This window comes from Malania oleifera, chromosome 7 (assembly GCF_029873635.1).
Source record: "Malania oleifera isolate guangnan ecotype guangnan chromosome 7, ASM2987363v1, whole genome shotgun sequence".
NCBI classification, from domain to species: Eukaryota; Viridiplantae; Streptophyta; class Magnoliopsida; order Santalales; family Ximeniaceae; genus Malania; species Malania oleifera.
Window position 1 is genome coordinate 44979942 of NC_080423.1, and position 72089 is coordinate 45052030.

Here is a 72089-nt window from a genome sequence, read left to right on the forward strand (position 1 = left end):
GAATTGCCTAGTTTGCCGCCTGACTGTGAGATTGAGTTTACCGTCGATCTGTTGTCGAGATCTGCACCAATATCATAAGCACCATACTGTATGACTCCAGTAGAGTTAAAATAATTGAAAGAACAGATACAAGAATTGCTGGATAAAGGTTTCATCAAGCCCAGTGTGTCGCCTTTTGGTGTGCCAGTTCTGTTCGTGAAAAAGAAAGATGGGACCATAAGACTGTGTATCGATTATAGGGAGATTAATAAACTGATGATCAAGAATAAATATCCTTTCCCTAGGATTGATGATTTATTTGATTAGCTTCAGGGGACCCAGGTTTACTCTAAAATTGACCTACAGTCGGGTTACCATCAAGTGAAAGATAGAGCAGAGGATATTTCGAAGACCGCGTTTTGTACAAGGTATGGGCATTACGAATTCTTGGTGATGCCGTTTGGATTGACTAATGCACCAGAAGTATTCATGGATTTAATGAATCGGTGTTCCATCAATACTTATATCAGTTTGTGGTTGTGTTCATCGATGATATACTGGTTTATTCGAGAAGTTTTGAGAAGCACGAGCATCATTTGAGACTAGTGTTGCAGGTATTAAGGGAAAGGAAATTATATGCAAAATTCAAGAAATTTGAATTCTAGTAAAGGGAGGTTACTTTTCTCGGCCATGTGATCTTAGAAGTAGGAGTATCAGTTGATCCGAGTACGATAGAGGCTATGGTGAGTTGGGAAAGACCGCGAAGTATTCAAGAAGTCATGAGTTTTCTAGAATTAGTAGGTTATTACCGGCGCTTTGTGGATGGTTTCTCTAGGCTATCAGGGCCATTAGCACGACTTACGAGGAAAAATGTAAAGTTTGACTGGACCGACAACTGTGAGCATAGTTTTCAGGAGTTAAAGCAGCAATTAGTTTCAACTCCAGTACTGGCTATTCCTTTAGGGGAGAATGAGTTTGTAATATATAATGATGCCTCTTTGAAGGGTCTTAGATGTGTGTTGATGTAGCACGGTAGGGTCATTGCATATGCATCCAGACAGCTTAAAGAATATGAGAAGAATTATCCTGTCCATGATTTAGAGCTTGCTGCGGTGGTGTATGCTCTTAAGATTTGGAGGCATTACCTATACGGTGGAAAGTGCAAGATTTTCATAGATCACAAGAGCCTAAAGTATTTCTTTACCCAGAAAGAGTTGAATATGAGGCAAAGAAGGTGGCTAAAGCTTATTAAAGACTATGATTGCACGATTAGTTACCACCCAGGAAAAGTGAATGTAGTGGCAGATGCTCTGAGCAGGAAATCAGAGGGACCCATACTTGTAGTTATGGATATTCAACACTCAATTTTGATGGATTTGGAGAGGCTCGGCATAGAATTGGTAGAGGAGAGTCCTCAGACAGTTATTTCCAGTCTAGTGGTTTAGCCTACGCTATACGAGAGGATTAAAGCAGCTCAGGGTAATGATGCAGAGTTGGCAGAGGTGATGGCTAGATTGCGGAATGGTCAGAGTGAGGAATTTAGCATATTAGATGATGGAGCCTTACGATTCCGTACTAGGCTATGTGTTCTTGCAGATACCGAGATCAAGAGGACTATACTGGAGGAGGCTCACAGATCCCTTATAATAACCCCGAAAAGGGATATAAAAGATTAGTGGAGTGATTCCCAAAAATAATAATAATAATAATAATAATAATAATAATAATAAATAAAATTAATTAATTAATTAATTGGATTAAAAAAATAAAAAGAAAAAAAATAATTAAAATTTATTTTATTTTTAATGCCACATAATTTATTTGATATTTATATCATAATAATTTCCAGAAAAAATACCATAAGCAAATTTTCACATATTAATTTAAACAATAATTCTAAAAATACCGCTATAATTTATTCCCCTTACCTGGCTTACTGAGAGACTCGTTAACACCCAAATTCTACGGCCTTGGCACCCAAAACTCAAATCCTTAAATTCACATTTGTCTTAGATTAATTACCTCATTTCCCCCAAAACAATACTCAACTAACCTTCCCTAAGCTCCATATACCCCAAAGTATCATTTAAACTATTATTTAACATCCCCACTTAATTTTTTGAATTTTTCCTGTGGGTCCCAAAATTACACCCACAACACTCACCCAAGTCCTAAATTCTAGAAACCCTACTTCAACTCCAGATGGTCAACATTTTAGCATTCCTAAAATAATCCTAAACTGTGACGCCCCGATTTTTGTACAATTTTTTTTCTTAATAATAAACAGATAATCACTTGTCATCCACAACATCCACAAATTGGCCACGTCAACAATCCTACTATCATTCGCACGACCCGATGCGTATTGGATACTTGGTAAAAAGTCATTTTATTTATAAAACCTAACAGCGAAAGACAGTGCATTTATATTATTCAGAATACAATACCCAGAGTATCTACATACACACATATACATCATTATCACAAACTCAAAAAAACTACTCAACACTAGGGGAAATTACACACCCCCTAATCCAAAAACTCACCCTGTGTGTTAGGGTCCTAGCTCTTTATGATCGCAGAGCTCTATTACATGGTCTATCACTGTTCCCTAAAAAATTTAGATAATTTGGGTGAGACACATCTCAGTAAGAAGAAATAAATTATTCACAGTGTGTGACCATATGAGTTCAATTATAATACAATTTACTTTTCAAATCATCGTTTCATCTGAGAAAATACACTGATATACACATTCTTATACTCATATAGATATACAACACAAGCTTTTATAAGCTTTAAAACCATTTCTTAAATTCAATAATTTCCAACACATATTTACTGTGAAGTTCCTGAGAATAGGGAAGATTACCCGCCCATACTGGAAGCTTCCCTCTGCCCTAACACGTTATGCAACCACGTATGGCCACATCTAATACCCATTAGGGCACTCACCTTACTCAGCAAGCCCTCCGGCGGAGAGTTTCACTTCGCCTCAAATCCGTATATTATCAACTCACACGGGTCCATTTCTCAATTTTATCATTCTTTATTCCTCAATTTCCATTCTTTCTTTCATTTCTCATTTTAGCCAATTTTATCATTCTTTCACTTTCCATTTTCATTTTACTTTTTGGCTCATAAGTATCCTTGGTATCAAATACCAACATCGCATCTGTAACTCATGGCCACCCTGAGGATCTTTCTATCCACGCCATGCTTTCCCCCATGGTCATGGTTGTGCGGCTCGAAGGCTGGATCTAACCGCGGTTGGCCGACCCGGTTAGATCAAAATATCATATCGTGTCTGTAGTACGACTGGCTGGCTTATAACCCTGATCCGGACTCAGGGGGCCCGACAACCCTACAAAATGGCTCAGTAAACTGTCACGCCACATGCTCCAAGAGTCTATGTGGTTGCACTAACACCACTAGCTACAGTACCGTGCTCAATATCATAACCATCCATCAGGGTTCACTACCACATACCTGCATTCATTATGCGGTATTGACATTTCATCAATTATATTCCAGTATATCATAATTCAGTTCAATATAAATATTCTCATTTTTTTTCTGTGCACATTTCATCATCTCATAAACATATATCATATTTCACGTATTTTTCACTTTTTCCCAAAATACTCATATCAATAATTTGTACAAACTCATTTTTCATGCAAATAATTTCCACTCACAAATAAATACCACATTTCATTATTTTCCAATATCATAAATTCACAAAATCTCATCTTTCAGGCAAAACATTTCTACTCACATATAAATACAATATTTCATTATTTTTTACTAATCACATCAATAATTCTCATTTCAATATTTTCTCAGAAATTACTCATCGTTATATTTCACACTCCAAAATATCACAATTTAAAATTACTCAAGTGCCACACAATTTATCTGATATTTATATCGTGATAATTTCCAGACAAAATACATAAGCATATTTTCACATGTTAATTTAAACAGTAATTCTAAAAATACTGTTATAATTTATTCCCCTTACATGGCTTATTGAGAGACTCGGTAACACCTAAATTCTACGGCCTTGGCGCCTGAAACTTAAGTCCTGAAATTCACATTTTTCCTAGAGTGATTACCTCATTTCCCCCAAAACAATTCTCAGCTAACCTTCCCTAAGCTGCATATACCCCAAATTATCATTTAAACAATTATTTAATATCCCCACTTAATTTTCTGAAATTTTCCTCTAGGTCCCAAAATTACACCTGCAGCACTCACCCGAGTCCTAAATTCCAGAAACCCTACTTCAACTCCAGATACTCAACATTTTAGCATTCCTAAATTAATCCTAATTAATTAAAAATAAGCCCCTTAATAACCCCGTAACCTAAATTTGGAGTTTTGCCCACGACGACCTCACGAGAATTCCGTCCTGTTAGACTTATAGAGAATCATCCCTGGATTCTCATAGCGGTGTCCATTCGTCGATTGGGCTTATAATTTGAAAGAAATTAAAGAAAAAGGAAAAATTGGCTTATCCCAAGAGATAGGTCTACGCCGCTCCTACCACCGATCCACTCTAGTGGAAATGACGGTAGCGGAGAATGGAGTCCAACGATATCTTTTGATTTTCGATTAGGCGAAAATTAGCCATGAAATCGAGGAGAGAGGGAGAGAGAAAGAGAGGAGAGAGAGGAGAGAGAGTCTGCGTGCAGGCAGGAGAAAAGAAGAAGAAGAAGAAGAATAAAAAAACAAAAAAAAAAAAAAAATAAGAGGAAAACTGAATCTCCTAAAGCTTCTAGCTTTAGGAGAATAATAATAATAATAATAATAATAATAATAATAATAATAATAATAATAATAATAATAATATATTTTATTAATTAACGAGTCTAGGTGTTAATGAGTCTCTCAGTAAGTTAGGTATGGGGAATAAATTATAGCAGTGTTTTTAGAAATACTGTTTAAATTAATATGTGAAAATATGCTTATGGTATTTTTTCTGGAAATTATTACGATATAAATATCAGATAAATTATGTGGCATTTGAGTAATTTTAAATTGTGATATTTTGGAGTGTGAATATAACGATGAGTAATTTCTGAGAAAATATTAAAATGAAAATTATTGATGTGATTAGTGAAAAGTAATGAAATATGGTATTTATATGTGAGTAGAAATGTTTTTCCTGAAAGATGAGATTTTGTGAATTTATGATATTGGAAAATAATGAAATGTGGTATTTATTTATGAGTGGAAATTATTTGCATGAGAAATGAGTTTGTACAAATTATTGATATGAGTATTTTGGGAAAAAGTGAAAAATATGTGAAATATGATATATCTTATTGCGAGATGATGAAATGTGCACAGAAAACAATGAAAATATTTATATTGAACTGAATTGTGATATACTGGAATATGATTGATGATATGCTAATACTGCATAATGAACGCAGGTATGTGGTAGTGAACCCCGATGGAAGGTTATGATATTGAGTACGGTACCATTTCTAGTGGTACTAGTGCAACCACACGGACTCTTGGAGTGTGTGGCATGACAGTCGACTGAGCCATTTTGTAGGGTTGTTGGGTCCCCTGAGTTCGGATCAGGGTCGTACTATAGATTCGATATGATATTTTGATCTAACAGGGTCGGCAAACCATGCTTAGATCCAGCCTTCGGGCTGCACAACCTTGACCATGGGGGGAAGCATGGTGTGGATAGAAAGATCCTCGGGGTGGCCATGAGTTACAGACGCGATGTTGGTATTTGATACCAATAATACTCATAAGCCAGAAAGTAAAATGAAAATGGAAAGTGAAAGAATGATAAAATTGGGTAAAATGAGAAATGAAAGAAAGAATGGAAATTGAGGAATAAAAAATGATAAAATTGAGACATGGAAACGTGTGAGTTGATAATATACATATTTGAGGCGAAGTGAAACTCTCCGCCTGAGGGCTTGCTGAGTAAGATGAGTGCCCTGATAGGTATCAGATGTGGCCATACGTGGTTGCATAACATGTTAGGGTAGAGGGAAGCTACCTGTATGGGCGGGTAATCTTCCCTATTCTCAAGAACTTCACGGTAAATATGTGTTGGAAACTATTGAATTTAAGAAATGATTTTAAAGCTTATAAAAGCTTGTATTGTATATCTATATGAGTATAAGAATGTGTATATCAGTGTATTTTCTCAGATGAAACGATGATTTGAAAATTAAATTGTATTATAATTGAACTCATATGGTCACACACTGTGAATAATTTATTTCTTCTTACCTGACTTACTAAGAGACTCATTAACACCTAGATTTTACGGCCTTGGCGCCCAAAACTCAAATCCTAAAATTCACATTTTTTCTAGATTAATTACCTCATTTCCCCCAAAACAATACTCAACTAACTTTCCCTAAGCTCCATATACCCTGAATTATCATTTAAATTATTATTCAACATCCCCACTTAATTTTATGAATTTTGCCTGTGGGTCCCAAAATTACACTTGCTGCACTCACCCGAGTCCTAAATTCTAGAAACCCTACTTCAACTCCAGATGCTCAACATTTTAACATTCCCAAATTAATCCTAATTAATTAAACCCTTAATAACCCCGTACCCCAAATTTGGGGTTTTGCCCACGACAACCCCATGAGAATTCCGTCTCGCTATACTTGTAGAGAGTCATCCCTAAATTCTTGTGGTGGTGTCCGTTCGTCAATTGGCTTTATAATTTGCAAGAAATTAAAGAAAAAGGAAAAATTGGCGTACCCCAAGAGATATGTTTATGCCGCTCCTACCACCAATCTGCTCCATTAGAAATGACGGTAGCGGAGAATGGAGTCCAGTGGTGTCTTCCAATTTTCGATCGGGCGAAAATCCGCCACGAAATCGAGGAGAGAGGGAGAGAGAATGAGAGGAGAGAGAGAGAGAGAGAGAGTCTGCATGCAAGCAGAAGAAAAGAAAAGAAAAGAAAAGAAAAGAAGAAGAAGAAGAAGAAGAAGAAGAAGAAGAAGAAGAAGAAGAAGAAGAAGAAGAAGAATAAAAAAACAAAAAAAAAATCAAGGGAAAACTGAATCTCTTGAAGCTTCTAGCTTCAGGAGAATAATAATAATAATAATAATAATAATAATAATAATAATAATAATAATAATAATATATTTAATTAATATTAATAATAATATATTTTATTAATATTAATTAAATATATTTTATTAATATTAATTAAATATATTATTATTATTATTATTATTCTCCTGAAGCTAGAAGTTTCAGGAGATTCAGTTTTCCTTTGATTTTTTTTATTTTTTTTTTGGGAATCACTTCACTAATATTCTATATCCCTTTTTGGGGTAACCAATACCCACTGCATCTTTTCCTTTCTTCCCTGACCCCTGATTGACCTCAGCTTGGAAACTAGGTGGTGCAAGCCTCTTCTTTTGCTCTGAAGCTCAGTGCTGCTTTGAATACTCTTCTCCTACATCAAGGCTTTATCAACTAGTTCTGAAAAACTCTAGACTTGAAACCCAACCACCAGCTCATAAATTTTGTGCCTCAAACCTTTTTCAAATTTTCTAGCTTTCCTCACTTCATTCGAGATCAGAAACGGAGCAAAATATGACAATTTAACAAACTTGGCCGCATATTCGCCAATCGCCATATTCCCCTCCTTAAGAAATTTCGAGCAAATTTTGTCCTCGAAATTTCTTACTCGATCACTTTTCACATTTCTAAAGTTTATCAACTTATGCAGTTTAATATACATCACCAAATAAATTGTTGTATCATCGAAAATTAAATATGATCATCATTATCTTAAATATAAATTCATACTTGCCCCTCTGGCATTCTCTAGTAGCTTCGTAGAAAGCCACCAACGCTTCATCTCTCCAGTCTTCTTGAATGCAGCATAATGGACCTTTTGCTTGTCTGTGTAGTCAACTACTTCCAATATCTCTTCTATCTATTGAACCCAGTTCTATGCAATCACCGGATCAGGTCCCCCTTCAAAAGTAGGAGGGTTCAACTTCATAAATTACTTAATGCTATTGCCTTTATCTGCAGTTAGGCAATTTTGTTCTCTAGAATCCTTTCTCATTTCTACCCTGACCTGCCAGGCTATACCTCTCAACATCACAGAGGTATCAATTTCCTTTTCATTAGAGGTCTCTAAATCATCTTTTCCTTCTGCTTCCATATCATATCTCTAGGATCCATCCTGAAAATAGGACAAGAAAGAGATAAGAATTCCACATCGTAACCTAATCAACACAATCATTAAATTTAAATCCAATAAACACCAAAGTTCTCCACGTAAGGACTAGTCTCAAAGCTAAGAAATATCACCATCGATGGATTTACCGTGGTTTTCTAAAACCGTCGACTGAATCAGAAAATCATAGAAGTCCGCCAAGGAATTTCTACCTCCAAGCTATAAGACAAAATCATATACTTCCCTACACCATACCTACTTCTCAATGCCAAATCAACCCATCTCCTATTTTTCATCCTAACTCATTCCTACACTCTAGTAACAGAGCTCCTCAAAATTTGCCATTCCCTTACTTCCCATCCTTAGCAAAAATACTTCCAATTTTATTAACTACCCTCACTTATGGCGAAGGAACACCGTGGTTACAACGAGGGTTTTGGGAGATTACAACTTTTCCAAAATTCTCCCAAAGCCATTCATATTTCAAAAATAAAAACCCTATCCATCCTATGTTACACTATATAAATAAAAACTACACAATATTATTCTTTTTACTCTGACTAGCTCAGCTCTAAACTCCACTGAATAAGTGCAGATATCTCTGGCGCATCTAATCCTCTAGTTCCTAGGAAGCCTCCTCAACGGCATGATTACGCCACAAAACTTTCACCAAAGGAATCTTCTTCATGCGTAGCTCCTGTTCCTTCTAGTCAAGAATCTGCACTAGCACTTCCTCATAGGATAAAGTATCACCCAACTCCAGTGCCTCATATCTAATCACATGGGAAGGGTATGGGACATATTTCCTCAGTATAGAAATTTGGAATACGTCATGGATCCTAGATAGGACCGGTGGTAATGCCAAATGATAGGCAACTGGACCCACTCTTTCAAGAATCTCGAATGGTCCAATATACCTAGGGCTCAGCTTAACCTTCCTCCCGAACCTCACAACTCCCTTCATCGGCGCCACCTTCAAGAACACGTGATCTCTTGTGTCAAACTCCAATTCTCGCCGATGAGTATCATCATAACTCTTATGTCAGTTCTGCGCTGTCCTGAACCTGTCTCTGATGAGTCTGACTTTATCCTGAGTCTTCTGTATCAGCTCTAGCCCCAATACAAACCTCTCTCCAACCTCATCCCAGTATAACGAGGATTGGCACCTCCTGCCATATAGTGCCTCATACGATGAAATCCCAATGTTGGCCTGATAGCTGTTGTTATACGCAAACTCAACCAGTGGCAAATACTGCATCCAACGACCTCCAAAGTCCAGCACACATGCTTGCAGCATATCCTCCAAAATCTGTATCATCCGCTCTGTCTGCCCATCTATCTGAGGATGAAAAGCTGTGCTGAACGACAATTGAGAACCCATGGCCCCTTGTAGACTCTTCCAAAAATGAGATGTGAACAGTGGGTCTCTATCTGAAACTATGGATGCTGGGACGCCGTGGAGCCTAACTATCTCCTGGATGTATAACTCAGCCAATCTGTCTATGGAGTAGCTAATTCTGATTGGCAAAAAGTGGGCAGTCTTGGTCAATCGATCCACCACTACCCAAATAGCTTCCTGTCCATGCAATGCCGGTGGTAATCCTGAGACGAAATCCATCGCTATATGCTATCACTTCCACTCAGGAATGTGGAGTGGCTGCAATGATCCTGCCGGTCTCTAATGCTCAGCCTTCACTTGTTGGCACGACAAACATTGATCCACAAACTAAGCTATCTCCCTCTTCATGTTGCTCCGCCAGAAGGACTCTCGAAGATCCCTATACATTTTAGTGCTACCTGGATGTATAGTATATAGGGACCGACGTGCTTTCTCCAGAATGACCCTATTGATCTCAGGATCGGTAAGAACGCATAATCTAGTACGAAACCTCAAGGCTCCATCATCTGAAATTCTGAACTCTGGTTCCTAACCATGCTGTACCTTTCCCACAAGCTTTACAAGTTTTGCATCATTCCTCTGAGCTGCTTTAATCCTCTCCTGTAGAGTCGGCTGTAAAACCAAGTTAGTAATAAACACCTGGTGATCACCCTCTACCAACTCCACACCGAGCTCCACATATGCAGTGGGGTTATTACATGTGGTAATATTTTGGAGAACGAATTATGCATGTATGATAGCACTAGAACTCTAGTATTGTAATCAAGCTTGGATTTTATGTTTTCGTTGCATGTGTATTATATTATTGTAAGGTTCTGGTATATATATATACATAAAAAAAATGGTAGAAATATGCAAGCGTTATAGATGCACCCACCAACTTCTGACTCAACGCATCAGCTACCACACTAGCTTTTCCTGGGTGGTAACTGATGGTGCAATCATAGTCTTTTATTAGCTCAATCCATCTCCTCTGCCTCATATTCAGCCTCTTCTGCGTGAAAAAGTACTTAAGAGTTTTATGATCCGTAAAGATCTCACACCTTTCACCGTATATGTAGTGCCTCCAAATTTTTAACGCATAAACCACCGCAGCCAATTCCATATCATGCGTAGGATAGTTCTTCTCGTACTTCTTAAGTTGGCTAGAAGCATATACAATGACCTTTCATTGTTGCATCAAAACACACCCCAACCCTTTCTGAGATGCGTCATTGTAGATCACAATTCCACCATCACCTGATGGAATGGGTCAGAAGCGGAGTAGTGACGAGTCGTTATTTCAATTCCTGGAAGCTCAGCTCATAATCACCAGGCCACTCAAACTTCATATTCTTTCTCGTTAACCATGTTAGAGGACCGAATAGTTTATAAAATCCTTCCACGAATTGGAAATAGTATCCTGCTAGACCCATGAAACTCCTGACCTCATGCACGTTCTTTAGTCTCACCCAATCTATACCACCATTATCTTACTCGAGTCCATTGAAATACTGCCTATGGATATTACATGTCCTAGGAATGTAACTTGTTCCAACCAGAATTCGCATTCATAAAGTTCTCTTTCTCTGAGCACCTGAAGTACCAGCCTCAAATGTGTCTTATGCTCCGCAGGATTCCATGAATAGACCTGTATGTCATCAATGAACATGAGAAGTAAGGTGTACTCCCAAGAGGGGGGTGAATTAGGTTTTTAAAAATTTCTTTATAAATCTTTTTATTAAGTCTTTCTCAACTCTTTTATATTCAGCAATCACAAAAGTATAATTCATTTGCAATGATCAGCACTTAATCCAAGATTTAGTATTTATTAATGAATGATGATAAAGGTCAAAACTTCAATATGTAGAATTTAGGTTTTTTATATATCAATCCAATTAATAAGGTAAACTTGATTTTACAATAAAATAAAATGTTCATCAAGCTTCCAAAATTCAGATTTTGATATCAAACAAATTACTTAAGTTTAAGTATGTTAATGAGATTAGATATTTATCAACGACCCCCTTTAAAAACGATTTCCCCAATCAACGTACTTTCTTTAATCAAGGTTTTTGCGATTCCCAATAACTATTTAATTTCCAGCAATTGAGTAAACATCCACACAATTTATATATGTAGAAAATTAAAGAGAGTAGGGAAGAGAAAGACACCAAGATTTTACGAGGTTTGCCTATACCCGCCAATGTCCTCGCCTTAGGCAAACCACCCAAGGATTTCACTATATCACTTCCTTAATCAGGTAGAGCAAACCGTTTACAAACTCCATTAACTAGGATGAAGCCCTTCTCTCCAAGCGATACCCCACGCTCGGTAGTCCAACAATTCAACAATCCTGAATAGTAAAAAACAACAAAAGAAACAAGAACAATTCTTGTGTACAAAATGCACTCTCAGCAAGAGCAAATTAGTACAAGTTAATACCAATATTCTTCAACCAAATAACAATATAGAAATATGAAGCTCATGTAATTTATCACTGAGATTATTTCTTGGATTTAATGACTCAGTAAAACGTGCAAAGAATCATGAGCTTTTTTCAACAAAATCAAAGCAAGTTGATCAACAAGAGTATTAGCAAAATAGCTTTGAGAAGTAGAGAGTTTATAGCCTGATTGCTACTTGTTGGTGTCTTAGTATTTAGTTTTAGCATGTATTTATAAAGAGAAAAACATAATTTTCGTGTTGCCCATGTTACTTGGAGTTTTTCCTAAGTTTTTACGAAGTTTGGGGTTCAAGCAATCAAATTTGGAAAGTTTCTCTCGTTGTTATAAATTTAAAATCACGAAGGTCAGTTGCCTGATCCCGAAGGTCAGTCACTTGTGCTTTTAAAATTTTGGCATATTTTTGACATACAGTACAGGGTCAGCCACCTAAGCCTAAGAGGTCAGTCACTCGACTTAGTTCTGTTAAAATGTTAGTTAACTGAACAGTCGCCTGATGTTGTTAGCTTCAACCACCCTTCAATATTTTGGGTATACCGTTCACTATAAAGCTCTAAATAAGACGATATTGGTATCAAAAGAAAACGAAAAAAAAATCCTACAACTTTCATTTTGATCATTGTTGACGATAAGAAACCATTGATAGAGAAAAGTTTACATCAATGCAGATATAGAAAAAAAAAAAAAAGGGGAATTTGGAGAATCCTGTTTTGGTGTTTTTCATTTCAAAAATAATTTGAACACTTTTGAAATAACTTTTGACCTTATAAAAATATTTTCCAAGTATTTTAAAAGGTATCTAAGACCAAATAATTAACTTAAGAGTTTCATGCATCCATATTGAAATCGTTTGAAGTACTTACGTGAGACTTCTTAAAAGACTTTAACTTTCAAAGTACTATGTCTTCATGTAGTTACTTTGCTCTCAGTGTCTTCACGTATTTGCTTTGACTTACTTCGTGTTTGACTTGACTCAAAGCTTAAATAGTCCTTAGCTTCATAAGATTTTCTATCTTTGAGTTCGAGCTTTCAAAAGACTTTGTCAAGCACTTGTTCTTGAACACTTGAGTCCTGAATCATCACTTAAACAAATATGTTAAGTTCCTTTGCTTTTTTATCATCAAAACAAGATTTTAAGGCTTACGAGGCCAACAATCTCCCCCTTTTTAGGATGACAAATAAGGAGAAAAAATGCGTAGGACTTAATAAGGCTCCCCTTTACAATAAACATAAATTTAACAATATTTGCAATATCACGATCATTTTCAATAAGCAAATCAGAATTTACGATCAATTTCAATATCATACTCATATATTTCATTTCATAGTTGTGCCAATATACATGCTTAGGTATGAAGTGTCATGCTCAATTTTTGCCCAAAAATTCTCCTCCTTTTGGCATCAATCAAAAAGAGAAAAAAAAATATATAAATATCAAGGCAATGAGCAACCATAAGCAAAAGTATATATCCATTGAAGGCACAAAACAGAAACTTTGCATTCATCATGCATAAAAAGATAGACAATAAGTCCCAAAATAGCATAAGAAAATACAAAATATTGTATATCAGAATTTTCAATAATTTCTAGTAATGAACATAAATCATGATATCATTACTTAACAAGTATAACTCCCCCTGAATGAAATGTATTTCATATTCAATACATTCAGAATTTCATTCTTGAAGTGCAAACTATCAATCCATGTATAATATGAGTGTAAATATCTTGTGAAGCTATCATCATTCTCAGTTATGCTTTTAAACTTATCATGCCATGCTCATACTTAGTTTGCTAAATTATCTCTCCCTTTTTATATCAACAAAAAGGATAAACCAAAATAAATACTATGCAAAGGTACTAAGAAAAAAAAAATCCACATTTAGATTGCAATAACAAAGTCCATAATCCATCATATATTTCAATCATAACATGGTCATTCATCATTCAGCATGCAACAGATATATAACATAATCTAAAATAAGCATGTGAACAAAGATGGTCAAGAGAAAAAAAATAAAATGAGTATTCATCATGCTAAGGATGATAATCAATAATCCTAAAATAGCATGAGAAACATTAAACAAGCAAAAATATTAGGTGCACAATTTAGTATATAAACTGCTGTCAGTCAATTAATTGAGATCGAGGGGCAGTCCCTTGAAATTTTATTTATTCAATTTTTTTTCCAAAAAGTAGAGCTTCGATCGATTGGGCCTCAAAGAGTCAGTTTCCTGACTTTATTGAACCTAGGAATGTTAGCAAGTCAGAGAGTAACCAATTGACTGAGGGTAACATGTCAGTTGATTGTACTTCAGTGTTTTTGACTTACCTACTTTCCTCAACTATTCATCCTTGTTCCTTTTTTTTTTTTAAAAAAAAAAAAAAAACTTTTTTATTATGCAATAAGCTCATCTTCTTTTGCATATGAATTTACTAATCTTCAAATATCTTTCCAAATTGTTTGTTGAAGCATATAATTCTTTGAATTTAATTCTTTTGAAGCCTTGTACAATTCAAGATTTCTTGATTATAGCCAACAATGTCATTCTTATGTTCTTGTTGCAATATAATAATCAACAATAAGCTCAAAAACTTATTCTTAATATTTTCATAATCCATTTCAATTTATAAAATAACCTTGTATTAATTGGGATTTAAGTGATTTTCCATAGATAGAACAATGATAAATTTTCTACTTAGAATTTGTGAATTCTCTGGATTTCTTAGTAGTAGCTTCTAATCTGATCATTGAGTGGAGGCTTTTAAATATCCAACTTAGTAATTTCAGAAGACTACTTAGAATAGTTTTCTTCTTGAAAAATAAATTTCATTTTTCTAACACTTAAAGATGATTAACCTGTTGACTTATTAAATACTAAACCAGCAGAACTACAAATTTTCATTTTGAAATTCTTTTAGTGTTTAATCACTTTACTAAATCTATTTTCATTGGATCTCAAGTATGTGCAAATAGCAACATATAGTGTGCTCTTAAAAATTTTCTCCTTGAGTATTCATGGATTATCTTTGATAGTTCAGCTAAGGTCACCTACTTTTGTCCATGAGAGATGAATTTTCTAGGTTATTCTATCTCATTCCTTTATCTATAGCTAAAATAGTGAACTATTTACCATGATATGCATAGTCAAGATAGACTTTCAGTTTATGCATTAGATCTTCAAGGTTTCTAATATAGTAGACATATCTATTAAACACTATCTACTAACACAACACACTAGATCTCTTCTTATGTTTGAATTGGCTACATTAAATCTTGTAGGCTATAGAGGCATCCCTTTTTCATTTTGGTATAAATTTAGCTTTCTTAATTCCTAAAAAGGGAATGACTATTCCCAATATCTTTAGAGTCCTTAGTTTGTGAACTAGGCTTTTTATCTTATTACCCATATTTTCTTGGATTTGGATGGTTTAACAAGAGATGTTTCTTTTACGTTCTAAACTTGTTTAGTTTTCACACCATTTCTCTTTAATGGACATTCAAACTTTATGTGTCCCTTCTTCTTACATGGGAAGCATATGGTGTGAGTGTAAGTATTTGAGGAGGTGCTAGCATAATCTTTGGAGGCTTTTACAAAGTACCTCATGTAGAGGTTCTTTTTCCTTGTGTTCTTAACTCCATTAAATCCTATGCCTTCTTTATCCAAAGACATTCTTTATATTCCAATCATTTTATCAAGGTTTTCTTTTCCTTTAGTAAAATTGTAGGTGCTTTTGGCTTGATCCTCAATTTTTCTCCTAAGATCATAGATTTTTGAGTCTTGTATATTTTTACCCTTTACTTTTAGGATTACTGGATCTTGAGACATTTTATTTATTTTTCTTTCTAATTCAGATATATATAGATCTTTCTCATGTTCCATAGAAGATTGGGATCTTAGATCTTCCAATTCTTTTATCACCTTTTCATTCTTGCATTTTAATCTCTTGATTTTTAAATCCTTTTCTTTTTTATCAAGATTTTTAGATTCTAATTCTCTCATTAGAGCTTCATTCTTATTTTTCGATGAAGTGTATCGTTTAGTCATATTAACTAGAATCTTAAGAACCTTGAATAGTTCACTTTGTAGTTTTTCATAAGATGACATACTCTCATAATTGGATTCATTAGATGAATCTGATTCATTAAATGATTTAAATGAGAAACTTTGTTCTTCATTATCATCCCATACCATAAGACAACCATTCTCAACCTTTTGATCACTTGATTCACTCTCTGAACTACTAGAACTTATATTATCCCATATAGTGGCCTTCATTGTCTTTTTCTTTTTCTTCTTAGAATCTTTCTTGAGCCACGGACAATCTGGTTTTATGTGGCCCACTTTCTTGCAATTATAGCATATAGGAGGTTCATTCCTTGTTTCCTTTTTATTGGTTTCTCCTTTATTTGATTTGGAGTCCCGAATTTTTCTTGTAAATTTATTATTCTTTCTAAAGATTTTTGCAAGTCTCTTGGTTATGAGGGCTACATCATTTACATCCATTGTTTCTTCATCTTCATCACTAGAACTTTCATTTGAGGCTTTAAAAGTGATGGATTCCTTGGTTTTAGATTTTTCACTTCTTTCGTTTATTGCCACCTCATATGTGAGGAGAGAACCCTTTAATTCATTTAGGGAGGTGTTTTTCAAGTTTCTTCTTTCAGTTATTGTTATGGCCTTAGGTTCCCAAATCGGTGGGAGTCCTTTAAGGATTATTAGGATCAGCTCATATGTAGAGTAGTTTTTCCCTAAAGCATTGAGGGAGTTTGTTATATGGGTGCACCTAGCGTACAAACTAGTGATGATTTTGTTTGGGGTTCATCCTAAAGGCCTCATACTCGCTTGTGAGCATGTCAATTCTACTATCTCAAACATCAACCATTCCTTCATAAGTTATTTCTAGTTTATCCCATATTTCTTTGGCTAATTTACATCCCACAATTATATTGAACTCATTTACGTTAAGAGCATAATATAGTGCATTCATAGCACTAGAGTTTATTCGCAGCATTTTTAGGTCATTATCAATCATCTCTTTTTTTTTTCTCCTTAGGTATGTCTTTGTTGTCTAAATTTTTAGTAGGGATGAGGTCATCATGTGCAACTTGTAAGAACCTGATCCGTGGGATAGGGAATAAATAAGTAAGAAAAGGGTAAAACAGTAAAATGAGCAGGCTTCGTTGATGAAGCCAGAGTTTCGTCGACGTTGGCTCTTTTGTTGTTCGACAACGAAATGCAAAGGCTCATCAACAAGGAGGAGCTGAGAGATTTTGGGAAATCTAAAAATCTTAGGCTCGTCGACGAGACCACCTCTACGCCAACAAACTCCCTTCATTGACTCGTCGACGAGGACGCCACCTCATTGACAAGGTTAGTTGAGTCAAAGGCTCTATAAATATCCTATTTCATTGCTTCTTGGTTAAGAAAGAAAAATCTCTCTCTCTCTCTCTCACTCTCTCTCTCTCTCTCTCTCTCTCTCTCTCTCTCTCTCTCTCTCTCTCTCTCTTTCTCTAGAACTAGTGGGAACTCTCTCTCTCTAGATGTCTTCATCGTTCATCATTGGAACTGACAATTCGACGTTACTACGAGGATCAGTGATAGATTCTCTTCATGATTTGTGAAACGAATCTTCATTTCAAGGATTTTCGAGTTTTTACCCAAAATCGAGGTAAGGCTCGATTTTAATTTATGTTTCGGTAGATCTATGGAGAATAGAATTGTAAGTATGCATTGTATTATGATTTATTGGTTTTGGGAACTCGATTTACTATTTAGGAGCCGTAGAGTTTGTGTTTTGGTTTTCAGGTTAAGGTAAGGAGTTTTTGTTTATATCAGTTATTTTTGAAATCAAAATCGGTGAAACTGTTGTTTATGATTATATGTATGATTTGGCTACTTATTTGGGAAAATTCGACGGGTAAAATTACAAGGTTTTCGAGTTACAGTTTTTGGTAAAAAAGGGGTTTGGTTTGCATCTCTAGTTTCATAGGAAAACCATATTTATATATTGTTGAGTATATTATATGGAGATGGCCGCACCTTTACTTATTTTAAATAGTATTCTTGAAATTGTAATTATGTATTTACCAAATAAGTGTGGAATGAATTATTTAATTGAAAATATTCTAGGTTTGTGAAAGGTCGAACAGGTTGTGTACCGTGGGCTATGGTTTGTTAAAATGAGTTATAGGGATGTGAGTTCCCAAAATATTCCAGGTTTTGTGAAAATGCCAAACGTTGATGATAATCGAAGCACGATGGCTAATCCCCGAAGGCTTAGATGTGGAGACGGGTCGATATAATACCGTAGGCGGAAGGTGTGAAATATCACTTTCTATACTGGTTGATCACCAAAGGGTGTGGGTTCACCACATATCATAACTGTAACCCATAGGAGCCTGGGTTGCTCCATATGTTGGGGACATTGTGTAATGTGGACCGGCTTCATTGCCGAAGAGTGTGATGGCATTGGATATGGATCATGTGTTTGTCAGATATGCTGTAACTATATTGTGATTATACTGTAACTGCATTGAGAAAATGATAGAATTGTGTTATGTTTTATGTCAAAATAACACTCATATGCCCCACACTAATATAACCTGATTCTTCCTTACTTAGAGGTGTCTCACCCCTATCATATGTACATGTTTTCAGATCCCTCGAGTAGCCGGAACTGGCATCCTAGTGTTGGGAGCATGGTTGTCGGTCTCGCTGCATAAAGTGCTAGTGTAAGTACTAGGTTATGGCCGGGTTGTCGTGCTGGGTTTTGTAGACACCCAGGGCTTTGTTTTGTATTATGGGACCTGGATGTTGGGTTTGTATAGACTCTGGTATGGTATGGCATGTTAATATAGTTTGACTATTTACCATTGTGTAAACTATGTTGGTGAATGTGATTAGGGTATACGGGAACCCCATGGGGTCGGACCTTTGCATTGTATAGTATCATGTGTTTATAAATGATACAGGGACAGGTTAGGTTACTATATCACACCCTGAGTATCATTGTCATGATCAGGGAGTGACAACGTGGTATCAGAGCTAACTAGGTTGGTACATCTTGTAGACTTGGTTAGGCGTAGCTATGTGTACATATCAGAGTGTAGGAGGTAGGAAATGGGTAGAGTTGGTCGAGGGTTGTTTTGTTACTAGATAGGGACTCATTGGTGGTGTTTTGTGTTTTTTTTGAAATGAAAATTTCAGTAAAATCATGGCAAACAATTGATGGTTTCGTATTGGTGTGGTAGGATAGACCTAGACCTGTGAGATGGGTAGTTAACATGATTAGATGTTAATGATTATGTAACCTGTATGTGACATAGGGATTATAATTGATTCCTATTGTATTTTCAAAATGGATCCCAAGGACAACAATTTGGAAAGCGGTTCGGAAGGAACTGCGAGCGATGAGTCTCATTCTGTGCCTCGAGGTTTGACGAGGAAGGTTATACGGGAGATCAGACAAAAAGTAAGGGAATGTGAGATTTCTCCGACTATTGCAGGGTGTACCATCGAGAAGTTCACACCTATGCTCACTTCGACATTTTCAGGAGGATTCGATCCGATGATAGAAGAGGACTGGGTTGAGAAAATCGAAAGGATTTTGGAGGTCCTATACTGCATAGATAAGCAAAGAGTCCTTTACGCTACCTTCTAGCCATCTGGGGAGGCTGGGCGATGGTGGACTGCTGTGAGTTTGCTGGAAAAGCAGAGAACTGGTCCTACAGAGATGACATGGAGCTGCTTCAAGGAAGTTTTCTTTGAGAGATACTTCCCAACCTCCACAAGTGATGCTAAAGCAAATGAGTTCTCTGCTCTGACACAAGGAGATATGATGGTTCGCGCCGTGCTTAATCTCGAATGAGTACGAGAAGACTCGGAGGTTCAAGAAGGGCCTAAGGAAGGACATCTGTTGATTAGTGGGTATGCTTCAGATTCGTGAGTTTTCGATTTTGGTGGATAAGGCTACTATGATCGAGACCGGCATCTGACAAGATAAGGTGGATCAGGAACCAAAGAAGAGGCCAGTTCCTTCGGGCTCTCAATCTGGTTCTCGCTGGGGGAAATGGAAGAAGAGAAACTATGGTATGGGAAGTCACCAAAGTTCAAAGTAGCAGGGTTCGTAGGGGGACCAATATCAGTAGCATTGTGTCAAGTGCCACAGACGGCATGACGATGAATGCCACTTGTTTGGGGGTAACTGCTACAACTATGGTCAGTTAGGTCACATCGCTCAAGATTATCACACACCAATGAGGGGTACGCCTGCTTTAAGTCAGAATCGGGAAGTAATCAGCTATTTTGGGGAACTTATCAGGCGAACACAGCTCCGACAAGGGTATACTCTCTTACTCCAGCGAATGCAGAGCATGCTAGGAATGTGGTGATAGGTATTATGATATTGCTTTCAAATAGAGTTATGGTTTTATTTGATTCGTGTGCAGCCCACTCCTTTATATCTGTTAATTTTGTAAAACTATGTGGGGTTGAGACCCAAGTCATGAATGAAGAATTTTCTGTAGCTACACCATTTAGGAGTGTATCATTTTGTAGGAGGATATTAGAAAACTACCCAATGGTAATTCAGGGAAGGTTGCTACTGGCGAATGTTGTGGTATACGACATATCTGGTTTTGATGTCATACTAGGGATGGATTGGTTATCCACATGTTATGATGTGCTCGACTATCATGGGAAGGTGGTAGTATCCAAACCTCCTAGGGAGTAGGAGTACGAGTTTGTAGGATCTTGTGTGTGTTCGACGCCACGGGTTCTATCGGCATTACATGCAAGGAGGTTACTCTTGGACGGATGTCAGGGGTACCTAGCTTGAATAAGGAAACAACCACGGGATGAGTTGAAGCTTGAGGATATTTGAGTGGTTAACGAGTTCCCGAATGTGTTTCTTGAAGACTTACCTAGTTTACCTCCGGATCATAAGGTGGAGTTTGCAAGTTGCTGCTTGGAAAGGCACCAATCTCTAAAGCTCTATACCAGATGGCTCTAATAGAACTTTAGGAGTTGAAGAAGTAGTTGCAGGAATTACCGAACAAGGGCTTTATCTGACCTAGTGTTTCGCCCTAGGGAGCTCCAGTTTTGTTCGTGAAGAAGAAGGAAGGGTCGATGCGCATATGCATCAATTGCCGTGAGATCAACAAGGTGACTGTGAAGCATTATTACCCAATGCCTCATATCGATGATCTCTTTGACCAGCTACAGGGGATGTAGGTCTTTTTGTAGATCGACCTACGGTCAAGGTATCATCAGGTGAGGGTTAGATCTGAGGATGTTGCGAAGACTGCTTTCAAAACTAGATATTGCTGCTACGAGTTCTTAGTTATACCTTTTGGGTTTAGGACTGCTCTGGAAGTGTTCATGGATCTGATGAACAGGGTTTTCCATGAGTTCCTGGACAAAATTGTAGTGGTGTTTATTGATGACATTCTAGTATACTCGAGGAGTTTGGAAGAGCATGAAAACCATCTAAGGTTGGTGCTACAGATTCTGCGAGAGAGGAAGTTGTATGCCAAGCTGAAGAAATGTGAATTATAGTTGAATCAAGTCGTATTTTTAGGCCGTGTGGTGTCTAAGGGCGGTATCTCAGTTGATCCTAGCAAGATTGAAGCTGTGGTCGAATAGGTGAGACCAAAGAGTGTGCAGGAGGTTTGGAGTTTCCTAGAACTGGCGAGTTATTATCGTTGGTTCGTGGAGCCATTCTCTAAGTTGTCTGGGCCTCTGACACGATTGACCAAGAAGGGGGTGAACTTTGATTTGACCGAGGATTGTAAGCGGTGTTTTTAGGAGCTGAAACAACGATTGGTTACTGCTCCGATTTTGACTATTCCTTCTGGGGATGATGGTTTTGTGATTTATAGCGACGCATCTCTAAAGGGTTTGGGATGTGTTCTTATGCAACAGGGCAAGGTAATAGCTTATGCTTCTCAGCAACTCAAGGAATACGAGAAGAATTACCCTATGCATGATTTGGAATTGGCTGTTGTAGTTTATGCACTGAAGATCTGGCGACACTACATGTATGGTGTAGAGTGTGAGATTTTCACTAATCACAAGAGCCTTAAGTACTTTTTCATGTAGAAGGAGTTGAACATGAGGCAGAGATGGTGGCTTGAGCTGATCAAAGACTACGATTGCATCATCAGTTATCACATGGGAGAAAGCTAACGTGGTAGCTGACGTGTTGAGTCTGAAGTCAGAGCATGCGGCTATATCTACAGTTGTGGCTCAGCGTCATATTAGACAGTATCTGGAAAGCCTTGGCATGGAGTTGGTGGCTAGAGGTCATCAAGCTTTCATTGCTAGCTTGGTGATTCAACCGACTTTGTTTGAGCGTATTAAAGCCGTGTAGGCTAGTGATGCAGAGTTAGTTGAGACTATGGGGAAAATGTAGTAGAGGTTGGCTATGGATTTTAACATCTCTGAGGGAGGTGTTCTGAGGTTTGGAATCAGGCTGTATGTTCCAAACGACGATGAGATTAGAAGGACGATTTTGGAAGAAGCGCATCGTTCTTTGTATACGGTATATCCTGGTAGTATGAAGATGTATCGAGATTTGCGTGAGACCTTCTGGTGGAGTGGTATGAAAAGGGAGATTGCTCAATTCATGGAGTAGTGTCTGATGTGTCAGCAGGTGAAAGCTACACATTAGAGGCCGGCAGGGCCGTTACAGCCCTTAGCTATTCTAGAATGGAAATGAGAGCATATTTCCATGGACTTTGTGACTGGATTGCCGCCAACACTTCACGGGTAGAATGCCATTTGGGTAATCGTGGACAAGTTGATGAAATCTGCTCACTTTATACCGATGAAGGTTAGCTACCCTTTGAGTAGGCTAGCAGACTTGTACGTGTATGAGAAAGTTAGAATGCATGGGGTACCGATGTCCATTGTGTCAGATCGAGACCCAAGGTTTACCTTTCGTTTTTGGAAGAGCTTGCAGGAAGCAATGGGGATGAAACTTACTTTTAGTACAGCGTTCCACCCCCAGACTAATAGACAGTATGAGAGAACAATACAGATCTTGGAGGATATGTTACAGGCTTGCATGTTAGACTTTGGTGGTGGTTGGATGCAGTTTCTACCACTAGTAGAGTTTTCCTATAACAATAGCTTCCAGGCCAGTATCGGGTTCGTATTGTTTGAGGCTCTATATGATCGGAGGTGTCGGTCTCCTCTATATTGGGATGAGGTTGGTGAACATTAGGTTTTAGGACCCGAACTCGTGCAGCAGGCATCTGAGAAGGTGGGTTTGATCGGGGATAGGATTAAATTAGCCTGGAGTTGGCAGAAGAGTTACGTGGATGTTCACCGCTGGGAGTTGGAATTTGATGTGGGGGGGTAAGGTATTCCTAAGAATTGCTCTGATGAAAAGAGTGATGAGATTCAGGAAGAATGGCAAACTAAGCGCAAGGTATATCGGACCATTCGAGGTTCTTGAGTGAGTGGGTTTGGTAGCCTACAAGATTGCACTACCCCCAGCGCTCTCGAGGATCCACGATGTGTTTCACGTATCCATGTCGAGAAGGTACGTGTCAAATTTTTCGCTTGTTATTAGTTACGAGAACTTGGAAGTTGGGGATACTTTAGTGTACAAGGAGGTACCCGTTCAGATTCTGACCATAAAGTTCAGTAGCAACATACCAAGGATATACCATTAGTGAAGGTATTGTGGTGGAATCACGAGGTTGAGGATGCTTCTTGGGAATTGCAAGTGGAGATATGTCGAAAGTATCCATAGTTTTTCGGAGTAGTGGTTTTGATAGTAAAGTCTGTGAGTATGTGCGTGTTACTCTACTAATGCATGGTGATAGGTGGTCAATCTTTAGGAGTGTGTGTTATTGTGAACTCCTGAGATGATATATGTATGTAACCACAGTATTCCTCCGCCATAAGTGAGGGTATGTATGTATTGCGATGGGACTATGTTGTATGTGGCACCAACTATACCTAGAGTTGAGTATGTGTATATGGTTATGTGAATGAGTTCATAAATGAGAAATTACAAATTTCGAGGACAAAATTTTTGTAAGGAGGGGAGGCTGTAAGAACTCGATCAATGGGATAGGGAATAAATAAGTAAGAAAAGGGTAAAATAGTAAAATAAGCAGGCTTCATTGACAAAGCTAGAGTTTTGTTGACGAAGGCCCTTCTATTATTCGGCGACGAAATGCAGAGGCTCGTTGATGAGGAGAAGCCGAGAGGTTTTGGGAAATCTGAAAATCTAAGGCTTGTCGACGAGACCACTGCTACGTCGATGAACTCCCTTCGTTGACTCGTCGACAAAGATGCCGCGTCATCGATGAGGTTGGCCGAATCAAAGGCTCCATAAATATCATATTTCATTGCTTCCTGGCTAAGAAAGCCAAAACTCTCTTTCTCTCTCTCTCTCTCTTTAGAACTAGCGAAACTCTCTCTCTCTAGATTTCTTCGTTGTTCGTCATTAGAATCGATGATTCGATGTTACTATGAGGATCAGGGAAGGATTCTCTTTGTGATTTGTGGAATGAATCTTCATTTCGAGGATTTTCAAATTTTGACCCAAAATCAAGGTAAGGCTCGATTTTCATTTCGATTTCGGTAGATCTGTGGAGAATAGAATTGTAAGTATGTATTGTATTGTGATTTATAGGTTTGGGGAACTTGGTTCGGTGTTTAGGAGCCATAGAGTTCATGTTTTGGTTTTCGGGTTAAGGTAAGGGGTTTCTGTTTATATCAGTTATTTTTGAAATCAGAATCAGTGAAACTATTGCTTACACCTTTATGTATGATTTGGCTACTTATATGGGAAAATCTGACAGGTAAAATTACGGGGTTTTTGAGTTACAATTTTTGGGAAAAAGAGGGTTTGGATTGCATCTCCGGTTTCGCAGGAAAACTGTATTTATATATTGTTGAGTATATTATATGGAGATGGCTACACCTTTACTTATTTTAAACAGTATTCTTGAAATCGTAATTATGCATTTACCAAATAAGTGTGGAATGAATTATTTTATCGAAAATATTCCAAGTTTGTGAAAGGCCGAATCGGTTGTGTACCGTAGGCTATGATTTGTTGAAATGAGTTATAGGGACGTGAGTTCCCAAAATGTTCTAGGTTTTATGAAAATGCTAAGTTAGAATAAGGCCGAACGTTGATTATAATCGAAGCACGCCATCTTATCCCCAATGTCTTAGATGTGGAGACGGGTCGGTATAATATCGTAGGCGGAAGGTGTGAAATATCACTTTCTATACCCGTTGATCACCGAAGGGTATGGGTTCACCAGATATCGTACCAGCAACCCATGGGAGTGTGGGGCTGCGCCATATGTCGGGGAAGCCGTGTAATGCGGACTGGCTTCATTGCCAAAGAGTGTGACGACACTGGATATGGATCATGTGTTTGTCAGATATACTGGAACTATACTGTGGTTATATTGTAGCTGCATTGAGAAAATACTGGAATTGTGTTATGTTTTATGCCAAAATAACACTCATATGCCACACACTGATATAACCTGATTCTTCCTTACTGAGAGGTGTCTCACCCCTATCGTACGTACATGTTTTCAGGTCCCTCAATTAGCCAAAAATACCGTCCTAGCATTGGGAGCATGGTTGTCAGTCTAGCTGCGTTTAGTGCTAGCATAAGTACTATGTTACGATCGAGTTGTCGTGCTGGGTTTTGTAGACACCCAAGGCTTTGTTTTCTATTAAGGGACCTGGATGTTGGGTTTGTATTGACTCAGGTATGGTATGGCATGTTAATATAGTTTGACTATTTTTTACTGTGTAAACTTTGTTGGTGAATGTGATTAGGGTATACGGGAACCCCACGAGGTCGGACTCTTGCATTGTATAGTATCATGTGTGTTTGAATGATACATGGACAAGTTAGGTTACTATATCACACCCTGGGTCTCATTGCTGGGATCGGGGCGTAACATGACTACTTTCCAAGCTTTCCAATTCATAGTTTTAAGATAGATTCTCATTCGTTGTTTCCAAAAGGTGTAATTTACACCGCAAAAATTAGGTGGTCAAGATGAGGATTGACCCTCAGCAAAGGGAGATACTCCTAGCTGTGCCATAGGGATCTTTATATTTCTTCTAGTTTAGGATTTACTACAACCTAACGCTCTGATACCAATTGAGAAGTAAGGTGTACTCCCGAGAGGGGGAGGGGGTGAATTGGGTTTTTAAAAATTTCTTTATAAATCTTTTTATTAAGTCTTTCTCAACTCTTTTATATTCAGCAATCACACAAGTATAATTCATTTGAATGATCAACACATAATCCAAGATTTAGTATTTATTAATGAATGATGATAAAGGTCAAAACATAAATATGTAGAATTCAACTTTTCAATATATCAATCCAAACATTAAGGTAAGCTTGATTTTACAATAAAATAAAAATTTTAGCAAGCTTCCAAAATTCCAATTTTGATATCAAACAAATTACTTAAGTTTAAGTATGTTAATGAGATTAGATATTTATCAACGTACTCCCTTTAATCAAGATTTTCGCAATCAATGTACTTTCTTTAATCAAGGTTTTCGAAATTCCCAATAACTATTTAACTTCCAACAATTGAGTAAACATCCATGCAATTTATATATGTAGAAAATTAAAGAGAGTAGGGAAGAGAGAGACACCAAGATTTTATAAGGTTTGGCTATACCCGCCTACGTCCTCGCCTTAGGCAAACCACCTAGGATTTCACTATATCACTTCCTTAACCAGGTGGAGCAAACTATTTACACACTCCCTCAACTAGGATGTAGCCCTCCTCTCCAAGAAATACTCCACGCTCGGTAATCCAACAATTCAACAATTCTGAACCGTAAAAAACAACAAGAGAAACAAGAACAATTCTTGTGTACAAAAAGCACTCTCAGCAAAAGCATATTAGTACAAGTTAATACCAATATACTTCAATCAAATAACAATATAGAAATGTGAAGATCATGTAATTTATCATCGGGATTCTTTCTTGGATTTAATGACTCAGTAAAACGTGCAAAGAATCGTGAGTTTTCTCAGTAAAATCATAGCAAGTTGATCAACAAGAGTATTAGCACAATAGCTTTTAGAGGTAGAGAGTTTATAGCTTGATTGCTGCATGTTGGTGTCTTAATATTTAGTTTTAGCATGTATTTATAGAGAGAAAAACATAATTTTCGTGTTGCCCATGTTGCTTGGAGTTTTTCCCAAGTTTTTACAAAGTTTGGGGTTCAAGCAATCAAATTTGGAAAGTTTCCCTCGCTGTTATAAATTTAAAATCACAAAAGTCTGTTGCCTGATCTCAAAGGGGAGTCGCCTATGCCTTTTAAATTTTAGCATATTTTTTGTGACACAGTATAGAGTTAGTCACCTAACCCTGAGAGCTCAGTCGCCTGAGTTAGTTCTGTTAAAATGTCAGTCAACTGAACAGTCGCCTAATATTGTAAGCTTCAACCACCCTTATATATTTTGGGTATATATTTCACTATAAAGCTCCAAATAAGACGATATTAGTATCAAAAGAAAGCTACGAAAAAAATCCTACAACTTTCATGTTGATCATTGTTAAAGATAAGAAACCATTAATAGATAAAATTGCACATCAATGCAGGTATAGAAAAAAAAAAGGGAATTTGGAGAATTCTGTTTTGGTGCTTTTCATTCCAAAAATAATTTGAACCCTTTGGAAATAATTTTTGGCCTTATAAAAATATTTTCCAAGTAATTTGAATTGTATCTAGGTCCAAGTAATTAACCTAAGAGCTTCATACATCCATGTTGAAATTGTTTGAAGTACTTACATAAGACTTCTTAAAAGACTATAATTTTCTAGCGCTAAGCCTTCATGTAGTTGCTTTGCTCTCAGTGTCTTCACATATTTGCTTTGACTTCCTTAATGTTTGACTTGACTTCAAGCTTTAATAGTCTTTAGCTTTATAAGATCTTCTATCATCACTTAACCAAATATGTTAAGTTCCTTTGCTTTGTTATCATCAAAACAAGGTTCTAACCCTTGTGAATCCAACATAACGCCACGACGAACTGATCCAGATATTTATGGAAAACCCTGTTCATCAAGTCCATTAATATGGCATGAGCAATAGTTAGTCTAAATGGCATGACTAAAAATTCATAATGGCCATACTTAGTTTGGAAAGTAGTCTTCGAAACATGTTTTAATTTGACTTTCACCTAATGATACTCGGATTGAAAATCGATCTTAGAGAAAGCTTGCATTCCTTGAAGTTGGTCAAAGATATCATCGATATTAGGTAGCGGGTACTTGTTCTTAATCGTCACCTCATTTATTTCCTGGTAGTCAATGCACATCCTCATCGACCCATCTTTCTTTTTCATGAACAACACTAGCGCTCCCTAGGGCGACACACTCTATTTGATGAATCCCCTGTCCAGCAATTTCTGCAACTGCTCTTTCTATTCTTTCAATTCAGTTGGAGCCACTCTGTATAGAGCCTTAGAGATTAGTGCCTTACTTGGAAATAAATCAATAGCAAACTCCACTTCACGATCAGGAGGCAATCCAAGTTCTCTAGAAAAACATATGAGAACTCCCTTACCACTAGGATATTCTCCAGCTTTAACTCTTTCTTTGGTGTTTCTTTCACATATGCTATGTATAAACCTGAATAATTATGGTATTTAAATAATAAAGAGGGAGAAAAATAAAATTGTAAAGGGGGTTGAAATTACGCGAAAGATCTCTGTCTCTCTCTCTTTCTCTCTCTCTCTCTCTCTCTCTCTCTCTCTCTCTCTCTCTCTTTCTCTGTATCTCTCTCTCTCTCTCTCTCTCTCTCTCTCTCTCTCTATCTCTCTCCTGTTTGTCCCCTCTCCCTTCTCTCTAAGATTTTAGGTCGGTTTCTTGCCGATTCAATGATCCGAGGCCACCACGACACTCCTAAGAAGTTTCTCTCAAAGTCTGATGGAGTGGATCGCTAGTGGGGCTAACTTGGACTCCATCCCAAATTTAGGGTAAGACTTTTTATTTAATATTTGGCTTTCCTACAGTTGTAGAAAATATAGTAGTTGAAGAAATATTGAAGTTTTGTTCAAGGAGATGTTGTTTTCAGGGTATTGAATGGGGAACCCTGCGAGTGTAAGACTAGACATTGTAAGGGCTTTTTAGAAATCAGGTAAGGGGATAAACTAAGTCAGGATTTTATGAAAATGTATTTACTATTTTACAGCATTTAGTTTCAGATAAATATGTATATTGTAGAATTATGCTTGAAATAATGCTATTGATCAGAAATATGGATTTCATGTATAATATCAGAAACAAGTTTATTATCTCTTTTGTGTGGCATGAGTAATATTTACCATGAAAATTATGATAATGAAATATTATATTTACAAAATAGGTATGTTATTACTGCTTTCAGGAAAACATTAAAATGATACAGGGATTTTTCAGACTAAGGAATTTTATATGATATGTCGGTGTAAGGGTCGAGGATTCTACATGATATGCCGATATAAGGGCCTAGCTTTTATATGAAATACTTGCGCAAGGGCCGAAGGTTTTTATGATATGCAATACTGACATACAAGCCGTGATTTATAAAATACATAATGCCAGCGTAAAGGTCATAAATTTTATAGATATGTTATGCAAAGATGTATGAAAATTTTAAAATGATAGATATGATTATGAAATAGCCATGTATCATTATTTGAAAATATGTTATATGTTATCAGAACCTGGTTGGCTTGGTTTAGGCTTTCACGAAGCATGGTACCATAGTTATATGATCACAATCATGTTTATGTTAGTGCTACCACTTGTCGTACGGGGCAATGAGAGATCGGTAGTTGATGTGGTTTATTATAGCACGAGCATTCCTCTGGTGTCTAGACTAGGAGGGGAAGACCCATCATACTTATAGACTTATGTTGATCTAGTGTGGTTGGCCAGCCATTGCTAGGTCCCGTCTTCGGGTCGCACAGCCCAGTCATGCAGGGGTAAGACATGACACCAGCCAACTAACCGTCCAGGATGTTTTCTATGTACAATATGAGATGATTTATGGGTATAGAAATTTAGTATGTTATACCATGATATGATAAAACATGTTTCTCTTAGATATGATATAGACAGTTTTATCAAGTATGTTTATGTACTATTATATGTATAATACAAAAATACTCATGTTGCCACACACTGATATTAGTTTATTTCCCTTACTGAGAGGTGTCTCACCCCAAATTATATAAACATTTCAGAAGCCCCAAATAGAAGAGCGGATAGAGCTCCGTAGCTTTAGGATTTAGCTGTTCTACCTTGTTCGAAGGGTAAGTCTTTTGCTAGGGTCAGACGGATTTTTGGGTAATGACCCTAGGACTCGTTTTTGGATATTTTGGGTTGTGTGCAATCATATGAGGGATATAGTAAACTCTAGTATTGTGTTGAATGGTAATTTGATAAGTATATGTTATTACGTTTGCTGCTACTTTGGTATCAGTATTGCATTTCAAGTACACCCCTCGTACCCTTGGGTCCAGGTGGATTATGATTTACCAGGTTGATTGTGATTTTCTAGGGTTATTATATAGAATATTATTATAGAAAAGAAAAAAAAAATTTGTACAATAAGCAGGTCGTTACAGTTTGGTATCAAAACCTAAGTTGCTAGGTTTTATAGACTTTAGGGTGCAGCGGAAACAATACTAGAGAATAGGAACAAGATTTAAGGTTTTGTTTTATAGTCTAGAGACAGAACTTTCATGGTGGTTTTTGTGTTTTTCCTGGGGTGACGATTTCAGGAAAACCATAGTAAACTATTGTCGGGTTGTGTTCCTAAAATGTGGGACTGGATCTATAAATAAGAAGAGGATGTTAAGAAATGAGACTATGTTAGGTGCGTAAATTATAAGGATAGTGTTTCTAAATCACGTTATTTGTTTTTCAGGATGGACCCAGGAGGAGGTAGTGCCCATGCGTGTGGTAGTGATGGAGTAGGGCCCTTGAGTGCAAATGGGGCTAATTCTGATGCAGTATTACGCAGTGTGGCTCAGTAGGTTATAGCTGAGATCGCTACGAGCTCCAGAGAGCAGGGAGTCCTGTCTGTAGACCATGGGTACACAATAGAGAAGTTTACCAAGATGAATCCTTTGTACTTTTCAGGAGGAGTTGATCCCATAGCTGCCGAGAATTGGATGCAAGAGATCGAAAACGTCTTGGCCGTATTACAGTGTATAAAGGAACAGATGGTCCTTTTGGTCACCTATAAATTGAAAGGAGAGGCCGAGAGGTGGTGGACTACTGTGAGACTTCTAGAGTAGCAGAGGATGATGTCAATAGTTATGACATGGGACCGATTTAAAGAATTATTGTTTGACAGATATTTCCCAACCATTGTCAGGGAAGCTAAAGTGGAAAAGTTCCTGAATCTGAAGCAGGGACAGCAGTCGGTCCAGTAGTATGCAGCGTAATTTATAGAGCTATCTCGATTCGCTCCGTATATTATTCCCAATGATGTAATGAAGGCGAGACCATTTGAAAGAGGTTTGAGGTGAGACATATACAAGCAGGTGGTAGTGCTGAAGATACAGGACTTTGCTAAGTTAGTTGATAAAGCAGCCTTGGCTGAGGCTAGTGAGCGTATGAATGTAAAGGAGTAGGGACAAAATAAGAGATCTGCACCTTCAAGCTTCTAGTAGGGACATAGGCAAGCTCAGTGTAGGAGAGGAAACTATGGTAGAGGACAAAGGCAGGAGACTATAGGTCATGAGGTTCAAGCAATGCAAAATTTTCCTGTCTATCATACTTGTGGGAATAGACACTAGGGAGAGTGTTGAGTGGGAAGAGCTGTCTGGTATCGTTGTGGTAGATAGGGACATCTAGTGCGAGACTGCCCTACACCACCTGATACTGCTCCTGCTCCCATACTGTATCAGGGAGGCTATCAGGCACCCCGTGGAGGCCAGCAGAGGAATGTAGCTCCAGCAAGGGTCTATGCTTTGACGCCTAGGGATGCTGAGATAGCCGACGATGTGGTGACAGGTATGATTAACATGTTTTCATTTAAAGTTATTGTATTGATTGATTCAGAAGCCACACACTCGTTTGTGTCTATGGAGTGTATTAGATTATGTGGGCTGAAAACACAGTTGTTAGGCACCGAACTGTTAGTCACTACACTGACAGGGTCAGTAGTAAGGTGTAGCAGAGTGCTCCAAGGCTATCAGTTGAAATTCATGGGAAAGTTTTTCCAACTGATTTGATAGTATTGGATATGCACGGATTCGATCTAATTTTTGGTATGGACTGGTTGGCAACCAATTATTCCAGCACAGACTGTCGTTTGAAAGAAGTAATATTCAGACCTCCAGGAAGACCATAATTCAAGTTTATAGGGTCGCGAGTGCAATCCCCAACTCAGTTAGTTTTAGCTATTCAGGTAAGGAGACTACTCCTCAGTGGTTGTCAGGGAATCGTGGCATTTGTGAAGGAAATGTCAAGGAATGAATTGAAACTCACTAGTACTCTAGTAGTAAAGGATTTTACAAATGTTTTTCTAGATGAGTTACCAGACTTGCCACCTAACCATGAGGTAGATTTTCTTATTGATCCGCTTCCAGGTACAGCGTTGATCTCTAAAGCACCTTACCAAATGGCGCCAGTAGAGTTGGTAGAATTAAAGAATCAGTTGCAAGATTTACTTGATAAGGGTTTTATACAGCCCAGTGTATCTCCGTAGGGAGCTCCAGTGTTATTTATGAAGAACAAAGATGGGACCATGAGGATGTGTATAGATTATAGGGAAATTAATAAAGTGATAATTAAGAACAAGTATCCTTTACCTCGTATAGATGATTTATTTGACCAACTCTAGGATACACGGGTGTATTCTAAGATTGATCTTAGATCAGGTTATCAACAAGTAAAGATAAGGGCAGAAGACATCTCGAAGACAGCTTTTAAGACCAGATATGGACATTTTGAATTCCTCGTTATGCCGTTTGGTCTGACAAATGCTCCTGCAATATTCATGGATTTGATGAATAGAATCTTCCACCAATATTTAGACCAGTTTGTTGTTGTTTTTATTAATAATGTGCTAGTATATTCGAGGAGTTATGAAGAGCATGAGACACATTTAAGGTAGGTCTTACAGATGCTCAGAGAAAATAAGTTGTATGTCAAGTTCAGCAAATGTGAATTCTGACTCGAGAAGATTGTATTCTTGGGGCATGTCATCTCAAGGGATGGAATTTCTATGGATCCTAGTAAAATTGATGTGATAGTGAATTGGGCTAGACTAAGGAATGTCCAAGAGATTAGGAGTTTCTTGGGGATGGCTAGATATTACCGTCATTTTGTTGAGGGATTCTTAGCGTTATCAGGGCCCCTAACACAACTGACTAGGAAGAAAGTTAGGTTTGAATGGGACGACAACTGTGAGCAGAGTTTTCAGGAATTGAAGCAAAGGTTTGTCATACCACCAATGTTGATCATCCCATTAGGGGGTGAGGGTTATGTTATCTACAGTGATGCGTCCTTGAAGGGACTAAGTTATGTATTGATGCAGCATGGTAGGGTGGTAGTGTATGGTTCCAGGTAGTTGAAAGAGTATTAAAAGAACTACCTTACCCATGATCTTGAATTGGCTGCAGTAGTACAAGCATTGAAGATTTGGAGGCATTACCTGTATGGCGAGCGATGTGAAATCTTCTCCAACCATAAGAGTTTTTTACATGTGTTTAGATTAATAAAAGTCTTATACAGATTAACACAAGCTCCAAGAGTTTGGTATGAAAGATTGAGTGGATTTATGTTAAACAATGGTTTCTCAAGAGGAAAAATGGACAGTACCCTATTTATCAAAGCTAAGACTGATGATATGCTTATCATTCAAATATATGCTGATAATATCATATTCGGTGCTACTAATGAAAATTTATGTAATGAATTCACTACATGCATGCAAGATGAGTTCGAGATGAGCATGATGGACGAACTGACATACTTTCTTGGTCTTCAGATCAAACAAACTGAAAATGGAACATTTATAAACCAATCTAAATAAATAAAAGACCTGCTCAAGAAATTTGACATAGAAGGTGGCAAGGCATTAGGAATCCCAATGAGCACCTCTATTAGTTTTGATAGAGACAAGCAAGGAAAATTGATAGATGTCAAATACTTCTGAGGTATGATTGGTAGTTTACTTTACTTAACAACTAGTAGACCATACATTATGTTCAGTGTTTGTATGTGTGCTAGATTTCAAGCTTCACCTAAAGAATCACATCAAATTTTTGTAAAAATGATTTTAAGGTATTTGATAGGTACTATAGACTTTGGTTTATGGTATCCTAAAGATATATCATTTGAAATGATCAGCTACTCTGATGTGGACTATACCGGGTGCATAATAGATCGCAATAGTACAAGTGGTACATGTCACTTCTTAGGACGATTTCTGGTTTCTTGGTTTTCAAGAAATAGAATTTAGTGGCATTATCTACTGCTGAGGCTGAGTATGTTGTAGTAGGAAATTGTTGTGCATAAGCATTGCATATGAAGCAACAACTAAAAATTATAATTTGGAATATGAGGTTGTACCTATAAAGTGTGATAACACTAGTGCCATTAACACATCCAAAAATTCAATATCTCACTCAAGGACTAAGCATATTGACACAAGATATCATTTCCTTAGAGATCATGTGCAAAAGGAGGATACCACTTTTAAATTCGTAAGTACGAATGAACAATGGGTTGATATATTCACAAAACCTATTCAAGAGGACCGTTTCATTTCAATTAGACGTGAATTAGGCTTATTGCATCCCCAGGAAATAGTTTGAGAAGAAAGTGTTCATTAATTTAAATGTTTATGGACAAAATCTTAAGTAACTCGAATTTTTAGGACTTCAGGCGACCGAAGGGTATAAGCTAGTCGACCGAACCCTCTTTAAAGTAGTCATTAAGAAGTTCAGAAGACTTCAGGTGACTGAATGTTATTGGTCGGGCGACCAAACACCTATTGTGTTCGAACTTATAATTTCTATAATCAATTCGGGCAACCAAATGAAACTTCTGGGCAACTGAACTTTGCAAATATAAAAGGTGTTTTCAATGAAAAATCCTAACTTTTTAGAACTCTAGCCATCTGAACCCCCATTCTTTCTCACCCGAAGCTGCGTCCTTCCATCTTTGAGCCTTTTTCTCACCAAATTTTGCTCTAAAATATTCGATCTAAACTTGAATCAAAATCATGCCAAAGACGAAGCAAACCGCCAACAAAAACAAGTCTTCAGGCCAAGATGACTCAGAGCAGATTACACAATGGCTTTTGACTCCAGGAGCAAGGAAAATATACAACGAACACCTTCATACAATATAACCTATTCTCGGTTAGTTTTTAGATATGAACTTTATGGAAACACATTTTCCCAATATTCTTAGGATGTTTGTTGTGCTAGGATGGGATCATTTCGTTTCCATTCAACTTAAAGGGGTTTATATGAACCTTGTTCGCTTATTTTACGCTAATTTAGGAAGGCAAGGTGATATGTACATGACCAAAATAATGGACAAAGTCATTGCCCTAACCTAACAAACAATAGTAGAAAGATTTTGTATTCAATTTTGACACTTGAATATCCAAACCTTGAACAAACCTGGATTATGGAACAAGGGTTTACCCCTCAAGAATTTTTTCCGTTAATTTTAACAAACCCACCAACTCAGTTTGGTCATCTGCCTTAATATAGGTAATTCACTTTAGAAGCAAAGATTATACACTCTCTTATAACATACAACATTCTACCTAAGAGTGGGTTTAAAGATCATATCTCTTATTTAGATTGTTTTTTTATGTGGTGGATCTATAAAAGCAAGTGTTTGAATCTTCCTACCCTGATATTAAAATGGATTATCACCAAAGTAAAACTAAAGATGTAATCTCAAGAGGGGGTGAATTGGCTATTTAAAAATTACTTAACAGAGTTTCAGTTAATCTTAACCCTTTTAATTTAAATCACCATACCCACACTCTAATATCAATCATAATAATCTAATCAGTGACCGTACTATACCAATCAACAATCCTAGATATAAATATGAATGCTGAAATTACAAACCAAATTTAAACTTCAAGTAATTCAATATTCAGTTAGTTAAATATAAGAATATGATTTTTAGCAATAATCAATGATATTCTCAAGACATAAATTTTGTAATACAACTTAGGTTATCTTGACACTTTTGCTTCAATTAAATAATATATCATACCAACTTAACCTTAGCCAAACACAACTAAATTCATATATCAAAACTTGTTTGATTTTTCATTCAATATCATAAACCAACATTCAATATGGTAACTTGATTAAACCACAATCAAATCTCAATATTCAACAAGTTCCCCACTGAATTTAAAATCATACACGCAGATTATAATTTGCAAGAATTAAAAAGATAGGGAAGAATAGCAGAACACAAGATTTTTTACAAGGTTCAGCCAGAAGCCTACGTCCTTGCCTCAAGCAAATCTCTATGAGGATTTCCATTACCACTTCATTGAATAGGTGAAGCAACCCTCTCTCTGTACAAAGGTGGAGACCCCTCTCTAACGAGAACACCCTACCTTTAGGCAACGATTCAATAATCCTAAACCATCAAAAATTGCACAAAAGCAATATACAATTCGTATAAGAAAATAACTCACAGCAGAGTAGAATTTGTACAAATTTCAAGAACACTATACTTCAGATAATCAATATAAAATCAAAGCTCATGAATACATCACAAGTATTCTTATTGCAGGATGTAGATTTAGAGAATCAAACCAGAACTTAGCTAGGTATTTTAGCAAGAACTCACAACAGCTTTTCAGAAAGAATTTCAAGAGTATAACACAATTTTTGAATTGTATGTGAGTATTGGTTACCCTAATTTTCGAAAATATTAGATTTATATAGAGTAGAAGACTTTCTTACCATTTGCCCCAAGTTTGGAAACTCAAACATGCGAATTTAGAAAGAAAATCCGCGTTGTTATAAGTTTAAAACATCCACTTCAGTTGCCTGATCCATAAGGTCAGTCACCTGAACTTATTTACAATTACGCATTAGAACATTCAATAGCAGATCAGTCACCTAACCCCGATGGTTCAGTCACCTGATCCTATTATGTTCTTTCATTAACACTGGCAGTAGCATATCAGTCGTCTGATAGAAAAATATCAGTCACCTGAGAATAGAAGTACTTACATAAGACTTAACAAGATAAAAACAACTAAGTTCCTAAGTCTTCATGTTGTATAGCTTTCAATAATCATCTGAGCTTTCATCAATTCTTCAATATACTTCATGTTCCTCATGGCTTGTCACTTTAAGTATAAGCTTCAACAAACTTCTTCAAGTATAATCACTTGAGTCTTGAAAATTAACTTAAAAACACATTTAGTAACCTTGATATGTTATCCTCAAAACGGGATTAAACCTTGTTAGGCCAACAATCTGCCCCTTTTTGATGATTGAAAATAAGGAACAAAATGGGAAGGCCTTAATAAGGCTCCCCCTTACATTAAGATTGCTTTTAAAAAGTCACTATAAGAATATTAACAATTTCAAAGCCATATAAAAAAATTTTAAAATGCCATATAACAAACTAACATGCATGACTCCCCCTAGATGTAATGTCTCCTTAGACAATGGTGCCAATATGGCCAATATGCAATATTCAACACATTCATAAGATAAACACATTCAACATGCAATATTGAATATAACATGAAAAACTTAGTTACTCTATAAACTTATCACTTCTCTAACTTGACTTCTAACATGACCTATAATTTTGCCACATTTCTCCCCCTTTTAACATCAATAAAAAGGATTAACTTAGAAAAAAACATGCAAAACATCATAGGACCAAAAGATTAGCATTCAATTCACAAATACACGGTCCAAAATTCAGTATGCAATTTTCAAGAAAGATCCAGAAAGATGTCCAATAAGATATCCAACAATCATCATGCAACGAGTATGCAATAAAAACTATAGTCAACATGTCTGACTACATATCCAAAATAAAACGTAAAATGAAGTAGCAAAAGATAAAAGAAACGTTAAGAGCTATAACAAAAATATTGCAATCCAATTGTGTTTAGTGAAATAAAAATAAGAAGCTTAACTTCATCACCACCATCAGTGTCAGTACCCTCCTCATCATCATTATCACCTCCCGAGCTCGTCTCCATGGGAGCCTTCCCTCGCGAACTAGAAGAACTGTCTATATAGGTTTCAATACGCTTGAGCCTCTAGTCAAAGGAAGTGAAGTTGGTTTGAAGTGCATCATATTCAGTAATCATTTTTCCATAATAGTCAATGAACCAAGTAAGAGCTTCAGCATTTTGTACTAAAGGTGCAGGTGGTGCATCTGATTGTTATTCCTAAGCTAGTTGTTGTTCTTGGAGTCCGACTGGTTCTCTATAAGCTTTACCATGCTTAGGAAACCACCTATGTTCTTGATACTCTTCATATCCCATAATTTTAACAGTAGTGAATGAAAGTAGTCATAATGGGAGTGTTTGATAAAAATGTGAATGGGGTAGTAACTCCTAGATGTTCAAAGATTAAGGTTAAAATTCCTCCATAAGGAAGAATTACTCATCGTCCTTATTCCTTAGTAATCATCTATTTCAGAATCAAATTTTGCAGATCAAGGCGCTTTCCTTTTTACAAACACCACATTATGAAACAATCCAAATAGGATAGATGGTCGTGTGACCCTACCTTAGGTAGAATATTGTAAGTAATGAGGCTATGTATTATTCTAGCTTCTAGGTTAAGCTGCCTATACAATGGAGGGTGACCAAAATAAATAAAGGCTTCAGTCATTATCATTGGTAAGAATCCTCAAGATTAAAATCTTGAGCCATAATCCAAGATTGTCCAAGTTATGGACATTCAAACTCGCCTTCTTGGATCCTAAGTCGAATGGCTAGTGTTTGAGGAGTTAAAGCAGATGCCTTATCCATGACCATTGTGGAATACAAATTTTCACCCTTTACCATGTTTGCATAAAATAGTTCGACTAAGTTTGGATATTCACCCTAAGCCTGATACATAATAAATCTTTCCTAACCTAAAGTACTAAACATTGGCAAAATATTTAGAAATCTTTTCTTATAAAAGAAACATCCAAAACCTTACCGAGTATGGGTTCAGTGGTTTGGATATGCTCAGGGTACATTCTTTTTGCTTGGGGTGTAACCAACCACTTTTAAATGTCTTTAGTGTCATCTTTCCTTGAAGTGAAACCTTGGTTTTCCCTTTGCTTGGTTTTTGGCATGGTTCTTAAAGAAAATGTTTGGTTGAATCTTTCAAAATGAGAGTAGGAAGAAAGATGTGGAGGTATTTTGAAGATTAATTAGTGAAATCTTCATGGAAAAGCACTTGGAAGTGAAAGAAGAGACTTTGGGAGAGGAGAGAACAAGGGTCAGTAGCCTAAGGGCTCAAAAAGTTGGGGTTTTTACGAACATAAAGTATTTATATCTCCCCAGTTCAAGCGCCTATTCTGATACTGTCAGTTATCTGACCTGTCTCTAAGTTACAATATTGTAGGTTAGTAGCGAATCAGTCCAGTGATCTTAAGGGGTCTGTTGCCTGATGTGCCTGAACTTGAAAAATTAGAAAGTCAGTATAAGTTCAGTCGACTGATGGCAAAGAGTCAATCGCATGTCCTTTGGAATTTTCGACTTACATGTTCATTTGACTCAACCACTCATTCTAATAAACTTCTCCTTCTCAATTCACTTCTCTATAGTGTAACAAACCTAATTCTTGTCTTATTGAAAAGAATCGGTCCTCTAAAAGAGATTTTGTGAAAATATTGGCCTATTATTCATCTGTATTTACAAATTCAAGAATAATATCTTCCTTTTGCACATGATCTCTAAGAAAGTGATGTTTAATATCAATGTGCTTGGTTTTAGAGTGAGATATAGGATTTTTGGAAATATTAATGGCGCTGGTATTATCACATTTAATAAGCATAGCTGAATATTCCAAATTAAAATCCTTTTAAGTTGTTGTTTCATATATAACATTTGTGCTCAACAACTACCTGCCACTACAAATCTAGCCTCAGTAATGGATAATGCCATGGAATTATGTTTCTTAGAAAATCAAGATACCGGAGATTTCCTAAGAAGTGGCAAGTACCACTTGTACTTTTCCGGTCTATTTTATATTCGGTATAATGTACATCAGAATAGTTGATCATCTCAAAAGTTGTATCTTTATGATACCATAAACCTAAGTCTGTAGTACCTATCAAATGCCTCAAGATTCTTTTGACTACTATTTAGTAAGATTCTTTAGGTTTTGCTTGAAATCGAGTACACATGTAGACACTAAGCATAATTTCAGGTCTTCTAGCCATCAAATATAGTAGCCTACCTATCATGCCACGATAGTATTTGACATCTACTGATTTTCCTTATTCATCTTTGTCGAGACTAATAGAGGTGCTTATTGGTGTTCCCAATGGCTTGCCACCTTGTATATCAAACTTCTTGAGTAGGTCCTTTTTGTACTTTGATTGATTGATAAATGTTCCATTTTTAGCTTGTTTGATTTAAAGACCAAGGAAATATGTCAATTTGCCCATCATGCTCATTTCAAACTCATCTTGCATACATGTAGCGAATTCCTTACATAATTCCTCATTTGTAGGACCAAAGATAATTTCATCAACATAGATTTGTATGATGATCATATCATTATTCTTAGAATTTATAGATAGGGTACTATCCATTTTTCCTCTAGTGAAGCCATTTTCTAACAAGAAGCCACTCAATCATTCGTACCAAGCTCTAGGAGCTTGTTTTAATCCATATAGAGCTTTTGTTAGTATAAACACATGGTCAGAAAAATGAAAGTCCTCAAAACCAGGGGGTTGTGCTACATATACTTCTTCATTTATGTATCCATTCAAAAATGCACTTTTCACATCCATTTGATAAAATTTGAAGTTCTTGCGAGATGCATAGGCTAGTAACATTCTAATTGCTTCCATTCTTGCCATAGGAGTAAGGTCTCATCATAATCTATACCTTCTTCTTAATTGTAACCTTGAGCTACCAATCTAACCTTGTTACAGACTACACTATTGTTCTCATCCTTTTTATTCCTAAAAACCCATTTGGTGCCAATTATCGAATGATCAGCAGGTCTAGGAACTAATTTCCAATATTTATTTCTTTCAAATTGATTTGATTACTCTTACATGGCTACTATCCATGAATCATCATTGATTACTTAATTTATGTTCTTGGGTTCCTCTTGAGATAGGAACACACAATGATTGCATAGATTCTTCAATGACAATCTAGTGGACACTCCTCATGATGGTTCACAAATTATTTGGTCCTTTGGGTGATTCTTTACGAACTTCCATTCCTTAGGAAATTCAGATTAATCTAGAGAGTTATCATTCGAAGGCATGTTGGTTTCTTTGCTTTCATCCTTTATTTCTTAAATTGTTGGGTCTTCTAAACTCTTTCTAATTTCTATTTCATCAATGTTAGTAGGTTTAAAAGAAAATGGAGTAGCCTAATCATAGGTTACTTGAATGGATTCTACAATTGAAAGAGTTCTTTTACTATAGACTTTAATGGCTTTACTATTCACCGCATATCTTAAGAAAATTCATTCATCTGATTTAGCATCAAATTTACCTAGGTCCCCTTTATCATTTAAGACAAAGCACTTACATCCAATACATGGAAGTAAGATATATTTGGTCTTTTGCCCTTCTAAAGTTCATATGGGGTCTTATCTGGTCTTTTGCCCGTCCAAACTCTGTTCATCACATAACAAGCAGTGTTCATTGCTTCAACACAAAAATATTTAGGCAAGTTATGCTCATTTAGCATAGTCCTAGCCATTTCCTGAACGAACTTATTCTTTCTTTCAACAACTCCATTTTGTTGAGGTGTGTATGGTACTGAAAAGTTGTGAGAAATTCCATGTTCATCACAAAAATTTTCAACATCTGTATTTTTAAATTGTCCACCTCTATTACTTCTAATGTGTAGAACGTCATACCCTTTTTCATTTTGAAACTTCTTACAAAGATTGGTTAGCATTTTACACACTTCATCATTAGAGGATAGGAATAATACCCAGGTAAACCTCGAGTAGTCATCAATAATGACAAAAGCATATTGCTTTCCTCCTAGGCTTTGTGTTTTAGTAGGTCCAAATAGGTCAAGATGAATTAGTTCTAGTGGCCTAATAGTGGAGATGTGTTTCTTCTTCTTAAAACTTATCTTAGTTTGCTTCCCCAATTGGCAAGCATCACACACCTTGTCTTTATGAACTTTGTGCTAGGTAGACCCTTGACTAAGATCTTTTTAGCTAATTTAGACAGCAAGTCCAAGCTAGCATGTCATAATCTTCTATGCCACAACCAACTAGCTTCATTTAAAGTTGTGAAGCATTTAACTTCTTGAGACACCAGGTTTTCAAAGTTTATGCAATATACATTTTCAACTCGGTTTCCAATAAATAAGGTTTCATTCTTTTCAGTATGTTCAACTATGAATTTATCCTTTTTAAATGTTATATCAAAACCCCTGTCACTTAGTTGACTAAAGCTAAGTAGATTATGCTTTGTTATGCTTTCTCATCCCTTGAGCTATAGCTAATATTTTAACCAATTTTCCATTACATACACAATCAAGGTAGGCTTTGGATTTATGCTTTAAATTCCTCATTTTTACTCAGCTTTTCAAGGTCTCTACTATACTAGACATATCTATTAGTATTTTATATTTTAAGCATTATATACTATTAGACCACTATTATAGTTATTACTAAATCTCTTCTTATATTAGGATTGACTAACTTAAACTCTATAGGTTGTTAACACATCACTAACCCTTTTTATTTTTTGTACAATTGCACCTTCGTGATTCCCAAAGGAGGATGACTAATCCTAAGATCTATGGAGGCCTTAGTTCAAGGATTAGGTTATCATCTTGGTACCCATTCTTTCTTGGGTCTTAATGGTTTAAAGAGATGATTCTTTGACTCTTCAAACATGTTTGGTTTTCACATCTTTCCTCTTAAATGGGCAATCAAACTTGATATGGCCCTTCTTTTTTACATATGAAGCACATAGTGTGAGTATAAGCATTTAAAGAAGTGCTAGCATAGAATTTTGATTCTTTTGCAAAGTATCCCATATATAGATTTTTATATTTCTGGTTCTCATTGCCATTGATTCCTATGCCCTCTTTGTCTAAGGTCATTTTTGTGAACCTAACAGCTTATCAAAGTTTTTTTTTTCCTATTTTGAAGTTGTAAATGATTTTAGATTGGTATTCTATTTTATTTTCAAGATTAAGTATTTTTGAATCTTTTATATCTTTGCAATTTGCTTGTAACCTCACTAGTTCTTTGGTCATTTTGTTAATTTTATTTTCTAGTTCAAAAATATACAGACCCTTCTCATTTTCAATAGAAGTTTGGGATCTTAGATCTTTCAGTTCTTTCATCACCTTTTCATTCTTTCTTTCTAATCTCTTAATTTTTAAGTCCTTTTCTCTTTCAGTAAGATTTTGAGATTATAATTCTTTCATTAACACTTCATTCTTATTTTTCAACGAAGTGTATCGTTTAGTTACTTTGATCAAAATCTTATGAACTTTGAATAATTATGTTTGTAGTTCTTCATAAGATGACATACTGTCATTATTTGATTCATCATATAAATCATCATAGGATTCATTGCATGAATCATTAAATGATTTCAACGAGGAACTTTGTGCTTCATCATCGTCCCATGCCATAAAGTGAACATTAGCAACCTCTTGGTCGCTTGATTCACTTTTTCAACTACTGGAACTTATATTGTCCCAAGTAGTGGCCTTCATTGCCTTTTTCTTCTTCTTATTAGAATCCTTCTTGAGCTATGGACAGTCTGATTTTATGTGGCCTACTTTCTTGCAGTTGTAACACGTTGGAGGTTCAACCTTTGATTCCTTCTTACTAGTTTCTACTTTATCCATTTTGGAGTCCCAAAATTTTCTTGTAAATTTATTTTCTATAGTTATTTCATTTATTGCCATCTCATACATAAGAAGTGATCCTAAGAGCTCATCTAGGGAAGTATTCTTCAAGTTTCTTCCTTCAGTTATTGCAGTGGCCTTCAGTTCCCAAATGAAAGGAAGTCCTCTAAAGATGTTCCTAATCATCTTGTATGTATTGTAGTTCTTTCCTAGTGCATTAAGTGAGTTAATAATATGGGTGAACCTAGTATAAATACTAGTAATAAACTCCTCAAGGTTCATCCTAAAAGCCTCATACTCGCTGGTGAGCATGTCAATCCTACTATCCCTAACATCTACAGTTCCCTCATAGGTGACTTCTAACTTGTCCCAAATCTCCTTTGTACATTTGCATCCCATAATCATATTGAACTCATTAGCATCTAGTGCACAATATAATGCATTCCATGCACTAGAGTTAATTTGCAGTTGTTTCATGTCAGTATCATTTAGTGCAATTTCATCCTTGGGAACTACTTTGTTATCTATGGTCTTGGAAGGCACAAAATCGCCTTGGGTAAAATTTCCAGACTTTCCAGTCCATGATTTGCAAAAATATCCAATTGCGTTGTTTCCAGAAGGTGTAGTTAATACCACAGAAAATAGGAGGTCTAAAAGAAGATTGGCCTTCACCAAAAGGGGATACACCTAAGTTTGCCATAAGAATCTTTGTGTAGTTCCTTAGGATTTGCTACAACCTAGGGCTCTGATACCAATTGAAACAAAACATGTAATCCCAAGAAGGGGTATATTGGGTATTTAAAAATTACTTAACTGAATTTCAGTTAATTTTAACCCTTTTAATTTAAATCACCGCAACCACACTATAATATTAATCACAATAATCTAATCAGCGACTGTACTATACCAATCGACAATCCTAGATATAAATATGAATGCTGAAATTACAAACCAAATTTAAATTTCAAGTAATTCAGTACTCAGTTAGTTAAATATTAGAATATGATTTTAAGAAAAATCAATGATATTCTCAAGACACAAATTCAGTAATACAACTTAGGTTATCTTGACACTTATGCTTCAATTAAATAATCAATCATACCAACTTAACCTCAACCAAACACAACTAAATTCAGATATCAAAACTTGTTTGATTTTTCATTCAATATTATAAACTAACATTCAATATGGTAACTTGATTAAACCACAATCAAATCTTAATATTCATCAAGTTCTCCAATGAATTTAAAATCATACACATGGATGATAATTTGAAAGAATTAAAAATATAGGGAAGAATAGCAGAACACAAGATATTTTACAAGGTTCGACTAGCAACCTACGTCCTTGCCTCAAGCAACTTGCTATGAAGATTTCCTTTACCACTTTACTGAACAGATGAAGCAACCCTCTCTCCATTCGAAGGTGGAGACCCCTCTCTAATGAGAACACCATGTCTCTAGGCAATGATTCAACAATCTTGAACCATAAAAAATTGCACAAAAGCAATATACAATTCGTATAAGAAAATAACTCACAGCAGAGCAGAATTTATACAAATCTAAAGCACAATATACTTCAGATAATTAATATAAAATCAAAGCTCATGAATATATCACAAGTATTCTAATTGTAGGATGTACATTTTAGAGAATCAAATCAGAATTTCGCTAGGTATTTCAGCAAGAACTCACGATAGCTTTTTAGAAAGAATTTCAAGAGTATAACATGAATTTTGAATTCTATGTGAGTATTAGTTGACCTAATTTGCGAAAAGAATAGCTTTATATACAGTAGAAGAATTTCTTACCATTTTCCCCAAGTTTGGAAACTCAAACATTCGAATTTAGAAAGAAAATATGCGTTGTAATAAGTTTAAAACATCGACTTCAGTCGCCTGATCCATAAGGTCAGAGGCCTGAACTTATTTAAAATAGCGCATCAAAACAGTCAGTAGCAGATCAATTGCCTGAACCTGATGGTTCAGTCACCTTATCCTATTATGTTCTTTCATTAACACTAATAGTAACATATCAGTTGTCTAATAGAAAAATATCAATCGCCTGACCACTAGCCACTTAGTGTTTTTCAAACTTTAATTCCAAAACTTGTTTTTGTTAACTTGGAAAACATATTTTAGACCTTAGAAAAATATATTTCGTGTACTAAATTTGGTCTCTAACTTCAGAATCAATCCTAAGAGCTTCAACTTCAATATTGAGAATAGAAGAACTTACAAGAGACTTAATAAGATAAAAATAACTAAGTTCCTAAGTCTTCATGTTTTATAGCTTTCAATAATCATCCTAGCTTTGATCAATTCTTCAATATGCTTCATTTTCCTCATGACTTGTCGCTTTAAGTCTAAGCTTCAACAAACTTCTTCAAGGATAATCACTTGACTTCATAAATCACTTGAGTCCGAAAACTTAATTTAAAAACACATTTAGTAACCTTGATTTGTTATCATCAAAAAGGGATTAATCCTTGTTAGTCCAACACAAAGAAGACTAGAAGAGACTAAACGGATCATACTCCCTTATGGAGGGATCTTGAACCTCATTTTTTAGCACCTCGGTCTAGCTTGTTTTATAAATCTTCTCGTCGAAAGGAAAACCTAGGATCAATTCACATCAACCACTGTTAAGCTCATGGGATATGAGTATGGTGGAGTATTTTGTTGGATTCCCAAATACCATCCACCTCTGGAGCAAATGTGAATGTACAAATGGAGGCAAGAAAAGAACCTGAACAATGAAATAATCCACCCCAAGAAGTACCACCTACTCAGTATGGTACTGCCAATAATGCTCCTACTTGGTATTCTGCTTTTCATCGGGATATGGATGCACAATATAGTGCAATTCGTGCAGATGCAGAAACTAAGTACAATGCACTTCAGCAGACCTTCCAAACTAGCTTTAGTTCCTTTGATCAGCGACTCACCCACATTGAAAGCAACATGGGTAGTGGTTCCTCATCTAGAGGGAAAGCTCCCATTGTAACAAGTTCCAATGAAAAGGAAGATGACGACGAGGAGGAAGGAAGCTCATCTAGTGATGATGCCACTGAGGAAGATTATATGAAAGTTGTTTTTTGAGAGTTGTTGTTTTAAAACTCTATTTGGAACATTGAAATTTTGTTTTTAATAATTTGTTTTAATTTTGAAAATAGATTCATGATGTATGTATATATTTCTATCTATGTTATTTGAAATCAATATCTCTTGTGGTTAATCAAGCGTTAATATATCTAAAATATAGATGCTTTAACAAAACACGCACTTGAATCAAATCTTTTTAACCAGTGATAAAAACCTTTATCAAGTAGTGAGATTATCTAAATAATATATATATATATATATATATATAAAGTTTACTCACTCTCTATCATTCAGCCTATTATATATATATATATATATATATATAAAGTTTACTCACTCTCTATCATTCAGCCTATTTTAACAATAGATTTTGAAATGAGTAGTTCTTTGAAAAATATATGTATCAATGGCAAAATAAACTTTCTCAAGTAACTCACTTGTCAAGAAAAATCTCTATATGTTTAGGAACACTCAAGATCAAACTCTCTAATGATAATCAATAACAGATGATGATATGAGAATCTCTTGAAAAACACTAAACGGATTAAGAAAACCTCAATACCAAGTTAAAATCAAGATGTGTAAATGAATCCCCTTTGATTTTATGAATTGATTTGCCCAAGCTTGATGAGTATGTGCAAGAGTGCAGGTAATCGTATAGCAATGTGTTCAAAGTTCTCAAAAATCTTTTCAACGAGATGTTCTCTTCTTTTCTCATTTGTCTTGGCTTACGCTTTAGGGTTTAGATGTTCAATATATAGGTGGTTAACCTTAGACTCAATCATGATCATTGGATTAAAAAATAGCTCGCGAGTTCTCTTAATAAAAATTAAATTTTTAAGTTTTCCCGCAAGTTCAGGTGACTGAGGTTGATGCCCAGGCGATTGAAGTTCCTTAGTGCTTTGAAAAAATCAACCTGAATACAGGGTCAGGTGACTGAAGTGGAGTTGAGGCTCCTGAAGTGACAACTTTAGGTGACCAAAGTCACAAGTTTAGGCTACCAAAGTGCCTCAGCCAGATTCTATGTATCACCATTAATTCTTCAAGCGACTGAACTTAATCCTCAGGCTTCCAAAGAAATTCTTCAAGCGACTGAGGTTGAATTCAGGCTATCGAAGTGGCCATTTCCTGAATTTTTCTTTCTAAACTAAAATTCTGCTTTGCTCTATTTCTTGGCTCTTTTAATAAAATATTTTTCAGGGTTTTAAAAATATTTCTAAGTCCATGAATGTCCCCTAATGGTGTTCATGAAATGCATGAGTCCTAAAGTCATTCTAGGGTATATGTTGAGCCTCAAATTAGATCATATGAAAATATAAATACATGAGTTCTAAATACCCATTCCCATGACATTCTTGAGCTTGGTGCTTGCATCTTCATTCTTGTATTCTTTAAGTTCCATGGATCTTGCCCAAATATGTATGCTTTGTTCTTTATGGCCTCCATGACTTATTATCCTTTTGTGCATGCTTAATATAGTTCATGTTCACAATCTCAATGCACAGATCAAATATCAAGTGATTTGTCATTATCAAAACAGGATTGGACTCATAGAGTCAACAATCTCCCTTTTTTTGATGATGACAAATACTCGAGCAAAAATATATAGTACAATGGGTTATGCCTAACAAGGCTGCCCCTCAATTAATGCGTCAAATATTCAATGTGAAATATGCTCATGCCAAATACAATATGTTCATGTTTATGCACATGTTGTTTAGCTTGATTCCAAATAAAATATGCTCGTGTTCATACACACGTTGTTTAGCCTAATTCTTCTCCTATAGTCTGATTCTTCTCCCTTTTACACAATTAGATCTACCAACAAATTTTGCTCTTGATTTTTCAAACAATTTTTGCTATTATCCTTTTCCCCCTTTTTGCACAACTAGTTTTGTCAACAACTTTTGCTCCAGATATTTCTCCCACTTTTGACATCAACAGAAAGGTAGATAGCAATCATACATGAGTGGACATAACTTTATGTTCTTCTTCCATTTGATATCTTAAAGTTTTGACTTGTTCAACCATCAGTTTTAAAATTGCCTTGTGAACATACACAGTGTACCAAATGTCAAATATTATGTGAGGATACCAATGTTTACATCTTAAAAATGCGATACCGAATGTTGATTAATGTGACATCAAATGAGAACATGTGAGCTAAATATGAAACTTTTGACAAATTGTGAACATTAAGTGACATTGCTCCCCTTGAATTATGTAATTTACTATAATTTTAGGCAACCTCTCGACTATGCATCAAGCCTAATTCACGCCTAATTTGGATAAACCTATCCTCCGCAAATGGTTTCGTGAATATGTCTGCCCATTGTTCATCCGTGCATACAAACCCAAGTGTCACATCTCCTTTTTACACATGATCACGAAGAAAATGATGCCGTATTTCTATATGCTTAGTTCGTGAGTGTAATATAGGATTCTTTGAGATGTTTATTGCACTCGTACTATCGCATCTTATGGGGATTGTTTCATAGTTTAATCCAAAATCCTTCATTTGTTGCTTCATGTATAGCATTTGAGCACGACAACTACCTGTCGCTATGTATTCAGCCTCAGCTGTGGAAAGAGCTACTGAATTTTGCTTCTTGGAAAACCAAGAGACTAAGAAATGTCCTAAGAAATGACAAGTACCACTGGTGCTCTTCCTATCCACTTAGCTACCCACAAAATTAGCATCTAAATAGCTGATAATCTCAAAAGGTGTGTACTTAGGATACCATAATCCAATTTCTACGATTCCTATTAGGTATCTAAGTATTCGTTTAACAGCTAGCAAATGTGACTCTTTTTGTGCAGACTGAAATCTTGCGCACAAACATACGCTAAACATTATGTCAAGTCTGCTAGCAGTTAGATAAAGTAAGCTACCTATCATTCCACGATAAAGCTTGACATCTACTGGTATACCTTGTTCATATTTATCTAATTTCAATGAAGCGCTCATAGGTGTACTTAGTATTTTTCCATCTTCCATGTTAAAATTTTTGAGTAGATCTCTAATATACTTCGATTGATTTATAAATATTCCATGTTTTACTTGTTTGATCTAAAGTCCTAGGAAGAAGTTTAATTCACCCATCACACTCATCTCAAATTCATTTTGCATAGTATTAGCAAACTCATTCATAAGTCTTTATTTGTGGCTCCAAATATAATATCATCTACATAAACTTGAACTAGGGGAATGTCTTCTTTCTTAATCTTTATGAACAGAGTTGTATCTATCTTTCCTCTGAAAAATCCATTTTCTAATAAAAACCCACTTAGCCTTTCATACCAAGCTCTAGGAGCTTGCTTTAAACCATACAAGGCTTTTGTCAATCTATAAACGTGATCTGGATTCTTATGGTTTTCAAAGCCTAAGGGTTGTTCTACCTACACTTCTTCACTGATGTAGCCATTTAAAAATGCACTCTTAACATCCATTTGATATAATTTGAAATCCTTAAAATCTGCATATGCTAAAAGCATTCAAATGGCTTCCATTCTAGCTACAGGTGCAAAGGTTTCTTCAAATCTATTCCTTCTTCCTGGTTATATCCCTGAGCTACTAGTCTAGCCTTATTTCTAACAACTATCCCATGTTCATCCTTTTTATTCTTATATATCCATTTTGTTCCAATAATTTACTTATCTTCAGGTCTAGGAACTAATGTCCATACTTTGTTTCTCTCAAACTGGTTTAACTCTTCTTGCATGGACAACACCTATGATTCATCCTCTATGGCTTCACTCACATTCTTAGGTTTTTGTTGAGATAGAAATGCAAAATGACTCATCATATTCCTAAGTTAGGATCGTGTGGCTACTCCACGTAAAGGTTCACCTATTATTTGACTAATGGGATGATTCTTAATGTACTTCCATTCTCTAGGTGGTTCATTAACCTCATTTTCAATTTGATTAGTTTCAGTGGATGGTTCCTTAATTTCATTATTCTTTTATGAATCATTCTCAATGGATAGTGTTGACTCTACAAGTCCAATCCTGTTTTGATAATGACAAATCACTTGATATTTGATCTGTGCATTGAGTTTGTGAACGGGACTTACACTAAGCATGCACGGAAAGTTAACAAATCTTGGCAAAGATCCATGGAACTCAAAGAGTATAGGAATCAAGATGCAAGCGACAAAGTTCAAGAATATCTTGGGAAAGGGTATTTAGAACTCATGTATTAACATTTTCATATGATTTAATTTGAGGCTCATTATAACTTAGAATGGTTTTAGGATTCATGCATTCCATGTACATCATTAGGAAGCTCTCATGGACATTGAAATGTTTTCAAAATCATGAGAAATATATTTTATGAAAGACCCAAGAAAAGAAGCCAAGCAGATTTTGTAGTTAGAAATGAAAATTTAAGAGAATGGGGAGTTCGGTCGCCTAAACTCAAACCTCAGTAGCTTGAAGAATTTCTTTGGTTGCTTAAAGATTAAGTTCAGTCGCCTGAAGAATTAAATGGAGAAGACAGAACCTGGCTGAGGCTCTTCGGTCGCCTGACCTTGGAACCTAAGGCGCCTAAAGTTGATACTTCAGGAGCCTGAAGTCGAGTTCGGTTGCCTGAACTCGCGGGAAAGCCTAAAAATTAGCTCTTTATTAAAAAGACACACGAAGTATCTTATTGATCCAACAGCTGAGATTAATTCTAAGGGTAATATAATATATATTATGAATATCTAAACCCTAGAGACAAGCTAAGAGATACAACAAGAAAGATATACATCTCATTGCAAGATTTGAACCCTAGAGCTAGTTTTCTACTCTTCAATCTTCTTCCATCTTCATTTGGGAAAATCTCTGTTGAAATCAAAAGGGCATTCATTCATCCAACTAAACTTTGATCCAGTATTAAGGTTTGATCTGTCATGTTATTATTTTTCAAGAACCTCTCATCTCTTTACCTGTTTATCGTTAGAAAGAGGTTTTGATCTTGAATGTGATTTTAGATATAAAAACTGATTTTCGAGAAGATCATGTTTTGAGAAAAACTTGTTAGCGTGGTTGATTAATTTGAAATTCAAGAAATACATAAACACATATTCATATATATTGTTCATTAGGTTTCTTATTAAGAAGCCTACTTTGATTAAAATTTTGGAACTTGAAGGAAAACTTTGTGATTTTTTGATTGAGTTGTATTCAAGTCAAATTCTTGTTAAATAGCTCACTTCAAATATACTTGAGCATCCTTACAAAGTGAATCAAGAATCCTAGTGGACTCCAAAGCATTCCAAATATATTTTCACGTGGGAGTTTTGATTAAATACAAATTTGTGTGTTGACACATATCATATATCAAACAATTGTATCGTTTCTTATACATTCTTGAGCTTCAAGTTATATCATATGTTAATGTACTAGGAAATTGAATTGTACTCACGAGCTTTTGTTAGAAACATTGTTTTGAGTGTTATTTTCAGACTTCATTGTAAACACGGTTCGGGTTGTGAGCCGAGTGTGAGGAGGAAGTTGTACCTCTTGTGAATAGCGGATAAGGAGGGAGTTGTACCTCTTGTAAGCAGCGGTTTGTAAGGGAAGCTTTCTCCCACTTTAAGGAGCAAGGTTTTTAGTGAATCCTTGAGTAGTTTCTCAAGGCAAGGACGTAGGCCAAGTTGACTGAACCTCGTAAAATCGCGTTTGTCTTCTCTCTTCCTTACACTCTTTATTTTCTGCGTTATATTTAAATTGAGTATATTGCATGCATTGATAGGATTTCCACACTCACACATAATTGAGCAACTAGGAGTAGTTGGTAAACTTATAAGAAGTGTGTAAAAGAAAATTAAGTGAATTTTTTTTAACATCCAATTCACACCCCACCCCCCTCTTGGGATTACACCTTAATCAACAGATAGTTTCTCAAGTTCCTTGTTTATTTCAATTTCATCTTCATCAGTTCTTTTGGAGAAGGGATTTGACTAATCGAACACAAGATGAATAGATTCTACAATTGTCAATGTTCATTTGTTATATACTCTATCGACTTTACTATCTAAGGCATACCCTAGGAAGATACCTTCATCTGATTTCACATCAAACTTTCCTAGGTGTTCGTTGTCTCTAAGAACAAAACATTTACAACAAAAGACATGAAAATATGATATGTTTGGTCTATGGCCATTCCATAACTCGTATGGGGTCTTATTAAGAGATGGTCTAATCAATACTCTGTTTAGAACATAGTAGGCAGTATTCACTACCTTAGCCCAAAAATACTTAGGTAATTTATGTTCATTAAGCATAGTTCTAGTCATTTCGTGTATAGACCTATTCTTCCTCTCAACTACACCATTCTATTGTGGTGTTCTAGGGGTTGAAAAGTTATGGGCAATTCTTAATGAATTACAGTAGTCTTCCAAGTCTTGATTTTTAAATTCTCTACCCCTACCACTTTGAATTTTTATGATAGTATATCTCTTTTCATTTTGGATTTTCTTGCACAGGTTTATGAATTGTTCACACGCTTCATCTTTGTGACCTAAGAATAATGCCCATGTAAATCTTGAAAAATCTTCTTAAAGCTTGTTCTTGCTTGTTTTCCTAGTTGACAAGCCTCACAAATTTTATCTTTGATGAATTTTGTCTTAGGCAATCCTTTAACTAAGTCTCCCTTAACTAGTTTAGATATTAAATCCATGTTTGGGTGTCCTAGTCTCCTATGCCAAATCCAACTAATTTCATTCATAGCAGAGAAGCATGTCACACTCTATGAGGTTAAGTTATCAAAGCTGGTGGTATAAAGGTTTTCATGATGCTTAGCAGTGAACAATATTTTATTATCAGTTTTGTGTTCAACTATGCACTTGTCATGTTCAAAAGACACTTTGTAACCTCTATCACACAATTGTCTTATACTCAATAAGTTGTGCTTTAAACCCTCAACCAATAAAACATCATCAATAATAAGTGATGAATCATTACCAACTTTACCTACACCTATGATCCTTCCCTTAGCATTATCTCCAAAGGTGACAAATCCTTCATCTTTGGGTGTGATGGATGTGAACTTTGCTTTATCCCTAGTCATGTGACGTAAACATCCGCTATCCATATACCATATGTATTTTGAGGATGCTGATCTTAAGTATATTTGCAAGACACAATCCAACAACTAGCTTTGGTACCCAAATTTTCTTGGGTCCAGGGGGGTTAGTGCTAGATTCTCCTTTTACTTTCCATACTTTCTTAATTTTAACATCTTTATATTTGAAAGGACATACAAATTTTATGTGACCCAACCTTTTACATTTAAAACATGTAATATGTCTATGGTAATCCTTAGTTGGAACATATGATTCTGACTCTCTTATAAAATACCACATGTAAAGATGTCTTTGTTTTAAATTTTCTTTCCCATTAAAACCAACACCTTCCTTTTCTAGAGAATTTCTTTGAGTTCCTAGGAGCTTTTCAAAATTATTTTGTCTTTCAGTAAATTTACAAATGATTTCAAATTTATCTTTCAAATCCTTTTCTAACTCCTCAATTTTCAAATCTTTGTCTTTTATGAAAGATGCATGAGATTCATTTTGTCATTCAACTAAGCTTGAAAGTTCTTTGACTTTAATTTTCAACTCAGAAATTTTCTTTGTTTTCTTCTTAAGCATTTTAATAGAGTACAAGTATTCTTGTTTCAGTTCATCATATGAAATCATGTCATTTTCATTTTCAGAATCACTAGAATAATACGAAGATGATGAAAATGATGATTGTACCTCAAGGTCATCATCTGCCATTAGACATAGATTGGCAATCTCGTCATCACTGGATTCAGATTCTAAACAACTAGTGTTGTGTGTTTCCCAACCGACTTTCAGTGCCTTCTTCTTTTTCTTTAAGGCTTTCGCTAGTTCGAGACACTGAGGCTTGATGTGTCCAACCTCTCAACAGTTGTAGCATATTGGAGGATCTTCCTTCTTTTTCTTCATGCTTGACTCTCCTCTTTCTGATTTCAAGTTCCGAAATTTTATGTTGAACTTTTTATTCTTTTTCAAGAACTTCCTAAACTTCTTTGTTAGCAAGGCCATGTCATCATCTGATTCTGAGTCACTTCCCTCACTGGAGCTATGATATGTTGCCTTAAGCGTTGTGGTTTTCTTTGCCTTATTCTACTCATTTTTTCCTCTTATTTATTGCAAGCTCATAGGTGATAAGCGATCCAATGAGTTCGTCCACCAACATATCCTTAAAATTTTTCCCTTCTTCTATTGTTGTAGCTTTCGCTTCCCACACTGGAGGTAGTCCCCTGAGTATTTTCTTGATCAACTCATAAGTAGGGTAAGTTTTTCCAAGCGCATTTAAAGGATTTATGATGTGTGTGAATCTAGTGTACATGGATTGAATAAATTCATCAACAATCATTCTAAATGCTTCATATTCACTAGTAAGCATGTCTATCCTACTATCCTTAAGTTCCTTAGTGCCTTCATATGTAACTTCTAATTTTTCTCAAATTTCTTTAGCAGAGTTATATGTCATTACCCTACTAAATTCATTTACATCTAATGCATAGAAAAGTAAGTTCATGGCAGTAGCATTGATTTGTACTGATTTCCAATCTTCTTCTATATACTTATCTTCAGTTTTGGGTACATTAATCTTGTCAATTACTTTCATGGGAACATGATTTCCCTTAGTGACTATTTTCCATACCTTCCAGTCTACATTTAACAAGTAGATGCTCATCCTACGGTTCCAATAGGTGTAATTTACACCAGATAAAATTGGGGGTCTAGTGGATGAGTGTCCCTCACCGAATGAAGTTACATCAATATGTGCCATGTGATCTTTTTACAAATAAACTATTAAGTCTATGTAAACCTGCTCTGATACCAAATGTTGATTTAGGTGTAATCCCAAGAGAGGGTGAATTGGGTATTTTAAAAATTCTTTGAAACTTATTCACCACTTAGTCCTTATGTCTAAATTTAACCAATTACTTTTCAAGTTTGTGTGAGATTATTCAATAAAACATACATTCAAGTTAGATATTGAAATGCAAAGCAAAAAATAAAGAGATAAAGGAAGAGAGAATGCAAACGTAGTTTTTACGAGGTTCAGCCAACCCGGCCTACGTCCTCGCCTTGAGCAACCCGCTCAAGGATTCCACTATAATCCCTACTCCTTAAATTGGGACGGAGCTTCCCTTGCAATACACTACTTACAAGAGGTACATCTTCCTCCTACTCTGCTACTTACAAGAGATACAGCTCTCTCCTCAAACCCAATGCACAACCCAAATCGTGAATATAGTGAAATCTCAAAAACACTCAAAGTTACTTCCAACAAAGCTCGTAAATACAATTCAAATTCCTAATACATAATCATATGATGAAACTTGAAGCTCAAAATGTATTGAATGATACAATCGTTTATGAATGATTATGTTTCAATATGCAATTTCCCTTCTAACCAAAACTCCCAAGTAATGATATAAATAAACGCTTTGGAGAATATTAGGGTTCTAGTTCACTTTGTAAAAATGCACAAATATATCTAATGTGAACTTAAACAAAAACTTTGTCTTGAATATTGGATCAATCAAAATCAAATACTTTCTTTCAAATATTCAATCACACAATGATCTTTGTAATAAGCCAATACATACATACATATATATATATATATATATATATATATATATCATATGATTTTCAAAGATCACAAACTAAATATATTGTTTTTCAGAAAATATCCCTCAATAAAACGTATATTTATAAATACTAAGGATACTAAATCAAGCGTTAATATATCTAAAATATAGATCCTTAAACAAAACACACATTTGAATCAAATTTTTTTAACCAATGACAAAAACCTTTATTAAGTAGTGAGATTATCTAAATAATATATATATATATATATATATATATATATATATAAAGTTTACTCACTCTCTATCACTCAGCTTATTTTAACAATAGATTTCGAAATGAGTAGTTCTTCGAAAAATATATATATCAATGGCAAAATAAACTTTCTCAAGTAACTCACTTGTCAAGAAAAATCTCTATATGGTTAGGAACACTCAAGATCAAACTCTCTAACGATAATCAATAACAGATGATGATATGAGAATCTCTTGAAAAAACACTAAATGGATTAACCAAACCTCAATACCAAGTTGAAATCAAGATGTGTAAATGAATCTTCTTTGATTTTATGAATTAATTTGTCCAAGCTTGATGAGTATGTGCAAGAGTGTAGGCAATCATATAGCAATGTGTTCAAAGTTCTCAAAAATCTTTTCAACAAGATGTTCTCTTCTTTTCTTATTTGTCTTGGCTTACGCTCTAGGGTTTAGATGTTCAATATATAGGTGTTTAACCCTTAGACTCAATCTTGATTGTTGGATTAAAAAATAGCTCATGAGTTCTCTTAATAAAAATTAAATTTTTAAGTTTTCCCGCAAGTTCAGGTGACTGAGGTCAATGCCCAGGCGACTAAAGTTCCTTAGTGCTTCAAAAAAATCAACCTGAATATAGGGTCAGGTGACTGAAGTGGAGCTCAGGCTCCTGAAGTGACAACTTCAGGCGACCAAAATCACAAGTTCAGGCGACCAAAGTGCCTCGGCCAAATTCTTTGTTTCACCATTAATTCTTTAGGCGACTGAACTTAATCTTCAGGTTTCTAAAGAAATTCTTCAGGTGACTGAGGTTGAGTTCAAGCTACCAAAGTGGCCATTTCCTGAATTTTTCTTTCTAAATTAAAACTTTTCTATGCTCTCTTTCTTGGCTCTTTTATAAAAATATTTTCCAGGGTTTTAAAAATATTTCTAAGTCCATGAATGTCCCCTAATGGTGTTCATGAAATGCATGAGTCTTAAAGTCATTCTAGGGTATATGTTGAGCCTCAAATTAGATCATATGAAAATGTAAATACATGAGTTCTAAATACCCATTCCCACGACATTCTTGAGCTTGGTGCTTGCATCTTCATTCTTGTATTCTTTGAGTTCCATGGATCTTGCCCAAATATGTATGCTTTGTTCTTTATGGCCTCCATGACTTATTATCCTTCCGTGCATGCTTAATATAGTTCCTGTTCACGATCTCAATGCATAGATCAAATAGTAAATGATTTGTCATTATCAAAACAGGATTGGACTCATAGAGTCAACAAAATTTCACAACAAACTAAACAAACTGGTCTGGAATCAATGTGTTTGGGCGACCAAACTCTTGGTCCAGGCGACCAAACTAGTATGACAATGAAAAATCCCAAATAGTGTAGGTTCGGGCGACTGAGGCATAAACTCGGGCGTCTAAAGTTTCACGGCTAAGTTTTTTAATAGCACGATTTCTTATCTTTTTAAGAATATATTATTTCCAAACTATGGTAAAACGATGAACTTTCAAAACCCAGTATTTAAGATCAGCCCTAATCGTGTTAGGGAAACCCTAATCAATCCAATTGCATACAAATCATATTTTTTTCATCTTGCTATAGTTGTTGTGCGCTGTTCTTCATTCTTGAAAATCAAACTCTAGTTTTTGCTCTTCGTTCTCATGCTTCTCATTCTAGAAAACCATAGAATTCTCTTGAGCTTCATTATAACTTATTATTGAGAGCTTATTTGTGTTTTATATTGTACAAATTCACTCTTCTTAGGGAGTATTTACTTATATGAAAATCTTCTATTGTATTGCATTTTGAACTTTCAATTTGGGGATAGAATTGAACAAAAAAGAGGGTGTTCTTGCGTGAGAGGTGTCTTTACCTACTGAAAAGAGAGAGAGAACTCCACCTATTGAACGGAGACCGTAAATCAAATCCTCATAGCGTGTTGCTTGAGGCAAGGACGTAGGCAAACCGCTGAATCTTGTAAAAAATTGGTGTTCTTCTTTCCCTTATCTTTTTAAATTTCTTGCACATATAAATTGATATTTATCTATTTGAATGATTTATTGAATTCAAATTGGTATGAATGCTTAGATAGATTTGTGTATGTTTTGAATGATTTAAATACATATTGAGATCAAACACCGATGTAGTTGCAAATTCTGAGTTGAGCTATTCGGCTGAGATAATTTAGTATTGATTGATATTGATTGGTAAATTATTCAAGTACAAGGAAAATATTTGTGTGGTTAAATAATCTTATTGCCAACTTTAATCTAATGTAGTTACACATTCAGTTTAGATTTAACCTACCAGGATTGATTGTTATTGGTTGATAAGAACAAATACTTGTGATTGATTATATTGATATTGAAATTAATTAGTCAAGAATATTGTTAATATTGAAACTTGATTATATATATTTAGGATTGCTTATTGGTATAGTTGTTCGCTGTTAGTTTATCGTTGTTATTAAAATAGCAAGGGTACGTGGTAATTAAGTTTTAAAATTAATTAAGTTTCCGCGTATTAAAATTTTAAATACACAATTCACCCCCTTCTTGGAACTACACCATTACTTTCAGCCATCACCTTTGCATAGATCCATGAAAAAGAATATGCATCTACTTAAAACTCTCATGCATGTGCACCCACATGCATGAATTCTCATGACAAACTCTTGCATGCATACACTTTCATGTGAAAATTTCGTATGCATGCATGTATATGCACCCCCTAGCCATCACCTTCACATGGATGCATAAAGCCTCACATAAAACTCTAGCATGCATGCACCCACTTTCATATAAAACTCTTGCATGCATGCATACTAGGCACCCATGGGCTATTATCTTCACATGGATCCATGAAAAAGGATACTTAAAACTCTCATGCATGTCCACCCATGTGCATAATTTCTTATATAAAACTTTAGCATACATGCATTTTCACATGAAATGCTCATATACACGCATGCATGTGTACCCATGAGCCTTCACCTTTGCATGGATCCATGAATTATCACATAAAACTCTTGTATGCACCCACTTTGACGGGAAACTCTTGCATGCATGCGTGCACCTAGAACTTTTGCATGTAGGTGAATTATCATATCTTGGTTTCATTTTGCACGCAAATGAAATAGAAGCAATACTTTGTAACACATTCCAAAGGCTCACCTTTATTGGGGTGAATTTTTGAATTACCTTGATATATAGATGGTGAACTCAAAATGAGAAATTGGTATTTGGGAAATGAGATATGGGTTAATAGTATATCAACAGTCGCCACTAACCTATTTTGTCCTACGTGAGGTTAGAACAACTATTTAAGTACTATCAATTAATTTGGCCAACTTGCTATCTTTAGGGTTTGAATAATCAATGGTGAAAGGTCTACAAACCAAAGTTTCAACTTCGAGAGTACATTTATGCAAGGGGAAGATACTAGCATCCCCTACACACCCGTTCTAAAAATGGTACTTACTAAGCCTCATATAATCACCAATCCACCATTATTGTCCTTTATTTAAAATTACCTTGTCATTAGATATTATTCCATCTTACATTCCCACGGTATTCCGATTTAGAATGGAAAGCTTCCTTCACCTTAAGAAAACCGATAGGGAGTGCTATTGCGTCCCCTTATAGCATCTATATTAATTAGTATTTAGAATTTTCAAATATTAATTCATCTAGACCATTTAACATTCAAATAGGGATTTAGTCAAGGTTTCACAACAAGTCACAATCACATCATGGCAACACAACATTACATGTCATTGAGGTGTCATATGCAATTTAAGTTATCATGAGCATAAACAAACCTCATATGAGTGTCTTTCCATTAAATTTTGATTCAATTCAATTATCCAAACATTTGTAAATAGATAAATGCACACAAAACAAGGTATTGGGGCTTGCCAAGGCTCTAATTTTCATACATTCTTTATAGAGACCTGAAGAATTATAGTAATTGAATAATAAAAGAATGAAGAAAAAGGAAAATTCAAAAAAAGGAAAAAGCAGGGTTCATTGACGAACCCTTCGGTTTCGTCGACGAACTCCCTGTTGGATTTGTCACACACCACGTGTCTTGTCAATGACATATTACCAAGAGGGGTAACTTCAAGGTCTGAAATTCATCGACGAAGGTTATGAGTTCATTGACGAATACCCTTCTTGGCCTCGTTGACAAAGTGACGTGTCTCGTCAATGAAGGCAGGTGTATAAGTATGCCAAACTCGGATTTTCAGCATAGAAAATTGCATGCAGCCTCTTTCTCTCACTAGAATTTGTCCCCTCTACCTTCTCTCTAAGTTTCTAGCTTAGGTTTTTTCCAGTTCGATGATCCAAAGCCACCACGCTAGGAAGATTCTTTTCATATCTGTTGGAGTAGATTATTGGTTAGGCTAACTTAGGGAGCATCCCAAATTTTGAGTAAGTTACTTAATTTTAGTTTTATTGGGTATTTGGTACTTTTGGACTGAGGAAAATATGTTAGGGAAGATGATACTGAATTTTTGTTAGGAAAAATGTTAATTTCAGGGTGTTGTGCTAGGAACACTGCAGGTGTAGGAATTGGGGGTTTTGTGGGCTTCTCAGTAAGCCAGGCAATGGGATAAACTAAGTCAGAATTTTTCACAAAATTATTTATTATTTTATGACATTAAATTTAAGGAAAATACGTATATTATATAATTATGTTTAGGGAAATACTATTATGAACAGTGATATGATTTAAACATGTTTTATCAGAAAATATGGTTTTGGAAATAGATTTTACACTCAAGAAGTTACCCATTTCTATGTGGCATGAGTTTAAATTTCCATATAATTATTTATATCAGAATAGAATGTTTTTCCTATATCAAGAATGATATGATAGTTTTCCAGGCAATTATGAAATAATACAAGAACCGTGATTTTACGAATATAATGTTTAATAGTATATAAAAATTATGTTCAGTATATTATGATATGCCGACGCAAATGTCATGATTCATGTTATGTTATGCCGGTGCAGATGCTGAGATTCATGTTGGCGCAAATGCCATAATCATGTATGATAAGACAGAATTCATGAAATATTAATATGTCAAATATTATTATGAAATACGAAACAGTTATGTTCAGTATATGAAACATATTATATGTTATCAGAACCCAAATGGTATGGTTTAGTTCAGTTTTCAGGAGCACGGTACCGTAGCTATATGTTCATAATTATGATAATGCTACCATATGACCAGTAGTGTGGGAGACGGCAGTTGATGTGGCTTCAATGTAGAGTGGAGTTGTTCCCCTGGCAGTCCAAGACTAGGTGGAATAGGCTCATCGTACTTACAGACTTATGTTTGATTTAGCATGATTGGTCAGCCATTACTAGGTCCTACCTTCGAGCTATACAAACTAGTCATGTGGGGGTAAGCCATGACATTAGCTAGCTATCCATCCTGAGTATTATTTTAGTATTGTACAGTTATATAAGATGATTTTCATGTATATAAATCTAGTATGCTTTATTATGATATGACAATCATGTTTTATTCTGTTTTTTTACAAATAGATTTTACCCAAATATGCTTATTATACTGGTTATATGTACAACACGAAAATGCTCATAACGCTACACACTGATGTTAGTTTATTTCCCTTACTAAGAGGTGTCTCACCCTATCTATATAAACATTTCAGGAAATCCAGGTAGAGGAGCAGATAGAGCTCCACGATAGTAGAGTTCGATTGAGCTACCATGTCAAAAGGGTGAGTTGTAAAGTCAGGGTTGGATTTATTTTTAGGCAGTGACCGTAGGCTACTTTTGGTCTTTTGTGGATGATTGCATATGCATGTAACAGTTTTAGTAAAACTATGGTATTGTGTTGGTTGTATGATTTGATAAGTATATGATTTTATGTTTCCCGCTACCTAGGTATCGGAGTTGTATTTCAGGTATATCCCTAGTACCTATGGGTCCAAGTTGATTATGTTTTATTAGTTGAACTAGATATCCGGATTCTTATATTCAATATTATTATGAAAAAAAAATTACAAAAAAATAGGCAGGTCATTACAGTTTAGTATCAGAGCCTAGGTTGCTAGGTTCTATAGACTCTAGAGTGCAGCGGAAACAATACTAGAGTATAGGAGAAGGATTTAAGGTTTTATTTTGCAATTTAGGGGTTGGACTTCCGTGGTGGTTTTTGTGTCTTTCCTAGGGTGACGATTTCGGGAAAGCCATAGTAAACTATTAATGGGTTGTGTTTCTAAAGTTTGATACTGAATCTTGAAATAAGATAAGGATGACAAGATAGGGGATTTTGGTTAGATGCGTAAGTTATAAGGATAGGGTCCCTAAGTTATGTTTATTATCTTTTTAAGATGGACCCTGGAGGAAGTAGTTCCCATGCGAGTGGTAGTGATGGTGCAGGGCCCTCGAGTGCAGGCAAGGCTGATTCTGATGCGGTAGTAAAGAGTATGGCTTAGCAAGTTATGGCTAAGATCGCTAGGAGTTCCAAAGAGCAGGAAGGCCCATCTGTAGGCTATGGGTGCATGATAAAGAAATTTACCAAGATGAATCCTCCAGCTTTTTCAGGAGGAACTAATCCTACAGTCATTAAGAACTGGATGTAGGAGATGGAAAAGGTGTTGGTAGTACTATAGTGTACAGAGGACCAAAGGGTACTATTTGCCATATATAAACTAACATGAGAGACCGAGAGGTGGTGGACTGCGATGAAACTTCTAAAGCAGTAGAGGATGATGCCGATAGTTATGACATGGGGCCAATTTAAAGAATTATTCTTTGACAGATATTTTCTAACCACTATGAAGGAAGCTAAAGTGGTTGAGTTCCTGAATTTGAAGCAGGGACAATAGTCAGTTCAATAGTACGCGGCAAGGTTTATTGAGTTGTCCCATTTCACCCTGTTTATCATACCCGACAAAGCAAAGAAAGCAAGATAGTTTGAAAGGGGTTCGAGGCATGAGATCTATAGGCAAGTTATGGTGTTGAAAATATAGGACTTTGCTAAGTTAGTTGATAGAGCAGCTTTGGTTGAGGCTGGTGAGTAGTTGGGTGCAAAGGAGTAGGGACAGAAGAAGAGGTCTACACCTCCAGGCTTTCTACAGGGCTTTGGTCGGGGTTAGTGGAGGAGAAGAAACTACAGTAGAGATTAGAGGCAGGAGACTGAGGGCCATGAGGTTCAGGGTGCTCAGACCTAACCTGTATGTCAGATATGTGGGAAGAGACATTTGGGGGAGTGCCAAGGAAGGAAAGGTGTATGTTATGATTGTGGAGGATCGGGGCATCTGGCATGAGATTGCCCTACACCTATGGGTACTGCTCCTGCTCCCAAGTAGTTCAGGGGGGTTACCAGGCACCTCATGGAGGTCAGTAGAGGAATGCAGCCCCGGCGAGGGTTTATGCTCTGATGTCAGGAGATGCTGAGACTACCAAAGACGTCGTGATAGGTACCCTTACGGTTTTGTCATGCCATGCTATTGTTTTATTTAATTCGGGTGCTACTCATTATTTTATGTCTACGAATTTCATTAAACTGTTTAGAGGTGAGACCTAGTTATTAGATGTAGAAATGTTAGTAGCTTCACTGGCTGGTTCAGTAGTAAAGAGTCATAGGGTGCTCAGAGGTTATCCTATAGAAATTCAGGGGAAAGTACTACTTTCTGATCTAATTGTACTTGACATGTATAGGTTCGATGTAATACTAGGTATGGATTGGCTGGCAACTAACTATGCTAATATTGACTATCATTTGAAAAAGCTGATCTTTAAACCACCAGGCAAGCAAGAATTCAGGTTTGTATGGTCGTAGGTGTGTTCCCCACCTCAGATAGTGTCAACTACGCAAATGAGAAGGCTACTCCTAGATAGTTTTCAGGGATTTATGGCTTTTCTAAAGGAGGTGTCAGGAAATGAATTGAAGCTTAGTAGTACACCAGTGGTTAAGGAGCTTCCAGATGTTTTCCCAAAAGAATTGCCAGGATTGCCTCCTAAGCGTGAGGTAGATTTCCTTATAGATTTATTTCTCAAGATGGCACCAACCTCTAAAGCTCCTTACTAGCTAGCTCTAGCATAATTAGGGGAATTAAAGGACTAGCTGCAAGATCTATTGAAGAAAGGATTTATTCAGCCCAGTGTATCACCGTGGGGAGCTCCAATGTTATTTGTAAAGAAGAAGGACGGGTCTGTGAGGATGTGTATAGATTACAGGGAAATTAATAAGGTGAAAATCAAGAACAAGTATCCTCTGCTTCGTATAGACAATCTATTTGACTAGCTTTAGGGTATATGGGTCTATTCCAAGATTAACCTCAGACCAGGCTACCACCGGGTGAAAGTTAAAGTAGAAGATGTCTCAAAGACGGCTTTCAAGACCAGGTACGAGCATTATGAATTTCTCGTTATGCCTTTTGGTCTGATGAATGCTCCTGCTATATTCATGGATTTGATGAATAGAATATTTCATTGGTATTTAGACCGATTTTTTGTGGTTTTCATTGATGGTATACTGGTCTATTTGAGGATTTTTTAGGAGCACGAGGCACACTTATGACTGGTACTTCAAACGCTTGGGAAAAAGAGATTGTATGCCAAGTTTAGTAAATGTGTATTTTGGTTCAAGAAAGTGGCATTTCTGGGGCATGTTATATCAGGGGATGGAATTTCTATGGATCCCAGCAAGATTGAAGCAGTAATGAATTGGGTCAAGCCAAAGAACATTCAGGAAATCAGGAGTTTCTTGGGGCTGGCAGGTTATTATCGTCAATTTGTTGAGGGATTCTCAGCATTGTCAAGGCCTCTAACGCGTCTAACTAGGAAAAATGTCAAGTTTGAATGGGATGAAAGTTGTGAACAGAGCTTTTAGGAACTAAAACAGAGGCTTGTCACTGCATCGATGTTGATTACCCCATCAAGGGGTGATGGTTATGTAATTTACAGTGACGCATCTTTGAAAGGGCTCAGCTGTGTATTGATGTAGCATGGTAGGATTGTAGTTTATGCCTCTCGATAATTGAAAGAGTATGAAAAGAACTACCTTACCCACAATCTAGAATTGGTTACATTGGTACACGCGTTAAAGATTTAAAGGCATTACTTTTACGTTGAGAGATGCGAGATATTCTCTCATCACAAAAGTTTAAAGTACTTTTTCATTCAAAAGGAGCTGAACATGAGATAAAGAAGGTGGTTGGAACTTATTAAAGATTATGATTGTACTATCAGTTACCACCCAGGGAAAACAAACATGGTAGCTGATGCTTTGAGCAGGAAATCAAAGGGACCAGCACTGGCAGCTATGGAGGTTCAGCATCTGATCTAGAAGGATCTAGAGAGACTTAGTGTAGAATTGGTAAAGAGTGATCCTCAGGCATTTATTGCCAACCTGGTATTGCATCCTACTCTATAGGAAAGGATTAAGACTGCTCATAGGGATGATGCAGAATTAGTGGAGCTAATAACTAATGTGTAGGACAGACAGGAGGAGAAGTTTAGTATTTCAGATGATGGAGCTTTGCGGTTCTGTACCAAATTATGTGTGCCTGCAAATGTGGATATCAGAAGGACGATTTTAGAGGAGGCTCACAGGTCCTTGTACATGGTTCATCCAGGTAGTACTAAAATGTATAGGGATCTACTGGAGTCTTACTAGTGGAGCGGCATGAAGAGAGATATTACTGAGTTTGTGCAGCAGTGTCTGACGTGCCAGTAAGTAAAGGCTAAGCACCAGAGGCCAACAGGCCAGTTGCAGTGTTTTTACATCCCAAAGTGGAAGTGGGATCATGTATCTATAGATTTCATGATGGTTTTATCGTCAGCACCGCGTGGTTAGAATGCTATTTGGGTAGTCGTTGATAGATTGATGAAGACTACTCACTTCATTCCTATTAAAGTCAACTACTCCATGGACAGACTTGCGGAATTATATATTCAGGAAATAGTATGATCACATGGGGTGTCGATGTCTATAGTATCATACCGAGGCCCACGTTTCACATCACGGTTTTGAAGGAGCTTGTAGGAGGCTCTGAGGTCTCAATTATCTTTCAACACGGCATTTCATCCATAGACCGATAGCCTGACTGAGAGGGTGATTCAGATATTAAAAGATATGTTGTGGGTATGCGTACTGAATTTTGGGGGTAGCTAGACCCGGTATATGCCACTAGTAGAGTTTGCATGCAATAACAGCTATCTAGCCGGCATTGGCATGGCACCGTATGAGGCGCTCTATGGTAGGAGGTGTCGTTCTCCTATATACTGGGATGAGATGGGTGAGAGGCGAGTTTTGGGACCAAAAACTATGCAGCAAGCATATGATAAAGTCCAGCTCGTTAAAGAAAGAATCAATACAACTCAGAATCGGTAGAAAAGCTATGCCGATATGCGCCACTGGGAGTTTGAATTTGAAGTTAGGAACCATGTGTTTTTGAAGATAGTGCCATTGAAGGGAGTTATGAGATTTGCGAGGAAGGTTAGGTTGAGCCTTTGGCCCTTTCAAGATTCTTGAAAGAGTAGGGTCAATTGCGTACCGGCTGGCTTTACCACCAACTTTATTTAGAATTCATGACATATTTCATGTTTCCATGTTAAGGAAATACGTCTCAGATCCCTCCCATGTCATCAGTCATGCCGAGTTAAAACTCGGTGATACTTTGGCTTATGAAAAAACTCCAGTGTAGATTCTGGATAGGAAGGAATAGGAATTACATAGTAAGAAGATTCCTCTAGTATAATCCTTGTGGATAAATCATATGATAGAGGAAGCCTCATTGGTGTTTAAGGAAGAGATACGACAGAAATACCCGAATTTGTTTAGCGAGGGATAGCAGTAATCAAAAAGTGATACAAGTAGATATGTGATTCTTTTGTAGGTTACTCAGTGCATGTAATAGCCTTTTTGGTAGTAGATATTATTTTGGTTGTGGGAGAATTTTATTTTATGCGTATTTGTAATCTCCTAGAACACTGAATGTAAGCATGGTATTCCTCCGTCATAAGTGAGGGTAAGTAATAAAATAAGTAGCCCATTTCCTTAAAGGATGGTGTTCAACATAGATAGTAAATTTCGAGGACGAAATTTTTATAAGGAAGGGAGAATATAGAGACTTGAATAATTATAGTAATTGAATAATAAAAGAAGGAAGAAAAAGGAAAATTCAAAAAGAGGAAAAAGCAGGGTTCGTCGACGAACCCTCTGATTTCGTCGACGAACTCCTTCTTGGATTCGTCGCATGCCACGTGTCCCGTCAACACGTGAGGGGTAACTTCACAGTCTGAAATTTGTTGATGAAGGTTATAAGTTTGTCGATGAACACCCTTCTTGGCCTCGTCGACGAAGTGACGTGTCTCGTCGACGAAGGCAGGTGTATAAGTATGCCAAACTCAGATTTTCAGTGCAAAAAATTGCAGGCAGCCTCTTTCTCTCTCTAGAATTCATCCCCTCTACCTTCTCTCTAAGCTTTTGGCTTGGGTTTTTGTCAGTTCGACGATCCGAAGCCGCCACACTACTCCTGGGAAGATTCTCTTCATATCTGCTAGAGTACATTGTTGGTTAGGCTAACTTGGGAAGCATCCCAAAATTTGAGTAAGTTACTTAATTTTAGTTTTATTGGGTATTTGGTATTTCTGGACTAAGGAGAATATATTAGGGAAGTTAATACTGAATTTTTGTTAGGAAAAATGTTAATTTCAGGGTGTTGTGCTAGGAACACTACAGGTGCAGGAATTGGGGGTTTTTATGGGTTTCTCAGTACGTCAGGTAAGGGGATAAACTAAATCGGAATTTTTCATGAAATTATTTATTATTTTACAGCATTAAATTTGAGGAAAATATATATATTATACAATTATGTTTGGGGAAATACTATTATGAACAGTGATATGATTTAAACGTGTTTTATCAGAAAATATGGTTTTGGAAACATATTTTACACTCAGGAAGTTACCCATTTCTGTGTGGGCTTGAGTTTGAATTTTTGTATAATAATGTACATCAAAATAGAATGTTTTTCCTAGATCAAGCATGATATAATAGTTTTCAAGGCAATTATGAAATAATACAGGAACCATGATTTTATGAATATAATGTTTAATAGTACAAAAAAATTATGTTCAGTATATTATGACATGTCGGCACAAATGTCATGATTCATGTTATGCTATGCCATCTCAGATGCCGTCATTCATGTTATGTTATGTCGGCACAAATGCTGAGATTCATGTTAGCGCAGATGCCATAATCATGTATGATAAGACTGAATTCATGAAATATTAACATGTCAAATATTATTATGAAATACGAAACAGTTATGTTCAGTATATGAAACAAATTATGTGTTATCAAAACTCAGATGGTATGGTTTAGTTCAGTTTTCAGGAGCACGGTACCGTAGGTATATGTTCAGAATTATGATAGTGCTACCACACGACCAGTAGTGTGGGAGATGGTAGTTGATGCGGCTTCAGTGTAAAGTGGAGTTGTTCCCCTAGTAGTCCTGGACCAGGTGGGATAGGCCCATCGTACTTACAGACTTATGTTTGATCTAGCATGGCCAACCAGCCATTGCTAGGTCTCGCCTTCGAGCTACACAACCTAGTCATATGGGGGTAAGACATGACATCAGCTAGCTATCCATCCTGAGTGTTATTTCAATATTGTACAATTATATAAGATGATTTTCATGTATAGAAATCTAGTATTCTTTATTATGATATGAGAATCATGTTTTACTCAGTTTTGTTATAGACAGATTTTACCCAAATATGTTTATTTTACTAGTTATATGTATAACACGAAAATGCTCATAACGCCACACACTGATGTTAGTTTGTTTCCCTTACTCAGAAGTGTCTCGCCCCAGCTATATAAACATTTCAGGAAATCCAGGTAGAGGAGCAGATAGAGCTCCACGACAGTAGAGTCCGACTGAACTACCCTGTCAAAAAGGTGAGTTGTAGAGCCGGGGTTAGATTTATTTTTAGGCAGTGACCCTAGGCTACTTTTGGTCTTTTTTGGATGATTGTATATATATATATATAACAGTTTTAGTAAAACTCTGGTATTGTGTTGGTTGGATGATTTGATAAGTATATGATTTTACGTTTCCCGCTACCTAGGTATTTGAGTTGTATTTTAAGTATATCCCCGGTACCCATGGGCCCAGGTTGATTATGTTTTGTCAATTGAAGAGGATATCAGAATTATTATAATAAACGTTATTATGAAAAAAAAATTACGGAAAAATAGGCATGTAAGAACATTCTTTGACCCTCATATTCAAATTAGGATGCAAATAAGCTCAAAACATTTTGAAAACCTTGAGAAGAGAATAAAAACCTCTTTACAAAATTTTGGTATTTTTCAGAAAATGTTTTAAATTTTTTTTATGATCTTTTAAACAATTTATAGAACCCACAAATGTAGAAAAAAAAAAACAAGAAAATTCAATGGAAAAATATAGAGACAAAAATTATCTTTAAAAAAAAAAACATTGGAAATAGGATCCTTAAGAATACTATGTAGTGAATTAACTAAGATCCTAAAGAAAATATTTTTTTGAATCAGAAATAACCAAATTGGGGAAAAATACAAAAAATAAATAAAATAAATTAAGGAAATTGGTTTTTTAAAAAAATGAATTATTTGGCTACCTATTTTCTTGCAATTTAAAAATACATTATATTTATTTTAAAGTTTAAAAAATTTTTAAATCAAATAAATAAGTAAGGAAATAAGAAAAAGGATTGGACTGGTCAACTGATCCAATCCACTTTTTTTTTTTTAAATTTATTTATTCATTTATCAGACTAGTCAAGCTAACTTAGGACGTGCATGTGGTGTGTGTGTAATATGGGTGCGGGAAAGATCGTTCTCTCTATTACCTTCTTCGACGATTTTCTAAAACTGTAAATGATTCAAATGCTTATTTTGGGCTTTGTTGATAGTCATTTCACACTAGAACACCACCATTCTTCTCCTTTTGGGCCTTGGATTCTTTTTTACCAAAAATATGACCTAAAAATCAAGCAAACCCACCTATAAATCTTTTGGTCGGCTCTCACTTACTATAATGGAGATGACCAAATTATAGACCTCCTAAAGCTCCTATATCCTATTTTTGCCCCCTCCCCCCCCCCCCCAATTTCAACCCTAGGGCCTCTATTTTGCTTATTTCTTACCCTTTTAGTGACGTATGCATGTAAAAATTGCATTTTTTTTTTTCCAACTCTCTTCTCTCTTCTCCTTCTCTTTCCAAGCAACCATGACCTCTGACCACCTTTTTTTTCTCTTCTATACTTTTTTCCTCTACTTTTTCATATATTCTTAACCTATTCCAGATCTAGACACCTATATGACATCAAAACCTTAGCTTTGTATTGATTTTCATGCCAACCCAAAGTTGCCCTGCCCTTGCATCACAAAGCAATCTTAAGCATGTTCTAATGGAAAAATATGTGCAATCAAACCCTAAAATAATGGTTTTGACACAATATCTGCAAGAAAAATCACAACTTTATCTCATACATGAAAGAAAACAAATAGATCTCACATTTGACAGGAAAATAGGACGATTTTGAAACTAAATAATTTACGCATACTCAAACTTATGAAATCATGCAAGGGAGTTTAAGAATGAAATATTTATTTTACTATTCTTGAAGTTTTGATCTCTCTAACCTTTGAATGAGCTTCTCCTTCTATTAACTTGAATCTCCAAGCTTCAAGCTTTCCTTTGTTATTTTTTTTTTTCTTCATTTCTCCTCCTTTCTTCTCTTGCTCTCTTTTCCTCTTTCTTCGAGTGAATGTATGCTCCAATTCTCTTATGTGTTGAGCACATGTCAACTCTTGCAAGAGTCTTAACTTCTTATTTATAGAGAGTAAGGGAGTTTACGGTAATCCAATAATTCAAAAAATGCCTCTTTTAGAACAAGGAAACCCCTTTGTCGACTCTATGAGTCTAATCTTATTTTGATAATGACAAATCACTTGGTATTTGACCTATGCAAT